The 72,089-nt window shown below is 33.2% G+C and overlaps 2 protein-coding genes and 1 non-coding gene across 39 annotated transcripts in view; 2 read left to right on the forward strand and 1 right to left on the reverse strand.

The window, feature by feature from the left end:
* Window positions 1-5,914: 5,914 nt before the first annotated feature.
* LOC105790588 (putative disease resistance protein At3g14460) lies at window positions 5,915-18,259 on the forward strand. Of its 37 annotated transcripts, none has more exons than XM_052635181.1 (14): window positions 5,915-9,190; window positions 9,610-10,809; window positions 10,922-10,985; window positions 11,857-11,896; window positions 12,068-12,159; window positions 12,503-12,606; window positions 12,778-12,869; window positions 13,794-13,885; window positions 14,271-14,374; window positions 14,546-14,641; window positions 15,301-15,392; window positions 16,056-16,146; window positions 16,461-16,529; window positions 16,661-17,171. In XM_052635181.1, the coding sequence occupies exons 1-3, from the start codon at window positions 6,202-6,204 to the stop codon at window positions 10,933-10,935; spliced, it is 4,203 nt and encodes a 1,400-aa protein (XP_052491141.1). In that variant the 5' UTR covers window positions 5,915-6,201; the 3' UTR covers window positions 10,936-10,985; window positions 11,857-11,896; window positions 12,068-12,159; window positions 12,503-12,606; window positions 12,778-12,869; window positions 13,794-13,885; window positions 14,271-14,374; window positions 14,546-14,641; window positions 15,301-15,392; window positions 16,056-16,146; window positions 16,461-16,529; window positions 16,661-17,171. The 37 variants fall into 37 exon arrangements, with proteins under 37 accessions (XP_052491141.1, XP_052491149.1, XP_052491140.1 ...); XM_052635175.1 differs by lacking the exon at window positions 11,857-11,896 and adding an exon at window positions 17,916-18,259 and having other exon boundaries at window positions 5,916-9,190; window positions 16,661-17,091; XM_052635179.1 differs by lacking the exon at window positions 11,857-11,896 and adding an exon at window positions 14,957-15,025 and having other exon boundaries at window positions 5,916-9,190.
* Window positions 18,260-18,494: 235 nt separating this feature from the next.
* Window positions 18,495-18,601, reverse strand: LOC128032207 (small nucleolar RNA R71). The gene has a single exon (XR_008188335.1). It is a non-coding gene; the product is annotated as a small nucleolar RNA R71 (small nucleolar RNA).
* Window positions 18,602-69,035: 50,434 nt separating this feature from the next.
* Window positions 69,036-72,089, forward strand: part of LOC105790592 (protein transport protein SEC31 homolog B) — an 8,848-nt gene continuing 5,794 nt past the window's right edge. The window contains exons 1-7 of the mRNA XM_012618286.2: window positions 69,036-69,733; window positions 70,786-70,840; window positions 70,982-71,104; window positions 71,401-71,497; window positions 71,583-71,619; window positions 71,732-71,837; window positions 71,919-71,976. Coding sequence (XP_012473740.1) covers window positions 69,417-69,733; window positions 70,786-70,840; window positions 70,982-71,104; window positions 71,401-71,497; window positions 71,583-71,619; window positions 71,732-71,837; window positions 71,919-71,976 — 793 coding nt within the window. The 5' untranslated portion in view covers window positions 69,036-69,416. The remainder of the gene's footprint in view (window positions 69,734-70,785; window positions 70,841-70,981; window positions 71,105-71,400; window positions 71,498-71,582; window positions 71,620-71,731; window positions 71,838-71,918; window positions 71,977-72,089) is intronic.

Below are 72,089 nucleotides of genomic sequence, written 5' to 3' on the forward strand. Positions count from 1 at the left end.
AAAAAGCCTAAAATTTTAATTAGTTCAATTTTACCTTTCGGTCTCTATTTTACCAAATTAGACAATTTAGTCCTAACCAAACTAACCTAGGACAACCAAACTGATGCCTAATAGGATCTCCTTTCGGTCTCACCTATCTATGTTTTCCCCTAGAGGAATCAATTCTAAGTTTTGACTTTTATTCAATTTAGTCTAATTTTTACAATTTAGTCATTGTATCAAAAACTAACTAAGCAGCATTTCCATCAACTAACTACTTTAGATTTAGCTTCTCAACATCATTTCCATACAAGCAACAACCCAACATGCATTCATAACATACATTAAAATAAGCACAAAAAGAGGGTTAAAGAAAGCTTAAAGTTTTCTTGAGAGTTTCTTGAAGAAGATGAAGGTGGCAACAATGATGGTGAAAAATAACACTAAAGTTCAGATTTTAATCTAAGAAAAGAAAATGGAGTTGATCTATATTAATGACTATGGATTAAACTAAAAATACAAAGAGAGTTGGAGTACCAAAATGCAAATAAACCAAGCTGTAGTAGAAACTAACTAACTAACATTAAAACCAGAAAAAGCTTGAAACTAAACCCTAGGAAAGGAAGAAGAAGCTAACTAAAAATACAAAAATATAAAAAGAAGTAAAGTTAACAGCTTATTTTTTTGTTCTCAGCCTAAAGTGGCTTTAAAACATGATTACAATCACAATTTTTGACAAGAATACCCTTAGATGTGTTTTGATTGGGTAATGTGTTGGGAAAAAGACTACCCTTGCAACTAATTTTTCCCCGTAGGAAGGGTAATGCGACACCTAGGATTCGGTGTCATGATACCCAAAATAGTGACAAATTTGGAGGTCTTGGTTTTGCGATACCCACTCATTGGTGTTGCGACATCACTGTAGTTGGCTTGAATTTTCTTCACTTCAACACCTTTAGGGGTATTGTGACCTTGGAGTCTTGGTGATAGGTATGGTGTCACGAAATTCATCCCTCTGTATCACGTCTCCCATGACAGTAAGCTTTCATGTTGATTTTTTTTTGAAGTTTTGCATCCTCAAGGTGATAGGTTTTGGTGTTGTGACTTTCATGGCATCAGTGTCACGACACCCACTCTGAATGATGTTTTCCTCGAGATTGGGTCATTATTGTCTCCCTACACGCACTTAATCATTTCGTTAGGTTACCCATGTAACAACCTAATTTTTAGTGGTGTCGAAAACAGTGGTTCGAGGCCACCAAATCCGACGAGTAAGCTTGTAAATTTTATTATTTAGTATTTACGAGTAAAATATGGTTTTAGAAAGATTTTTGAATAGGAAATTTATGTTTTATAATGATTTATTAGGTTAATTAGTTTTAGGAAATGATGTATCAAGACATCGTTTCTATAAACTGAGCCATAAATATTTTTATAAATATTTACAGAATGTCATTAAGGTAGTATTAAAGTCTCGTTAGAAAATTTTTAACGTTTTGATAGTTAATTAATTAAAAAGGACTAAACTGAAAAATAATATTGGAAATATATAGGGATTGAACCTTGGCCCTTTAGGGAGTTTACTAATCTCTCTACCACCTAGACTAAGGTTTCTTTCTTGATGATTCATTCCATCTAACCCCCTAAATTTTGGATGTTATAGGTCTCATGTGTCTATTTTGTCCTTCTAGTAGCTTGTTTTAGTTGAATAGGCCTCTTTCAGTAGGGCATCTCTTGGTTTATCAGGCTTTGCAGCCAGTATGTCCTCAATCAGGTTCTTTTCAGGCACTCTCTCTTCTTTTTCTATCGCTTTAGATGTAACTAGTGTTGGTTCTTATAGTGCTCCAACTGAGGTTCCAATGGTCAGCCCACATTTATTTCCTGGCTCTTCCAACACTTATCTAATGCAGACATGTTCCAAGAGTGGAATCTTCAAGCTTAAGATATTTTTAATTGAAGTTTGTGACTAAGAACCTCTGACAATTGAAGAGGCCTTCAGTTGTGTTGAAAGGACCAAGGCTACTCAACAAGATTTTGATGCCTTTATTGAGAACCATACATGAGATTTAATGCCTCTACCTATAAATGGGAAGGTTGTGGGGTGTAAATGGATTTTTAAGCTCAAAAGAAATGTTAATGGTTCCGTTGCTCGCTACAAGGGCAGATTAGTGGTAAAAGGATACCTACAAGAGGTTGGTATTGACTTCCAAAAGACCTTCAGTCTAGTGGTTAAGCAAAAAACAATCTAAGTGGTTGTAACTCTTGCTTTGACCTTTGGTTGGCAGTTAAGACAAGTTGATATCAAAATACTTTCTTAAATGGTGATCTCATAGAGGATATTTATATGCTTCAACCACTAGGGATTAAACAACACAAGGGAGACCAACAACTAGTATGCAAGTTGAAAAAGGCTTTGTATGGGCTCAAGCAACTCCCCGAGCCTGGTTCCAGAAGCTAAGAAAGTACTTGGTGGCTATAGGTTTTGTTTTGTCCAAATTAGATGCTTCTCTTTTTATCAAAGGATCATGAGATATGATACTTTATGTATTGGTCTATGTGGATGACATAATTGTCACTGGTAACAAGTAGACATGTGTAGATGCCTTTGTTCAGTCTTTGGATTCAAAGTGTTCTCTCAAAGACTTGGGGAAACTAAGTTATTTCTTAGGTATAAAGGTGACTTATACTCCTACAATACTATTTCTTAGTCAAAGGAAGTACATTTTGGATTTGTTGGGAATGAGTCACATGGATTAGTTTAAGGGAACTCCCACTTCTATGGTCACTTCATGCAATTTGTCTGCTCATGTAAGGAGTCCTATAAAAAATGAGTCAGAATACAAGAGTATAGTAGGGGCATCGCAGTACATAGTTATTACTAGGCTTGAGATTATTTTATCAATAAGGTGTGCCAATTTATGTACAAGCCTCTTGATCAACATTTTAAAGCAATAAAATGCATCTCTAGATATCTTCAGGCTACCTTGGACTATGGAATATCTTTCACAGGTGCATCTCATTTGTCTCTTATAAGTTACTCAGATGCTAATTGGGGAACTGATTTTGATGACAAGCGTTCTACTACTGGCTTCTGTATTTTCCTATGAGGCAATCTTGTTTCCAAATGCTCTAAAAAGCAACATGTGATTTATTGATCCACTACAGAGGCTAAGTATAGGAGTTTAGGTCATGCCACTATAGAAGTTATATGGCTAAAGTCCTTGTTGACTGAGTTGCAAGTTCAAGTTAGTGGTAAGGCTGTTGTATGGTGTGATAACTCAGCGAATCTAATTCTGCACTCAAAGTTCAAGCATGTAGAGCTTGACTTATTTTTTGTGCAAAAAAAGGTGACAGCAGGCACATTGCTTATTGGTCATGTTCCAACACAAGACCAAGTTGCAGATGTGCTCACCAAGCCTCTGTCTGTTGGTATGTTCACCAAATTTAGGACCAAGCTTGGAGTTATTAGCATACATGAGCAGTTGCAGACCAGAAGTTGATAGGAGAAACTAGTTGGGATTAAGGAATGAGCTTTGCTAAACTAATGTTAGTTGTGTTAGTTGTTAAGCAATTAGTTGTTAGGCTTGCTGCAGTTAGTTGTTAGTCATTATTTAAGTCTGATTAGTTAGTTAACAATTGTAACTAAGTCAATTTTCAGTTAATGGACGATTTGGAGTCGACAAGTTCAAATGTTAGGACTGAAATTTGAATTTACCATTAGCTAATCATGTATATATATCAAGACTCGATTTTAATGGATTATTAGTCTATTCAATAAAATAAATACACCATTTATTACTTTTTGTTTTTCATTTCCATTCTTTGTTGTTAGCTGATTTTAACATGCAGTAATAGCATATAAGTAGAGTTTATCACTTAACAAACTCTGACAAAAATAACATGCTAATTTATAATAAAAAAATGACATGCGAATTTTCTTTTAGTATTTTTTTTTATGGTTGGTTTTATAATTTTTAATTTCTATTGGAATAGAACTATTACTTTAGCGAAAGGAGATAGTGGTTAAAATTCAAGTTTCAAGAAAAGAATCATGTGCTTAGCCGCGTAGGTATTCCACTATTGCTTAGAAAGATGTGAATGAAAACTTTAGTTTGAGGGAATCTAAAAGAAAGATGAAATACTATGCTTGCCTTAATAGAGAAGCTTGGAATCAGTGCCATTCTGTTGTTTTTTCCTCTGCGAAAAGTTTGTTTAGGGTTCAACCTGACGTGGATTCAACCCAAATCTTGACGTAAATTAAACTTCTTCCCCACGTTTTTAGCCTAAATTATCATTATTGAAAAATACCAATAAAAAAGAATGATGGAAGGTTGAGTAAAGGGGCAATAAAGGATGATGGAAGGTGAAGCCGATCATGCTTGGAACTTGCGATTGAAGTTGAACCAAACCAAGATTATTCTGCATCCTTTACGCCATTACAACTTTACAACCTATGCGCCTTTATGATTATTAAGTACATTTTAATAACAACATTCAATAAAAATTTTAATATCACTCTCACAATATCTAATTTTATTGCAACAATAATTAGTCACATCGCTGCTGTTATTTTTAGTCTTACCGGTGAACATATTATTTTTATTTTGGTATTACTATGTACCATTTTAAATTTATTGATATATATATCTTAACTATATACACATAAATATATTTATATGAAAGTATAATATTTTAAATTTATTAATTAAATTAAATAACCTAATTATTTTTACATATAATTATGAAAAATAAAATTTATTTAAATATCAGACCGATACCGTACCGATAATACCAAAATGATTCAATGTTTAAATCATGACACCATTGAACTAACTCTCAACCATTTTTAGGTTATAGTCAATATGGAATGAATGAGTGGGAATTAGATTTAGTATACATCCTTGTGATCATGTAATCCACTTACTGAAAAGGAGACACCAACTTGTAAGGTACAATAATTTTGATCCATCCCTCTATATCTATATCTTTTCATATTATACTAGTTTCTAGATTACAATATAAATATATATAATTACTTTTATTATTTTAAATAATTAGTGTAAATTATTATTAATGGTGGTTAAAATATTTTAATAATAAAATAATTCAAATCATAAATAAAGTAATTGTGTAACATTAAAAAAAATCATGTTTGTATCATATTTTAAAAATCGATATTTTGAACTTCGTGTGTCGGCCTGATAGTTAGGGTTTTGCCCTATTCTTGTAATTCATCCAAAAAATCGATATTTTGTATACCCATACTTCCTACTCTTTTTTTTATAATGTCTATAAAACTAATATAAATAAATTAATATATAATTGTAACATTAATTAAGTGATAATTAATTTAAAATAACAAGTATAATTTAATATATACATGGATAAACTAATTAATTAGGAGATAATAGTTCTAACAATTACTCTTATAATGGAATTATTATTAATAAAATAAAGTATATATAATTGTCATTATTTTATATTTTACGTTAAAATTTGTTATGTTAAACAATGTGTAACTTATCTATTAGTTTTATATTCAATATTTATAATAGAAAATCATTAACAAATTAATTGTAATTATTTTTGTTAAAATTTATTATAAAAATAAAAGTGAAGCGGATATATCGATCAGTGTTATATATTCAATATCATTATAACTTTAATGATTACAATTATTTTTATTTTATATTAATATTTTATTTTAAAAATAGAATGCTACATCCATAATTAATTAAATTACTAAATTCAGAATTAAAATATTATAACATTAAAAACTTCAAATCATAACTAAAGTCTGAAGAAAAATAATAAAATTTAATTTTGTTATTTTTTGGTTACTAATGATTTATTTCACATTCCAATTTAAAAAATTATTTTAACCTTATTCATATCATTTCCTTCCGTTGGCATAATTTTGGAAACCACGATTAGATCTGTAAGCTATACGTCTTTGTAGAGCATCCAGAATATTTTAAAGTTTCTTATCTACATGATGGAGAATATATAAAAGAAAAAGAGTGTTTGTATAACTTTTTTATTATCGAATATTATCCCTAAATGTTATGGTGGTTGGTATGATAAGCTATGAAGCAAGGTATAGGTTGCCGGAGATAAAACGAAGGGGTCAATCAAAGGTAATGGTTTCCGTGCCAGGTCAAAAAAAGCTTCCTTCATTTTACCAGCTCCTACGCTTTTTTGTCTTCTTTTGTCTTGTCCTTGATGGAAGCTATTGCTTCCTCCTTGGTAGAGGCGGTCGTGTCTGGGATGTTTCGTTCCTTGTCGGACCACTTCTCCTCCACCCACTTCAACAAATTTGCTCGGAAGGAGAAGATTTTATCCGAGCTCAAGAAGTGGGAAATTTTGCTGCTCAAAATCAATGCTTGCCTGGAAGATGCTGAGGAAAAACAATCCAAAAGCTGCTCCGTCAAACTGTGGCTACGGGATCTAAGAGACATTGCTTATGCCGCCGAAGATATTATCGATGAGCTTGCCTATGAAGCTCGGCGCCGCCAAATGAAGGAAGACGCAGGTCCTTCTTCCTCCACCCACAAGATGATGAGGAAATATGTGTCAGCTTGCTGTGTAAATTTTAATCCTTCAACTCTTAAGTTCAGCACCAAAGTGGAGTCCAAAATAAAGAAGCTTACTGCTAGACTGGAAGCGGCCGTTGCCATAAAGAATGATTTGAGTTTAGAAGAGAACGATAGAGGAAGGCGTGAAAGAGTGACAGAGAGGCTGAGAACCAGTTCACTCGTTGAACCTCGTGTCTACGGCAGGGAAAAAGATAAAGAGGTCATTCTTGATATCCTGATGAATGATGCTGATGAGGGCTTTGGTGATATCGCTGTGGCTTGCATTTGGGGTATGCCAGGAGTGGGTAAAACCACACTGGCCCAGTTGGTGTACAATGATATCAAAGTTGAAAGCTCTTTCGATTTGAAAATCTGGGTTTGTGTCTCTGAGGAATTTGATGTTATTAGGCTGACGGCGATAATGCTTGAAGCTGTTACTTCGGCGAGTTGGAATTCAAAGGATCTAAACTTACTTCAAGTAAGCCTAAAGGAGAAGTTGTCTGGGAAGAAGTTTCTTCTTGTTTTAGACGATGTTTGGAATGAGAACTATGAACAATGGGAGGCCTTATGTAAGCCTTTTATTGCAGGGGCAGCGGGAAGCAAAATTCTTGTGACAACTCGAAATGTAGATACTGCGTCAATAATGGCTCCTTGTGGAACTTATCATCTAAGGGAACTCGCAGACAAAGATTGTCTCTCGTTGTTCACTAGGCATGCTCTTGGCGGTTCAGATTTTGACGGGCACCCAAACCTAAAAACCTTCGGTGAGGAAATAGTAAAGAAGTGCAGCGGCTTGCCATTGGCGGCTAAGACCCTGGGAGGACTCCTTCGTACTAAAAGGAACTCTGATGAGTGGGAAGACATAATGAATAGTAAGATTTGGCATTTGCCTGAAAAAGGAAACAGCATCCTTCCAGCTTTGCTATTGAGCTATCATCACCTTCCTTCCCATCTCAAGCGTTGTTTTTCTTATTGTGCCATATTTCCGAAGGATTATGAATTTGACAAGGAGGAGCTGATTCGTTTGTGGAAGGCAGAGGGTTTCTTGCACCACACCAAAAGGAAGAAGCAAATGGAAGACATAGGAATTGAATATTTTCGTGACTTATGGTCGAGATCTTTTTTCCAACAATCAACTATTAACAAAAACAGGTATGCGATGCATGACCTTATAAATGATCTAGCTCAATTTGTTTCCAAAGAAATATGCTTCTTCAACAATGGAGACAAATTAAACGATGGAGTTAAACTTGAGAGCTTTCGGCATTTTTCATTCCTTCGTCACCAGTATGATGTTTCGAAACGATTCGAAATGTTGTCTCAAATGACCAGTTTAAGAACATTGGTAGCATTACCAATTCATATGTTGCCCATGGCAGCAAGTTCCTTTTTAACCAATACTGTCTTACAACAGTTTGTACCAAAGTTAGGCTGCCTAAGAGTCTTGAGTCTCAATGGTTATTGCATTGATGAGCTACCGCATAGCATAGGTGATTTGATACACTTACGGTACTTGAATTTATCTCGAACCAGCATCAAATCATTGCCTGAATCCGTTGGATCTCTTTTCAACTTACAAACATTGATACTGCATGGGTGCAAGAACCTCACAAAGCTGCCTCGAGCTATTGAGAATCTGATCGATCTTTGTGTTCTTGATCTTACTGATACTGATAGTTTAAAAGAGATGCCGATGCAGATTGGTAACCTGAAAAATCTAAAGGTCTTGTCCAAATTCATCGTTCGAAGGGATAGCGGGTCTGGCATCAAAGAATTGAAGGGCTTGTTGCATTTGCGAAAGGAGATTTCCGTTATTGGACTGGAAAATGTGGTTGATACTGGAGAAGCTAGGGATTATGTTCTAAAGGATAAGAATAAGCTTGAGGGGTTGCATTTGCAATGGGGCCATGAATCCTTTGATCATCGAAATGGCGAAAATGGATTACCTGTTTTCAACATGCTACAACCTCATCAAGACATTAAAAGAGTTAGAGTTGCTTGCTATGGTGGCACAAAGTTTCCATCTTGGTTAGGTGGTTCCTCAATGGCTAATATTGCAGATATAAACCTCTCAAACTGTAGAAATGTCATGTCCCTTCCAGCACTTGGGAGACTACCCTCACTGAAGAAGCTGTCACTAACAGGCATGAATGGAGTCAAAAGATTGGATTTTGAGTTTTTTGGAGACAATTTACCTTCTTCAAAACCTTTCCCAGTTCTGGAAGTTCTACAGTTTCAAAATATGTTGAATTGGGAGTACTGGTGCTATCCTAATAACAGACCTGATGAAGAAGACAGAGAATTCCCTAATCTGCGTGAGCTTATGATTCATAATTGTCCAAAGTTGTATCAGAAACTACCCAGATACCTACCTTCTCTGGTGAAACTTAATATCAAAGGGTGCCCTAATATGGCTTATTCAGTTATGAGCCTCCCATCTCTTCTTGACCTAAGTATTGAAGATTGCAATAAGATGGTTCCAAGGAGCATGGTTGACCTTACTTCTCTAACTACACTGAGAATCAAGCGTGTGCCAGACCTTACATGTCTTCCCAATGTGTTTGAACAGTTTCCGGGGGCACTTAAGCATCTTAGCCTTTCCAACTGCATTGGATTGACAGCCTTATGGCAAAAAGGTGCTGAATTTAAAAATGTTGTTTCTATTGTGCATTTCAATTAGCTAGTTTATTATTTATGTTGAAAGTGCTTTTGAGCTTCAGATTGAAAATTGTTTTTAAAAGTATCCTCAACAAATTTTTTTGAAAATTTTGATGTTTACCATTGATGTCCATAAGTGTTTTTTAGGAAGATAAATCTATCTTTTATAGTTAATATAAATGAAGGGCAATTTTATGATTTGTCACCCAAATTGGCTTTTGAAGAGATATAATTTTTAGCTTTTTTTGGGTCACTTGAAAAGTTGGTTTGGTTTAAAAAATTACATGTTTACTAATGTTTGACTTAAAAAGTTGGTTTAGCTTGAGAAGCACTTTTGAAATTCAACGGTAAACAAATCCTTAATCTATGTTCCCATGTGTATCTTTCTCACTTGCAGGCAATGAACAAGAATTAGAGCCTAACGAGCTACATTGCCTTACGTCTCTCGAGCATTTGCGTATTGAATCATGCTCGGAACTTGTATCCTTTCCGGACATAGGTTTTTGTCCTAAACTTAAACGACTTCAACTCAGAGATTTTCCATGGCTTAAGAACCTTCCTTGTTGGATAATGAAGCAGGGTGAACTTACCGATTGCCTTATCGAAGATTTGGAAATAGAAGAATGTCCTTCTCTCACAAGCTTTCCAAGAGGGATATTACCTCCCACATTGAAAAGGTTAAAAATCCAAGATTGCATTTGCCTATGTTCTCTACCTGATGGACTGATGCAAGCTGATAACAGCAAAAATACATTTTGTCTAGAGAATTTGGAGATCATCAGTTGCCCTTCTCTTGTTCGTTTTCCACATGGTAGATTACCAACTAGCCTTAAAATGCTTAAGATTTGGGAATGCTTACAACTAGAGCCCCTTTCAGATAGGCTACTGCCCAATAATGCATCACTTGAATACATTGATATCTGGAACTGTCCAACTCTGATAAGCTTACCAGATTCTTTAAACAATCTTAAGTGTCTGATGGAGTTGATCATAGGCAATTGTCAATATCTGAAATACTTCCCAGAGATTGATTTGTCTCTCCCCAATTTGAAAACTTTGAATATCAGTAATTGTGCAAATCTCAAGTCTCTACCTCATCAGATATTAAATCTCACTTCTCTTCTGTATTTAACAATTTGTAATTGCCCATGTATTGTTTCTTTCCCTAAAGGGGGTTTGCCCCCTAATCTATTGTCACTTGAGATTTGGGATTGTGAACAACTCAAGGAACCAATATCAAATTGGAACTTACATACCTCAACCTCTCTTAAAGACTTGAGCATTGTTGGTGGACCAGATTTGGTTTCCATTCCAGATGAAAAGTGTTTGCTTCCCACAACTCTAGTTTCGATATATATCGCAAAACTCAATAATCTAGAATCCCTTTCCAAAGGGCTTCTAAACTTGCCATCGCTCGAAGAACTCGAAGTTGTCGATTGTCCTAAGCTTCGAAGCTTGCCAAGGGAAGGGTTGCCTACAACACTTGGAAGACTTCGTATCAGGAACTGCTCACTTCTAAAAGACCAATGCTCGAGAGAGAGAGGAGAATATTGGCCCTTAATAGCCTCCATTCCTTGCGTGGAGATACAATCTACAGGTTTTTAAATAGATTTCATATTTTTCTTTGGTAACATATACATATAATTGTCATGAATTGATTATAAGAAAATATTTTAAATATTGATGTACTTTCCCTATCTGATCTGTAGATGGAAGCGAATAAGAAACGTGTTACACCGAATATTATTTCAGTCACTAGTGCAGTCAGTTAAGGTAAGTGTATTCTTTTGGCGTTCCATTGGAAATTTTCATTCCAATTCAACTTACATAAATTGGCCTAAAAAGAATAGGAAGTAACTTAATAAATTATCTTTCCATTGGATTTTTTTTTTTTTTTGCATAGTCATATTTCAAATTCATAGTAATTAGACATTCACTTTTACATTTGGCGAAAAGGTTCATTTCATGCTCTTAAAAATCTGAAAATGGAAATTGTAAGGATTTATGCATCTTACATTGTCGAAAGCTAGAGGAAGTGACTGTCTTTGAAACTATTTCATGAATATTGTAGTAAATTTTACTCGTTGGGTATTATATAAATGTTGGCAAACTTTATGTTGCATGGATCTCTTGGTCACAAGCCTATCAAATACTCATGTAGTTAAGAAATAGAAATTTTTTTAGCTGAAGGCGTCTAAAATACTATTTCATGAAAATTACAATAAATTTTACTCATTAGGTAATAAATAAATGTTGGCAGACTTTATGTTGTATTTCTATGACATGTTTAATAGCATGTAATCCATTATCTATGAGACTAACTAATAGAAAATAAAGGTCGTACTTGTTTCTTGTGTTTCCAATACTCATCTATGTATGTATCCTTGAACTGAAACTGAAGCTTTAGGTGTTAGACAAATTTTACATGTGATCTTGGTTTATGTTGCATTTCTTATGTGATATTAGTATGTAATCTGTTGCCTACGACACTAACTAATGGAAATGAGAAATTGTACTTCCTATTTGTGTTTCAAATATGATATATGTATCCTTGAATTGGAATTGAAGCTTTAAATGTTAGACAAACATAATGTGCAAGAAGGATTAGAGCTCACAATTTATAAATTACTATGCATGTTTACAGGTTTGTGGGTTGTTCATTGAAGTTGTCAATTGTTATAAAAGTCAGTTTATTCTCAACTTCCACTAATAACATTTTATATTTAGATACATTTCTCATTTAATTAACTCATAACTACAAGTTAGGGAAATATGTCGATTAATTTTATGCAAAAATTGAAATTTTAACTTTCAATACGGTAGTGATCTCAAATTCTGCAATCCTTCATTGTCAGGAAAGATATGAATACAAAGGTTTTGGCAGCCAACAACTCCAATAGAACAAGATACACTTTTAAGTCTTCACTTCCTAGCAACGAATACTAAGGTATGCATACTAACACACGTTTTACTATATTAAAAAAATTATATGTATTTATAACAATCTCTTCAGTCCTTAGAATGTTAATATCAGTATATGAATATTTTCTTTATTTCCATACAAAACAATAACATTGTACACACAAATTTTGAGTCGAAAGTTCACTTGAAAGTTTAGAGCCAAATTTATTGCTAACTTTGAAAAGAAAGTTACAATCTCTACAAATTTCTTAAATACAAAAAATATATATCCTTAGATTCTTCTCTCCGATTTGACTTTTATCCAAGAGTCGTTTGACTTGATCTCATACGAGTGTGGAATGCTTCATGCTGACTTGCTTTTCAAATAGGTTTGAACCTCCTTTCTTCAGTTGAAACGGATCAAAAGGTGGCTTTTTTCAAAAACGACTTTTGGGTTCTTCTCCATAGCATGAAGTTGTCGATTGTTACAAAAGTTAGTTTATTCTCAATTCCATTAATAACATTTTTATTTTTAGATGCATTTCTCATTTAATTAGTTCATAACTACAAGTTAGTGAAAAATATCGATTAATTTTATGCAAAAATTGAAATTTAAACTTTCAATATGTTAGTGATCTCAAATTGTGCAATCCTTCATTGTCAGGCAAGATAAGAATACAAAGGTTTTGGCAGCCAACAACTCCAATAGAACAAGATACACTTTTAAGCCTTGACTTCCTAACAACAAATACCAAGGTATGCATACTAACACACGTTTTACTATATTAAAAAACATTATATGTATTTATAACAATCTCTTAGTCCTTAGAATGTTAATGTAAGTATATGAATATTTTTCTATTTCTATACAAAACAATTTCATTCAAGTTGACTTGAAAATGTTTATTAATAACATTGTACATACAAATTTTGAGTCGAAAGTTAACTTGAAAGTTTAGAGCCAAATTTACTAATAACTTTGAAAAGAAAGTTACAATCTCTGCAAATTTCTCAAATACAAAGAAAATATCATTTGATTCTTCTCTCCGATTTCACTTTTATCTAAGGGTTGTTTGACTTAATCTTAGACGAGTGTGGAGTGCTTCAAGTGTCATGTTGACTTGCTTTTGAAACAGGTTTGAACCTCCTATCTTCAGTTGAAACGGACCGAACTTGAAAATGTTTATTAATAACATTGTACATACAAATTTTGAGTCGAAAATTCACTTGAAAGTTTAGAGCCAAATTTACTGATAACTTTGAAAATAAAGTTACAATCTCTGCAAATTTCTTAAATACCAAGAAAAATATCATGTGATTCTCCTCTCCGATTTGACATTTATCTAAGGGTCGTTTGACTTAATCTCAGACGAGTGTAGAGTGCTTCAAGTGTCATGTTGACTTGCTTTTGAAATAGGTTTGAACCTCCTATCTTCAGTTGAAACGGACCGAAAGGCGGCTTTCTTCAGAAATGACTTTTGGGTTCTTCTCCATCGCAAGATTGTTGCAAAAATTAGTTTATTCTCAACTTCCATTAATAACATTTTTTTAGATGCATTTCTCATTTAATTAGTTCATAACAACAAGTTAGTGAAATATGTCAATTAATTTTATGCAAAAATTGAAATTTGAACTTTCAATACGTTAGTGACCTCAAATTCTACAATCCTTCATTGTCAGGAAATATAAGAATACAAAGGTTTTGGCAGCCAACAACTCCAATAGAACAAGATACTCTTTTAAGCCTTCACTTCCTAGCAACGAATACTAAGGTATGCATACTAACACACGTTTTACTATATTAAAAAAATTATATGTATTTATAGCAATCTCTTCAGTCCTTAGAATGTTAATATAAGTATATGAATATTTTCTTTGTTTCCATACAAAACAAATTCATTCAAGTTGACTTGAAAATGTTTACTAATAACATTGTACACACAAATTCTGAGTCGAAAGTTCACTTGAAAGTTTAGAGCCAAATTTATTGATAACTTTGAAAAGAAATTTACAATCTCTACAAATTTCTTAAATACAAAAAAAAAATATATCCTTAGATTCTTCTCTCCGATTTGACTTTTATTCAAGAGTCGTTTGACTTGATCTCATACAAGTGTGGAATGCTTCAACTGTCATGTTGACTTGCTTTTGAAACAGGTTTGAACCTCTTTTCTTCAGTTGAAACGGATCAAAAGGTGGCTTTTTTCAGAAATGACTCTTGGGTTCTTCTCCATAGCATGAAGTTGTCGATTGTTACAAAAGTTAGTTTATTCTCAACTTCCATTAATAACATTTTATATTTAGATGCATTTCTCATTTAATTAGTTCATAACTACAAGTTAGTGAAAAATATCGATTAATTTTATACAAAAGTTGAAATTTAAACTTTCAATACGTTAGGGATCTAAAATTGTGCAATCCTTCATTGACAGGCAGGCAATATAAGAATACGAAGGTTTTGGCAGCCAACAACTCCAATAGAACAAGATACACTTTTAAGCCTTGACTTCCTAACAACAAATAATAAGGTATGCATACTAACACACGTTTTATTATATTGAAAAAAAATTATATGCACTTATAACAATCTCTTCAGTCCTTAGAATGTTAATATAAGTATATGAATATTTTTTCTATTTCCATACAAAACAACTTCATTCAAGTTTACTTGAAAATGTTTATTATTAACATTGTACAAACAAATTTTGAGTCGAAAGTTCACTTGCAAATTTAGAACCAAATTTATTGACAACTTTGAAAAGAAAGTTACAATCTCTGTAAATTTCTTAAATACAAAGAAAAATACCCGTTGATTCTTCTCTTCAATTTGACTTTTATCCAAGGGTCGTTTGACTTGATCTTAGACGAGTGTGGAGTGCTTCAAGTGTCATGTTGGCTTGCTTTTGAAACAGGTTTGAACCTCCTGTCTTCAGTTGAAACGGATTGAAATGCGACTTTCTTTAGAAACGACTCTTGGGTTCTTCTCTATAGCATAAAGTTGTCGGTTGTTACAAGAATTAGTTTATTCTCAACTTCCATTAATAACATTTTTTATTTAGATGCATTTCGCATTTAATTAGTTTATAACTACAAATTAGTGAAAAATGCTGATTAATTTTATGCAAAAATTGAAATTTGAACTTTCAATACATTAGTGATCTCAAATTGTGCAATCCTTCATTGTCAGGCAAGATAAGAATACAGAGGTTTTGGCAGCCAACAACTCCAATAAAACAAAATACACTTTTAAGCCGTCACTTCCTAGCAACAAATACTAAGGTATGCATACTAACACACCTTTTACTATATTGAAAAAAAATTATATGTATTTATAACAATCTCTTCAGTCCTTAAAATGGTAATGTAAGTATATGAATATTTTTTCTATTTCCATACAAAACAACTTCATTCAAGTTGACTTGAAAATGTTTATTAATAACATTGTACACACAAATTTTGAGTTGAAAGTTCACTTGAAAGTTTAGAGCCAAATTTATTGATAACTTTGAAAAGAAAGTTACAATCTCTACAAATTTCTTAAATACAAAAAAATATATATATCCTTAGATTCTTCTCTCCGATTTGACTTTTATCCAAGAGTCGTTTGACTTGATCTCATACGAGTGTGGAATGCTTCAAGTGTCATGTTGATTTGTTTTTGAAACAAGTTTGAACCTCCTTTCTTCTGTTGAAATGGATCGAAAGGCGGCTTACTTTAGAAATGACTCTTGGTTTCTTCTCCATAACTTAAAGTTGTCGATTGTTACAAAAGTTAGTTTATTCTCAACTTCCATTAATAACATTTTATATTTAGGTGCATTTCTCATTTGATTAGTTCATAACTACAAGTTAGTGAAAATGGCGATTAATTTTATGCAAAAATTAAAATTTGAACTTTCAATACGTTAGTGGTCTTAAATTGTGCAATCTTTCATTTTCAAGGAAGATAAGAATACAAAGGTTTTGGCAGCCAACAACTCCAATAGAACAACATACACTTTTAAGCCTTAACTTCCTAGCAACAAATACTAAGGTATGCATACTAACACATGTTTTACTATATTGAAAAAAATTATATGTATTTATAACAGTCTCTTCAATCCTTAGAATGTTAATGTAAGTATATAAATATTTTCTCTATTTCCATACAGAACAACTTCATTTAGGTTGACTTGAAAATGTTTATTAATAAGATTGTACATACAAATTTTGAATCGAAAGTTCACTTGGAAGTTTAAAGCCAAATTTATTTATAACTTTGAAAAGAAAGTTACAATCTCTGCAAATTTATTAAATACAAAGAAAAATATCCTCTGATCCTTCTCTCCAATTTGACTTTTATCCAAGGGTTGTTTGACTTGATCTCAGACGAGTGTGGAGTGCTTCAAGTGTCATATTGACTTTCTTTTAAAACAGGTTTGAACCTCCTGATAAGCTATAAAAGTAATATATTTTAATCCCATTGTTAATGCATTTTTAGATTATTAATTATGAAAATTAGTGAATTTGATTCTCCTAATCCTTTAAATTCATGTTTCTATACTTAGGAGAGCTTTTGGAAGCGAAAGGAGCGAAAAATGAACCATAATCGTACAAAAAGAGTTGTTTCTAGGATCCACACGGCCTAGGCCTTTCCACACGGGCTGGACACATACCCATGTGCCAACCTGTGTCGGTTTCGCACCTTACTTCCCAAACACACAGAAAAACACAAATTTTAGACTTTTTGAGCATTCTAAAGCCTATAAATACCAATTAGAAGAAGAAATAAGGGGGCCATCAGAGAAGATCAAAGAAAACACTCGAAGAACACTAACGGAATCAACTCGGAAGTGGATCTCTATCAAGATCAAAGATCTCCGTTTAATTTCTTCTAAAGTTTTTATGAGTTTTTATGAGTTTTTTTTTGCTTCTTGTCATTTTTCTAACTTTGAGATGTTTCTATTTACGTTTATGAACTAATTCCCTAAATACTTAGGTAAGATGAAACCTATGATGAATCTTATTATTTGATTTCTGATTTACATGCTAAATACTTAATTCTTGTTCTCAATTAAATGTGTTAACTTCTTATTTTAATTTTTCTGGGATGTTAATTCATGTTTAATGTGTTGAATTCAGTAGAGCAAAAGTCTCTGTTTAAAAGTAGATCTAGCATAATTGAGTGGAGTTGTATGCAATCCTAGAAATAGGACAACATAAATCTACCGGATTAGAGTCAAATCTAATAGGGGAATTCATAGATCGAGTTAATGCGATAATAGGGGTTTTGATTAGAAAGATATTTCAATTAATCAACCTAAAGTTTGTTGTTCTTTCTTTCAAAAAAGATGTTAACATAGTTTAGGGATTTCTACGGATTAAGACACCAAGTGAATAAATCATTTAATTCAAATTCATAATAATAGGTGAAGTCTATGTGGATCCTTTCCTAGGTATTGTCTCTCTCATTGGTTAATATTTGATTATTTCCTTGATTTATTCTCTATTACGTTCTTAGTTAAATTAGTTTAGTAATTTTATATTAAAACACATGACTCCAATTTGTCGGCTAAATAATAAGATATTTGTGGATATGATATTTTTACTCACCGTAGCTATACTATTGTTCGATAAGTGTACTTGCCTTTGTCGTATTTATAGTTAGTTTAGTGACCATCAAGTTTTTAGCTCCGTTACCGGGGACTAAAATATTAGGAACACTTGATTTTTATTAATTTAGCCATTTTTATTTTATTTTTATATTTTATATTTTATTTTATTTTTTACATTCTATTTTTTTCTTTTGTTTTCTTCTGGCAGGTGCCTTTTGTTTATGACTAGAAGAAACCTGTCGGGGCCATTACTATTTGATAGTGAAATTGAAAGTACTGCTCGCAAAAACTGTAGAGAAGCAAGGCAGAATTGACAGAATATAGTACATAACAAGAGGACATTATTATTACTGAGGAGGTGGGTGATAACCAAGATATTCAGCTACCTCCTGCAGTTGTTGCAGATCTTGCTCATGTTCCTCGTACTATGTATGATTATGCCAAGCCCACTCTAACAGGGGCTGAATCGAGTATTGTGAGACCCACCATTGTTGTAAATAATTTTGAACTGAAGCTAAATACAATTAAAATGATACAACAATATGTTCAATTCGACGGTTTGCAAGACAAAGATTCAAATACTCATTTGGCCAATTTTCTGGAAATCTACGATACTTTCAAGATAAATAGTGCTACTGATGACGCCATTTATTTACAGTTATTCCCTTTCTCATTGAAGAACAAAGCTAAACAGTGGTTAAACTCTTTACTACGCTGTTCCATCATTACATAGGCTTAAATGACCGGGAAATTTCTTTTAAAGTACTTCCCACCGGCTAAGACAACCAAGTTGAGGAATGATATATTTTCCTTTGTTTAGATAGATTTAGAGACATTATATGATGCATGGGAGAGGTATAAGGACTTATTGAGATGGTGCCCTCACCATAGGTTACCATTATAGTTACAAGTTCAAACCTTCTACAATGGTTTGAACCCTTCAACGAGGCAGTTGATTGATGCAGCATTTGGTGTTACACTAAATAATAAAACACCTGAAGCAGCTTATGAGTTTATAGAAAAAATGACACTGAATAATTATTAGTGGCAAGTCATGAGGACAAAGCCAGTGAAGGCCATTGGTGTTTTTAACTTAGATGCAGTCACCATGTTATCGAATCAGGTAGAACTTTTAAATAAAAAAATTAATGGTTTATATATTTCTACGTAGGTACATCCAGTGATGCAATGCGATACAAATGGAGGAGAAAATGAATAATCCAGAATGTTTGCCCTTTGCTCCTAGCATAGAGAATGAACAAATCAATTATATGGGTAATAATTCTAGGCCTCAAAATAACCCTTATAGTAATAACTATAATGTAGGTTGGAGGAACCATCCCAATTTCTCTTGGGGTGGTCAAGGAAATCAAAGAGCACAACCCTTTCTAGGCTTCCAACAACAACCTTACCAGCAAGAGAAAAAGCCATACCTTGAGGAGATGTTAATGAAGTTTATCTCGATGTTAGAAATGAGTTTTCAAAACACTGAGGCAGCACTAAAAATCAGCAAGCATCGATTCAAGAGCTCAAGAACCAAATAGGTTAGCTTCCTGAGTTAATTCCAGAACGACCACAAAGTAGTTTGCCTAGCAGTACTGAAACTAACCTAAGGGAGCAACTTCATGCAATTACTGTTTGAGATGAAGAACCAAGGGAAGAAATTGTCGTAAATAGGTAAGCCAAAAAGACCGAAAGCCGATTGCCAAAGAATATAAACCTCGAGTTCCATATCCTAACGTGACAAAGAAAGACCACATGAACGAACAATTTGGTATATTTCTTAAACTCCTAAAAAAATTACATATTAACTTACCGTTTGTTAAAGATCTTTCGTAGATGCCCAATTATGTCAAAATTTTAAAGGAGCTTTTGGCAAACAAAAGGCAGTTAAACGATTCGTCGATTGTGAAGCTCAATGCAGTTTGTTGGGCCATCTTACAAAATAAACTACCCAACAAACTGAAAGATCCTGGGAGTTTTACTATTCCTTGTTTAATTGGTAGTTTAAATATTGATAATACCTTAGCTGATTTAGGGACTAGTATTAATCTCATGCCCTATAAAATGTTTAAATATTGATAATACCTTACCTGATTTAGGGACTAGTATTAATGTCAGGCCGTGTGTATAAATGAGCAATCGAGAGTGAGTTACACGGTTTGACAACATGGCCATGTGAACCATACGGCCTAGACACACAGGTGTGTCCTTGCCCATGTGAGTTCTAGAACTTAATTTTTCAAAAATTCAAAGGTTACATGACCTAAATAGTTCACACTGCCTGAAGAAATGGTCGTGTGGCACACACGGGCATGTCCTAGGCTGTGTGAACCCTTGAGCTAAGTTTTTCATTTTTAAATCAAGTAAGAGAGTTACATGGGTAAGAGACACGGCCTTGTGCGAGACACGGTCGGGCAACATTGGCATATGAGTGGCTGTGTGTGTAACGCCCTAAAATTTAGGCCTACAAGTATTGGGCCTTAAGTAAGGGAACGGTTTGGAAACTGTGTACAAAAGTATGTCTGCTTTAGTGGTTAAGGGCCCTGAGAGGAGTTAGAAAAGTTCTAGGTTCAAACCTGGGCTTTAGCAAAAATTTTAGTTTTAAGTGGATAAAACCCTGGATGCTTGGATGTAGGCCTTTTAAATTATTGTGTTAAAAAATGTCATAAGGAAGCATGTGGTCTAGTGGTTTTGGTGTCACTAAGGTTGCAAGGGAGCCTGGGTTCAAGTCTTGGCTCTTGTAATTTATTTTGGTTTTTGTTTTAAAGGAACCTAGACTTTGGTCTTTAGACCTTTTAGTTAATTGAAGACAAAATAGAAACAAAAGGGCTTGTGACAAGGAGGCAAGTGGCGTGTTTAGCTATTGAGGGGGGCTTGGGTTTGAATCCCATTGCAAGCAAAAAGGATATCTATTTTGCTAGCATGAGGCGGCAGGAGTTTGAGCTGGTTTCAAACTCTGTTGGGTGAGATTTTGAATAGGTCTTGGAGGATATCAATGAGAGGGATATTTGGAGAGATTTGAGGAGAGAATATTAGGATTTGGGGAGGTTGTTGTGGAGAGCTATAAATCACACACATCTCATTTGTTCATTATTTAGAAAGGTGGAGATCAGCGAGGCTTTCAAGGGTATCCGTCGCTTAGGGTGCGATGATCATTGATTTGTGAAATAAGAGTGTTCGGATCGAAGGGAATCTGCAAATCGCATCAGGTGTGTAAACTCCCTACTGTAACTGTAGAACGGCAAAAGCAAAAAAGCTGAAATACGGCGTTTGAGACCACACAAGCATGCGATCGCTCGTGTGGAAAGCCAAACCTATGAGTCATGGGCGATAAACTGTGGAGGCCTCCATGAGCATTTTCATGGGCTTAGGCCGTAATTGGCCACGTTGGGCCGTATAAGCTAAATGGGCTCATGGGCCCCACATGGATGAAAACCATGATTTGTGGCTAATACTGGACTAGGTTATGTAGATCCCATAACCGTGGTGAAATCTGGGCTAAACAGGCCACACGAGTGTGTGGACCCATTTGGGCCGAGTAATGGGCCTTGGGCCCATTTACACTGTTGTGACCAATTAGGTTACCTGAGTCACTCGAGGCGACTGCGGACCTTTTGAGAGGTCGATATCTGGACCGAAATACCCCTCAAGGGTAAAATAACTGAAATATCCTCGATGGGTAAAATGACCGAAATACCCTCGATGAGTAAAATGACTTAAATACCCCTCATAGGGTAAAATAACTAAAATGCCCCCGTAGGGTAGAATACCGAAATACCCCTGTGGGGTAAAATGATCGTAATGCCCCTGTAGGGTAAAATAACCATAATACCCCTATAGGATAAAATGACTGTAATGTCCCTGTAGGGTAAAATGACCGTAATGCCCCTGTAGGGTAAAATGACCATAATGCCCCTATAGGGTAAAATGATTGTAATGCCCCTATAGGGTAAAATGATCGTAATGCCCTTGTAGGTAGAGGTGTTCATGGTAGGTGGCTGACTGGCCCGACGACCCGCTAGAAATATGGGAGGGTTTGGGTAAAAATATAGGCCGAAATATGGGCTTGGGTAAAAAACGAGGCCCGATTAAAAAGCAGGCAGGCCTCTGCACCACTTTTTGGCCGGGCTTCGCCTACTTAGAATAATAAATATTTTTATTTTTATTTTTATTTTTAACTTTAAAATACTTTTAAAATACTTTTTTAATTTTTTAATTTTAAAATTTTTAAAATTTTTTAAAATACTTTTTTAATTTTTTAATTTTAAAATATTTTAAAATACTTTTTTAATTTTTATTTTAATTTTTAAAATAAATTTTGGTATTTATTTAAAAAGCAGTAGGTAGGTCTGCTTATGAATTTTTCAGTAGGGCACAGGCAAAATTCTAGGCCCATATTTCGAGCCGGGCCGGGCCCGGGCCGAATTTTTTTTCTGGGCCCGGCCAGGCCCATGAACACCTCTACTTGTAGGTAAAATGACCGTAATACCCTGATGGGTAAAATGATCATAATGCCCGCCTCTGTAGGGTAAAATGATCGTAATGCCTCTGTAGGGTAAATGACTATTTTTGCCTTTCAAGGTCAAATGATTGTTTTGTCTGTGGTTAAATGACTGATTTGTCTGTGTTTGGTATGACTGATTTGTTTGTGATTTGAATGATTGATTCTGAGCATGGCATTCTGCATACACGACATACTGCATGGGGTTGGGATACTGTTATAGAGGAAGTACTATACTGGTGGCTCTGCCACAATTACTGTTACTGGTGGCTTGGCCATATATACTATTGCTGGCAACTTTGCTGTGATACTGTTACTGGGAGCTTTGTTGCGATACTACTAATGGCTTTGTTCTGATCATAGTACTGTTACTGATGGCTTTGTGTCGATCACAGTACCGTTACTGAAGGTTTTGTGCCAATTATATTACCGTTACCGATGGTTGTGTGCCGATCATATCACTGTTACTGATGGCTGTGTGTCAATCATATCACTGCTGCTGATGGCTTTGTGCCGATCATGTTACTGTTACTGATGGCTGTGTGCCGATCATATCACTGCTACTGATGGCTTTGTGCCAATCACATTACTGTACTTATGACTTGTAGTTTTTCTGTTCAAGGCTTACTGCCTTTCTGGTTATGGCTTTTAGCCATTCTGTTAATTGGCAATTCTGCTGCAATATTGGTTAGTGCCGCAACCGGTGCTACTTAAGGAGTGTAGGGATAGATGGGTCGATTTAATCCCCACAGAAGTGTAGGGTTGGACAAGAGACGGAGTACAGGGTTGGTATGGGTATTTATGCATTGCATATACTGATTCTCATATTGAGATGGTCTTAGGACCAGATATATGTGATATGTGCCATTTGATATGGGCTCGGGTACAATCGAGGCTAATGGGGGCTAAGGCCTAATTGCCACCGTTACTGTGTTGGGCTATGGCCCACACACTGTACTGTTATTATTAAAGGGCTCTGGCCTAGACTGCTTCTGTTTCTGTATACTGATTATTTCTTTAATAGGGGGATTACACACTGATTTTTCGTAAACTCATCCACTCCTATTAAATGTGCACGTAATCCTCAGTCATAGTTGATTCGGTGCTACGAGGGACTCGAAGGTGGCCACACAACTGCATCAGCTTTTGTTTTTAGCTTTTGATTTATAAGTAACTGAATTTTGGTATTTTTATGTAAAAATGCATCTTTAAAGTTATAAACTTTAAATTGAGATTTTTATTTATTTAGTTTGATATAAAGTGATAGTCGTAGAATAAGACGGGTTTTCAAAAGGTAACCATTTTCAAAGACACCACGTTTTAACAATAAATGAGATTTTGGAAAATTTATAACGTTTTAAAAGTGATTAGTTTTTAATTATGCACACTTAGAAATGAACAACCCGTTTTGGAATCACCGTTTAATAACAAAATGATTAATTGATTTTAAAGATTTCAAAAACAACAAGTTTTATGCTAAACACCTTAATGTGACACCGCCAGATTCGACCATAACTCTCAAGCCGGGTTTAAGGTGTTACAGTGTGACCCAGACAGCCTCTAACATGAGCGTGCGAGAAGTGAAGGAAATCACTATTTTTAATCGCACACAGGCTGGGAAAGCCCACATGGGCGTGTGACATGGCCATGTGGCCCGACATTGGCCCTTACACGACCATGTCACCCATTTATTCCCTAGCCCCTTCTTTTCTTTTATCATTTTCCTCCTAATCTCTCCCACACAAACCCTAGTCGCTGTCGCCACCCCCTCTACCAGCCTGACCACCCCCGTCGATCGCACTATATCGCCATCGCAATCTCTCTTTCCCCTCTCCTCCATTCCCGAGTCATCACCCATCCTCACCAAACAAGCCACGCCACTAACCATGTCCCTTTTCATCCTACCTCCGACCCCTTTTGCCCTTCAATACACAAGCCCCCCTCTGATGCAACTCCCCTTTCTCACCTACCCTACAATCGTCCCCCTCACCCTTCGAGCCACACACGACCCTCCTTCCCTCTGTATTTTCCTCTTGTTGGAACCACTACGAGCCTTCTCTTTCCCCCTTACTGAACCACATATGAAACAGGCACCCTCCTCTGACCCTCTCTTCTTCTTTGTACCGCGCCCCTCTCCCTTACACCTCGACTACCGTGCGTCGCCCTCACTCTAGCCACCGCCTCGTCTCACCTTTGGTCCTCCGTTTGATTATGTTTTTTACTGCTCCCTTCGTTTTATTATTTGTAATATTATTACTCTTATCATTACTTTTATTTCTAATTTGGTATAGTCTGTTTAGGTTACTATTTATTATTATTTGTTACTACTATTATTCTGATTATTTCATTATTTGTCTTTTAGTTTCTCATTTAGTTTATTTTATTTATTATTTCTTCCTTATTATTTTTATTATTTCTAGTTTGATTCATAATAGCTTAAGTATATGGTTTTTGTATGATTAGGTATTCGTACATACTATTTTAGGAGTAGATTTCTATTTTGACTGCTTGGATTTTGATTTTTCGACCCTCGGTTTACGTATTTGATTATGCTTTATTTATTATTTTTCTAATATTGAATTATTTTATTTTCAGGCACACCATGACAAACACACGCAGTAAATCTAAGGTCGTCGTTCCTGCTTCGAAAATGCAAAAGACTCCGGGCACAACTTCCTCTTCAGGTGCTTCCGCCAATGCACACCATCCTTATCTCTGATTTCCACAAGGTCCCTAGGAAGACTTATATCAGCTTCTTCGACTAAGGCTACTCGGCTTAGGCAGATGTATTGATTGGGCCGCTTTTGAGTAGGTCTAGTTAGCTGATAGCATGCGCCATCATTACCACAGCCCTGTGGGACCGGTTCTTTTCCATCATCAAGCCCACATACTTGGAGCTGACTTTGGAGTTCTGTTCGACATTTCTCCTACAGTAGGTGATGACGACCCATAACGAATTGGACACCATAACTTTCAGACTCAATGGTACGGTACGACATATGAATGTCCCAAAGTTCAGAGCGGTATTGGGACTCTACACTATCGAGTTCATAAGTACCGAGAGTTTTTTCGATTATATTGGTACATCCACTACTAGCCATCTCTTTGCTAGGTAGACCTTATGGTGAGTACGACGTCTTATGATGCAAGTTACTCGAAAGCGACTTCTCTTCCACCGACCTTATTGTATAATCATGCCATCTTGGCTCACATATTGGCCGGTAAGAGAGAGAGCACCAGAGTCATCGGTACAACCGACACCTATTTTTTATGGAGTATAGCCACGGGGAATATTTTTTATTTAGCCTACTTCATCGCTCTCGTCTTTCACCATCAGATAAAGAGCAGTAGGAAGGGTCCTATCTATTTAGGCCCTTATGTGACTCAACTAGCACGTCACCTTGGTCTCCTCGACATACTGGAGCAGATCTTCTCACTTATACTAGTAGGCCAGATGTTTCCGCAGGGATTATCGAGAATTCACCTCATCATCCACCTTCGAGTCACCATCCTACTTCTTCTGTTGCTACCTTAAAGGACCTCTCTGAACGGTTCACTCGCTCTGAGCAACGCTATCTTCAAAGGTTCAACAGTATTGACACGACTTTGCAGTAGACCTGTCAACACCTTCATATATCCTCTTCAGCGCCGGTGACTCACGATACTGATGCCTCTAATGATGAGGATCATTGATTTTATTTTATTTTATTTTATTTTTATTTTTATTTTTACTTTTGTTTTTTGTTGTTTTATTTTTATTTTCTTAGACTTCTTTCATTTATTATCTTTTAAACTATGTTTTTATTTTTATGGTTGTTTCTAATTGAGTCGTACCCTGTTAATCTTCTTCACTATTTGTGTTTATTTTCTTATTATTTTGCTCGGGATCATGCACTACATTTAGATCTGTTTGTAATTCTGTTTTTCATCATTCTAGCGATTTCATCCAATATTTAGTGCAGTTTCAGTTTTCTCCCTCTCTTATGATATTCTGTTTATACTGTGATTATATATGTTTATATAGTGAGGATAATGTACATCTCAAGTGTGGGGTGGTTATTTATTTAATTACTAGAAAATCTACGAATTATGTCTTGTGTTTAAGTAATTTTCTCATACTTCCATTAGAATGAATTTTTATTGATTTGAGATTTTTATTGATGTCTTTTGGATTATTTTGTAGATATTTTTGCATTGGTTGATTTAAACTTTAAAACATGAGAGAATCAAGCATGATAAGTTTATTTTCGAATAAAAAATTTAGGTTGTTCCTTGAATTGAGGTATTATCTTAAAGTTTTAAATTTACAAGTTTGACATCAAAAACCATGATTTTTTTTAGATTTTGAGCCTTTAGAGCATACATTTTTATTTCTCATATTATTATTGGTTATGAGTATGTCAATTTTATTTTTTATTCTCGAACTTGCTTCGATTGTACATGTCGAGACCACACATTTGATTTGATTTACTGAGATAATAAAGGCACTTAGGATTTAACCCACTTATCTCATAAAAAGCTTACATTTTTAATTAACCCTTAGTGAACCCCGTTGAGCCTAACACACCATTTCTTGATTTACCCATTAATGTTAACCCATAACAATTTTTTTTCTTTGAAACTTTTTCCCGTTTTATTAACTCCCTTTTTGTCGAGATTTGATATGGTTAATTGCTTAACTACGCTCTTTGTTTGATTTACTGAATTATTTCTTTTTGTTTTAAAAAAAAAGAAAAAAAAGGGTCAAAAAATTGATTATTAATTAGTCTTGTTGGTTGAGCTTGAACAGTTAAATTCATATTTTGGAAGAAGCTCGTTTAATTATTCGTGAATAGTTCTTAGTTTGTGCACTTGTTTTTAATTAAGCATTTGTTTATTTTTCTAGTTTAGTAATTTATCAATGTGATCTTGATTATAACCAACTTTTCTGGTCTTTCCCCACACCCTTAACCTAAGCCCCATTACAACCTCTTAAAAGACCTTTTATTAGTGTGTCATATCATTTTATAGTGGTGGAGTTTGATTTTCAAGCAAGCTTATGGTAAGGACACTTCTTGTTTGACTTTTGAGTGCTTATTCTTGAACTTTAAACACTTTGAGTTATTTGAGTGAATCTCTAGTGAGGATGTCATTTCTTGTCGATTTTGAATTAAAGGTAATTACTTAGTTAAGGGGAAATACCTATGTTTTCATGCTTTAAAAATTTTCGACTTGGATTGTTTGGGTCTTTAGTGTTCTTTTAGTTGAATTGTTAATGTATGATTATTTGCAAATTATTTCGAAACATTATTGATGAGAATTATAAGTTAAGAAAGATTAATTTTAGTGTGAGTGGAGGATGTTGCTTGAGGACAAGCAAACACAAGTGTGGGGGTATCTGATAAGATATAAAAGTAACATATTTTAATCCTATTCTTAATGCAGTTTTAGATGATTAATTATGCAAATTAGTGAATTTGATGCTCCTAATCCTTTAAATTCATGTTTTTATACTTAGGAGAGCATTTGAAAGCGAGAGAAGTGAAAAACGAGCCAAAATCAAGCAAAAAGAGCTATTTCCAGGATCCACAGGCCTAGGCCTTTCCATACGGGCTGGACACACGCCCATGTCGATTTCACACATTGCTTCCCAAACACGTAGAAAAACACAATTTTTAGGATTTCTGAGCATTATAAAAACACAATTTTTAGAATAAGACATAAGGGGGTTATCAGAGAAGATAAAAAAAAACACTTGAAGAACACCAACAGAATCAACTTGGAAGTGGATCTCTATCAAGATCGAAGACCTTCTTTTAATTTCTTCTGAAGTTTTTATGAGTTTCTTTGTTTCTTGTGGTTTTTCTGACTTTGAGATGTTTCTATTTACAATTATGAACTAATTCCCTAGATGCCTAGGAAGATGAAACCTATGATGAATCTTATTATTTGATTTCTGATTTACATGACAAATACTTGAATCTTGTTCCTAATTATGGTTGCTAATTTCTTGTTTTAATATTTATAGGTTATTAATTCATGTTTAATGTGTTTAATTTAGTGGAGCAAAAGTCCCTGTTTAAGAGTAGATCTAGCATAATTGAGTGGAGTTACAAGCAATCCTAGAAATAGGATGACATAAATCTGCCGGATGAGATTCAAATCTAATAGGGGAATCCATAGATCGAGTTAATGCAACAATAGGGGTTTTAATTAGAAAGATATTTAAATTAATCAACCTAGAGTTAGTTGTTCTTACCCTCGAAAGAGATATTTACATAATTTAGGGATTTCTATGGATCAAGACAACAAGTGAATAAATCGTTTAATTTAGATTTATAATAATAGGTGAAGTCTAGGTGGATTCTTTCCTGGGTATTATCTCTCTATCGGTTAATATTTGATTATTTTCTTGATTTATTCTCTATTGCATTCTTAGTTAAATTAGTTTAATAATTTTAGATTAAAACACATGACTCCAATTTGTCGACTAAATAATAAGAAAACAACAATTACTAATACTTTTAATCCTCGCGGATGCGATATCTTTACTCACCATAGTTATACTATTGTTTGATAGTTGCGCTTGCCTTTGTCGTATTTATAGTTAGTTTAGTGACCATCACCTCCTTTCTTCAGTTGAAACGGATCAAAAGGTAGCTTTCTTCATAAATGACTTTTGGGTTCTTCTCCATTGTTGAATTGGATCGAAAGGCGACTTTTCTTCAAAATTGATTCGACATTCTTCAGAATTTCTTCAAGTTCTTAGGCTTTTTAGAGAATTTTGCAAAGATTTTTTGGGGATTCTTGAACTTACCCATTTGTAGAATTTCCTTGAATAAAATAGACTTCTTGTAGAATTTAACTACTCTACTTGATTATTCTACAATAATTTAAATTTTTTTATTTATTATTTATCTCTTATTAATTTAATTAATTAGTTATAAGATAACCATCGATATTAAACTTAATTATTCTATTTTTTAATTAGTGATAATATAAATTTTAAATATTTATCTCTTAATTAATTTAAATTAATTAGAGAAAAATAATTACAACACATATATGATATCATCATTTTCACCATTGTAATTTTCCCTTTGAACCACAATAATTTTGGTTTGATATGTGCCACTTTATAATTGGTCCAAAAATTTTGTCATCTAAAAATGCATAGTAATAAAATCATTCGTGTTGGTTAAATGACCTGTGACCATATATTTTTTTCCGTCAACTATGCAATGTTAATAAGAGAATATGAAAGGAGGAAAAATGGTAGCGCATACTGACTGCATAAAGGAATGATTGATTGTGTACCCATAGAACGATAGATTCCAACTGCAATCTCACTATGCTACACAATCCCTCTGACAACTATTATCTACGAGCAGTTGTGACTCCATAGTTAAACGAATGTTTGATGTGTACTCACAGTCTCAATAGATTCCAACTACGATAGTCCTACTATGTACCCACAGTTATAGCAGATCCTAGCTGTAACACTTTTGTATTGTGCTCTCACGATCCTTCCAACAACTTTCTACTGGGAGCGACTGTGTTTTCGTAGTACCGACAGCTTGACTACGACTTAGTGCCTTGACCATATATGTCTAATCTCATAGTTTTACTGCAATATGATAAGCCATCATTGTCGAGCAATCTGAGGTGGCGGGTCATTGTTGCCGGACAACCCAGGATGACTTAATTGGTGTGTTTGGAGGAGGGGTTCTGGGGAACTCCCAATTTTGTGTGCTAGCGGTCAAGGGTAAGATTATCGATTGTTAAACAAATTGCTAAACGATCACTTCATAACATATTGAGCATACTCATGAAAAACACGTATTGAAATGTTTGAACTATTCCATGTGCATATGGTTTTGGTGAATGATATAATGATTTGATAATTGAATTCGTCCGATTGATTATGATTGAAAGTTGATGTTCGCTTGCTTAAGTAGCAAACCTAATTTACCGTATTGAATTGATTGATATGTAACATTGTTTGTTATTTGTAATGTTTGTAATCAAATATTGAATTGGTTTATTGTAAAAGAACTCACGCTGAACTTCCATGGCTCATTCCCCCTTACTTTCCATCTTTTCAGATAACCCATCGAACTCAACATGCGAAGGGTCTCGGCTTGTTCTCGCCAATGAATTATTATTTATCGTTTTATATTATTAAAAACTCGTGGTAAGGAACAGTTACTTTTAATCACATTAATTAGGACACATGTTATTTATAGGTATTTATATAGACGGAATGGACCATACTTAATATTACCTATTGGTAATTATTTTAGGATATTGTTAATGTCTTAAGAGTTTTACACAGGTTAGACTATTATACAAAGATTGTTGATTTATTTTTCCGCTGCTAAGTTAATGTTAGCGTTTAATTTATTAAAATGAGATATTCACTGTTATAGAAGAAGTTGGGAATTGAGAATAGATTTGAAAAAGACAGGATCACTTCGGTGAGTAATTTGACCTTTTCGGCTCAGGTCTATTATCTAGGTCGAGTTGGGTGGTTACAAGTTTTTTTTCTTGCATCATAATCTGACCATATGATGCAACTTGATATCAGTTAAACGTTAAGTAATCAATAAGTCGGTATTTACTTATACATTTTGTTTTTCATGCAAAAACCATTAACGACAGGATTAAAAAATATAATAATTTGAAAATGTAATTTTATTGCCAATCTATTAAAAAATTACAAATAATAATGACAAAACAACTGCATTGAAAACACTAGATTCCAATAAGTACATGTAAAGTGATATTCATTCCTTACGACTTGTGGCAGGTATTGTTGATCGGCTTTATAAGGTTCAGCATAACAAATTTATGAATAAAATTTTAATTTCATCAAATATTTATAACGAATAATAATATTTTACCGCATGCATTAATAATAAATTATCCTTTATTTTAAAAAGTACAATTAAGAAGTGATTTTAACTATTTTTAAAAACTAATGTAAACTACACTTGTAGTTACTCATTTATTGGTAAGTTTCTTTTTTGGTCATTCAACTATGAGAGGTCGCAAAATAATTATCTAACTATTCAATTTTTCTTTTTTTGGTCATCAACTATTAAATGACTGATGGAAAGATGATGTGACAACTTTTAAAATTGGTAGAGTAGTAACTTTAACCCTCAACACTTTATACATTGCATCAATTTATGTTTGATTTTTAAAAGATAACCCTCAATGTTTACACATTATGTAATTTGGTCTTTTTTCTTTTTCAATCTGCTTTTCTTTATGACCCTTTCACCAAAAAAGCTCAAAAAACAAATTATCAACTAAATTTGATCGAAATATACCAAAATGAGAACACGAAAATTCAAGATAATAACTTTTAAATTTTCTCATTCTTTTAAAATTAACCTCAATTTCATAAATAAAAGTAAAACTACAACAAAATACCAAATTCCACAATATGTAAATGTTAAGGGTTATTTTTTTGGAATCAAAACTAAATTGACACAATGTATAAATGTTGAGGGTTAAAGTTGTTATTCGCCAATTTAAAAGGCTACATAGTTATCTTTCCGTTAGTAATTTAAGCGCAAGTGACAAAAGTAAAAATTTGAATAGTTGTGTGACCATTTTATAATTTTTCATAATTAAGTAACCAAAAAGAAATTTACTAATAATTGCGTGGTCACCGATGTAATTTAACCAAAAATAATATATTTTATCATTTTTGTAATTATCTTCTTCTTTTTTTTTTATAAATAAGATAAGGCATCATATTGCCTTATATTAGTTTGTTCTTACATATGGAACACCAAATTTATCTTCTAAAAGTAATTTCCAAACATAAAATGTAGAAACATCAAGAATACGTAAATTAACACCAATAGATGGACATGTTCTGGCTAGCCAATTAGCAACCATGTTTCCTTCTCTTTTCACAAACTAGAATTTAACTGATTCAAATTGTCGAGATACTTCTTTTACTCTCTTGATAAGAGTCATCGATGGCTTACTTCCCAAGAATTCATTAATCATTTCCACTGCCAACATACAATCAATTTCAAAAATCACTTTATTGTGTCCTCTAATCTGAGTTATTTCTAGTCCATGCAGAATCACCTACAACTCTAAATTCATTCCCGAGCCTTTACCAACAAACCTTTAATTCCAGAAGAATCACGAAATGCACCTCCAGCCATCGGCCAATCTCCAAGCCTATTAGTTGCTCCATCCAAATTAACTTTAATCCATTCGGGATTAGGTGGGTGCCATTTAATCATCTCAATACTGGCTTTTCTAGTTTTTTTTTTACAGTTTTCCTCGCAAACATTTGCAACGGAGCACTCCGCAACTCTGATCGTATCTTCCACTCTTTTAATCTCTTACTAGAAAACATAATTATTCCTATTCTTCCATAACATCTGACACAAAACCGTAAACATAACTTGATCCTCAACTCCAACAATCCCCATTTGAAATTCTCCTTTTAGATTGGCACTCACCCAATCATCTAGATCCACTTCAAAAAATTCTGGGAACACAATCTAATAAAATTATCTTCTTCCAAGCTTCAGTTGCAAATCGACAGTCATGTAAAACATGTAAAACAATCTCTTGGACCTCCTCACATATTAAACATCATGCTTCATCAGTCATCTTTCTCCTAACCCATTCACAATTCGTAAGGATTCATCTGTGCCTCACCAGCCAAAGAAAGTGTTTAATTCTAGGAGGTAATGGATTTTCCCAAATCTTTTTCCATTCATTGTCATCCTGTAAATAATCAGATTGGACAATACTATTATTCGACTTCTATAGGTATATGTCATCACCAAGTGCACCATTAGGGGGTGACAAGCAACAATAAAATCCAAAGTTACCCTGCTGAAATAATTATACAATTCTGACCACTTCCAATACCCATTAGTATCCACAAAATTAGCCACTTTAAGTTGCGTCAAGAAATTAGTATTGGGAAGCAAGTGTTCGTGTAGTGGCCTCAATTTTGGAATCCAAACATCTTGTATAAAACTAACCAATCTGACATTCCCTAAACTCCAAAACAATCTCTCTCAAAATTAAGCCCAAACTTTCGATAAAGAACGCCATACACATGAGCAACTAGTTTTTTCGATCATACAAGATCTTTATTTTCTCTCATTTTCTCTTTTTCTTGGCCGAACCTCACCATTGATGATCTAGGAAGCTTTTTCATCTTTTTTTCCTTGCATGGTAAGGAAATTGAACCGTTTTCTTGTAATTTTTATGTTTTTGATATCGTTGCAACTAGGTCCAGCTAGCCCGTACCTTCATTTTTTATTCTGTTAAAATTTTGGAAGTTTCCATTTATTAATATTGAATTTTTTTTATGAATACCATGTATTTGGAGCTTTCATTATGTTATTTGATGAATTTGTAAAGTGGTTTTTGTTACATTTTGATTTTAGGACTAAATTGTGAAAAGGTTAAAATTTTAGGGTTTAATAGCAAATTTAATGTTTATTAGGGCCTGTTTAAAGGCCTAGTATATTTGGATATAATATTTACTTGAGAAAATTGGTTAATTTTATAAATTTCGGTTTAAAAGACTAAATTGTAAAAATTTAAAGGTTGGGATAATTATGAAAATTAAAAAATAAAAGGGTATTAATTGTAAAATAGATTGGAATGTGAAATGTAAGCTAATAATTGAGGAATTCTATATTTTAGATCAAGATCATGTAGATACTCGTGGAAAAGGAAAAATATCGAAATAGTCCTTGAACTTTTGCAACTATTACAATTCAGTCTATGTAAGTTAATACGATTTAGAATTTAAAATCAATATGAATTTTTGAATAGATTAACACGATACAACTTATATATTTTTTTTAATTGTTGTTAATGAATGGTAATTTGAGATATAATATTGAATTTGATGATCGGTTTGGATTGAACGCGGGATAGAGTACAATCGTGATTTGGTGTGTTACAGGGGTTTGGAATGGAGATGGTATTGGAGGGAGATATTTACATATTACCCGAGTAAATTGAGGTTCATCATATGTTGCGAACTCTCGTGTTATACTCTTTGTCTGGTGTGTTTCGGTTGGACTAGCTCTTATGAGCATCTGGTGTGTTTTGGTTGATCTAACGATGTACTCTTATCCGTAAGTTATTCTTCGAATGGAAATTATCGGTAAGGTAATCTATTTAATGAATTTGAAAGATTTTTTATTTATTGAATATTGATATGAACATAAATGAATTCATCAGTTGAAATTGATGATAGGGAATTCTCATGATTGATTATTATTGTTTGAACTATTGTATTTACTTTGGTAAGATGTATTGTTTAATCTGTCAAACTTACTAATATTTATTGAGCTTACTTGTGTTGTTTAATGTCATTGTAGATACTCGGAAGGTTGGACGATCGGACCGGCACTCAAGTCACACTATCCAACTCAATTCGGTAGTTTTTGGAATATTTAATTCAAATTATATGGCATGTATAGGCTTGTGTGTGGTATCGTTAATGTTTTGGTTTAAATAAATATTATGGATGATCTTTTTTGTAAATGGCCAACTTATATATTACATGAGAATGAGGTATAGTTTTTTGCTAGTATGAATGGTATCATGTGTTAAGGAATTGTTGTGATTGAGGTATCTTTGATAGGTATATTGGCTAGGTATTAGCTTGAATAGATTGATGAGTTCAATTGATGTTTATTTTGATGTGTAGTTATATATACTTGTGGTGCCAATGAGGGTGCATTGGTTAGGTACTTAATAGGTTGATTTTGGTGTGTTTTTGGCTTGATTAATGTAACGCCCCCTACCCGTATTCATCGTCGGAATAGGGTACGAGGCATTACCGAAGTTTACCAAATTACTTTTCCGTTATTACGAGTTAATTACTATTCATTTACCTAAACATATCGTGACATCCTTTAGAGGGGTCTGCAAAGCCCAAAACATACTTTGGGACCAAACCGGGATTAAATCGAAACCATAAGGGATTTTTCGCAAAATCCCAAAAAAACTTTTATAAACTCAATATAATCCGTTTATAGATATCCAACCTTTGTAACACCCCTTACCCGTATCCATCGCCGGAATAGGATACGAGGTATTACCAGATTTTACTGATTTTTTAAAAAAAAAACTCAATATAACCCCTTTATAAATATCTAATCCTCCCTGAAAATTTTAAACCGAGACCAAGCCAACACAACCAATCCATTTCAACATATTTTCAAGATAGATTTATTGTATTCATAAGATAATCTCATCACATGCCAAAACCAAAATTTGTTAGCCATACCAATGGCTAACCATACATTCATTCCACATTAACATCTACTTTACTAGCTTATACATGCCATTGATTTCCAAAATAAGTTTCTTTATGTACCGAGATCTTGACGTTGATAGTGTGATACTTCTCCGACCAAATCCGACCTCCGAGCTCTTAACACTACAAAATAGGGGGAAAAGAAACAGGATAAGCACTTTGTGCTTAGTAAGCTCATGTAACAAGAATTATACTTACCTAATATTTTCCATACAATGTAATAAACATTCATACACCCATTCCATACATTATTCCCCTATCATGCACAAACTCAACATTCAAATTAGTCCAATAATTTCCACGTATCAATAATTTATACCATGATTGATGAGCTCATCAATTCCATGATTTCCATTTCCTTATTATTTTTCCATATTTATCCCGTTGAACTACTTGGAATTTCGATGGATTTTCAGGGGTACACCTAAGTGTACAAAATTCGGGTCCGTCAATTCATATTCATGTGCGCACATTTCCATTTCGAGAGCACACTCCCGAACCTCATCCTTACGGTGGGATTACGGTCAAGGCTAAATCACAGCGACAATTACTCTAATGAGCTTGGATCTGAATTACCAATCCAAAGCTAAATTCAGACCCTAATTCGGATTACCGTCCGGCTAAATCCATTTTCCACATATTCTTCGAGAGGGCTATATCAGAATAGGATCACCCGTCCGGGCTAGATCCTTTTTACCGTCAATTCCTTTTCAGAGATCCATCGAATTTTCCTTTCATTCAACCGAGATTTATTTCCTTTTTTTTTTCATCAAGAATATCAATACTTCATCAATTATCATACAATAAACATCCAGATCTTATTCATATCAATAACAAACATTTCAAGCATTTAGGAATATAATTCAAGTTACACGAACTTACCTCGACACTTGCTCGTAACCAAAAATCTACTAATCCCGAAATTTTTCTTTTCCTCGATCTTGCTTCGTGTTTGAATTTTCCGGATCTAAATAAATAAATTTAATCATTAATCTAATACTTTTCATGTTCATATGTGACATTCTCTATAATTCCATTATTATTTATAGTGCATTCAAAGTTGTCTCACTGCGTCACAGTAACTAAATTATTTATATCTTGAGCTACGGAACTCCAAATTAAGATTCGCTAATTTTCCCTGAAACTAGACTCACGTATCTTCTTATCATAAAATTTTCAGAATTTTTGGTTTAGTCAATAAGTACAGTTTATTCTTTAAATTTTCCCCTGTTTCACTATTTAACAGTTCCGACCTCTCTTCACTAAAAATTAATTATCTCATAGTACAGAATTCAGATGATGTTTCCATTTGTTTATTCTGAAAATAGACTCATTAAGGATTCTAAGCATATAAATTATAACTTATAATCATTTTTTACAATTTTAATGATTTTCCAAAGTCAGAATAGGGAACCTGAATTCATTCTGACCTTGTATCACAAAATCTATTATATCTCATGATTTAAAATCCCATTGCTTACACCATTTCTTTTATAAGAAACTAGACTCAATAATCTTTAATTTCATATTTTATTAATCCTCTAATTCAATTTCTACAATTTTTGGTGATTTTTCAAAGTTAACCTACTGCTGCTGTCCAAACTGTTTTAGTGCATGAGGTTAATTACCATTTTTCCCTAAACTTTCAATAAATGATAATTTCATCCCTGCTCAATTAACCTCTCAATTGAGCTGATTTTTCTCAATTAACACTATATTTCATCACTGTAAAGTACTTTATAACCTTTGGAAATCAAAATTTTAGCACTAGACTTTAATTCCAAACTTTTTCACAATTAGGTCCTACAAATCAATTTCTATTGAAATCACCTAATAAAAACATCTCATAAACAAATTAAAGCTTCACTTTCATCCTATTTCACCATAAAATTCCAGCACATATTCATAGAAACTTTCCATTTCATTCATAAAATCAAAAGCTAATGAATTTAGTAATAGGACCTAGTTGTAAAAGTCTTAGAAACACAAAAATTACAAGAAAAAGGCAAGAATTAACTCACTTGGGGCAAAACTTATGAAAAACCAGCTTGAATAAACCCTAGAGAAGTTTTTTGCTGATGAGAATGCAGAAAATATGAAGAGAATTCTAGATATTCCACTTTAGTCCTAACTTTTAAAGCAATTTTTGCAATATTCTAATTTTACCCTTAATTCTTCAATTCCCCTGATTTTTCTCAGCGCCCAAAATATCTCTTTTTGGGGTTATTTTCAATTTATGTCCCTCTTCATTTAACAATTGAGCTATTTAATCCTTCTAGTAACTTTTACACCTTTTTCAATTTAGTCCTTTTCACTTAATTGACTACCCAAACATTAAAATTTTCTAACGAAATTTTAATACCATATTTCTAACACTTCATAAATATTTATAAAAATATTTTTGACTCGGTTTTACGAGATCAAAGTCTCGATACCTTATTTTTACCCAATTTCTTTAATAATTTCTTTTTCTAATTAACCACTAAATCGGTAAAATTTTTCTATCGATATTTTCATACGATTTTTCTATCATATCAATATTCATGCAAAAATATTAAAATAAATTTATCTTTAAATCGGATTTGTGGTTACGAAACCACTATTCCGATAACTTTGAATCTGGGCCATTACAACTCTCCCCCCTTTAAGGATTTTCGTCCTCGAAAATCTTACCAGTAAAGAGGTTCGGGTATTGTTTCCTCATTGCCTCCTCCGATTCCCATGTCGCTTCCTCTATCCCGTGCTTTTGCCATAATACTTTCATCAAATTTATTTTTTTATTTCTAAGCTCATTTGTTTCCCGTGCCAATATCTTGGTGGTTCTTCATTGTAAGTCATATCCTTTGAATCTCCACTTACATCGGAGAAATAACATGTGAAGGATCGATCGATCATTGTCGTAGCATAGACACATGAAAAACATTATGAATTCTATCAAGTTCCAGTGGTAACGCCAATCGATAAGCGACCGGTCCAATTCTTTCTATGATTTCATATGGCCCGATAAATCTTGGACTCAATTTACCCTTTCGACCGAATCGGAGAACTTTCTTCCAAGGAGACACTTTTAAGAATACCTTATCACCCACTTGAAATTCAATCTCTTTTCGTTTAAGATCAGCATATGACTTCTAACGATCGGAAGCTGCTTTTAGACTATCTCGAATCACCTTGACTTTTTCTTCTGTTTCCCGAATCAAATCAACCCCATGTATCTGCTTTTCACTGAGCTCTGTCCAATATAATGGTGTTCTACATTTTCTACCATACAAAGCTTCATACGGAGCCATTTTAATACTGGACTGATAACTGTTATTGTAAGCAAATTCAATCAAAGGTAGATACCTCTCCCAATTACCTTCAAACTCTAATATACAACATCGGAGCATATCTTCCAATACGAATTACACTCAGATTGACCATCATCGAGGATGAAATGCAGTGTTGAAATACAACTGAGTACCCAAGGTTTCTTGCAATTTGTCCCAGAAACGAGATGTAAATCGGGGATCTCTATCTGACATAATAGAGATTGGCACTCCATGTAGCCTGACAATCTCAGATATATCTGATTCGACCAATTTATCTAGAGAATAATCCATACGTACCGGGATAAAATGTGCTGATTTTGTTAATCGATCAACGATCACCCAAATGGCATCTTTCTTTTTCGGAGACAATGGTAATCCGGACACAAAATCCATAGTAATTCTTTCCCACTTCCATTCCGGTATAGTGATTGGCTGAAGTAACCCCGAAGGTACCTGATGTTCAGCTTTGACCTCCCGGATGTACGGACATAATATCACTGTGTGCCTCATGTAAAATCTTCTGTACAAGTTCTGAATTTTTCGGTACACATACTCTGCCTCTGAATAACAAACAACCATCAGTCCCAATCTGAAATTTTGAATCATTACCTGACTCATATTGTACCCGTTTAGCCTATAGCTTCTCATCATTTTTCTGAGCTTCATATATTTGTTGTAGAAATGTCGGTTTAACTCTCAACTCAGCTACGACTGAACCATCATCAACCAAAGACAATTGGGCATTCATAGCTCGCAAAGCAAAAAGAGATTTTCGGCTCAGAGCATCAGCTACAACATTAGCCTTACCCGGATGGTAATCAATAACCAAATCATAGTCTTTTATCAATTCAAGCCACCGACGCTGTCTCAAATTCAAATCTTTCTGTGTCATCAGATATTTCAAACTTTTATGATCAGTATAAATATGACATTTCTCACCATACAAGTAATGTCGCCATATTTTTAATGCAAATACAATAGCAGCTAATTCAAGATCATGCACTGGGTAATTTCTTTCATGTGGCTTAAGTTGTCTCGAAGCATAGGCTATAACTTTACCTTATTGCATCAAAACACAACCTAAACCATTTAATGATCATCACTATAGATAATAAATTCTTTACCTGGTTCAGGTTGTACCAACACTGGTGCTTTCGTCAACAAATCTTTCAATCGGTCGAAACTCTGCTGGCATTCATCGGTCCACTCGAATTTAACATATTTTTGTAATAAATGGGTCATCGGAGAAGCTATCATAGAAAACCCCTGTACAAATCTTCGATAATAACCAGCTAAACCCAAGAAACTTCTAACTTCAGATACATTTTTCGGTGGACTCCAATTAATAATAGCTGAGATTTTACTGGATCTACCCTGATGCCTTCTGCAGATACAATATGTCCGAGAAAACCCACTTTTCGAAGCCAAAATTCACATTTACTAAATTTAGCATATAGCTGCTTCTCTCGCAAAATTTGCAACACAATTCTCAAATGTTCTGCATGTTCATTTTCATCTCGGGAATACACCAAGATATCATCAATAAAAACTACCATGAACCTGTCTAAGTACGGTCTAAATATCCGATTCATCAAGTCCATAAATACTGCAGGTGCATTAGTCAGCCCAAACGGCATAACAAGAAACTCATAATGCCCATACCTGGTTCTGAAAGCTGTTTTTGGTACATCTGACTCCTTTACCCGTAACTGATAGTAGCCCGATCGGAGATCAATCTTTGAAAATACAGTGGCACCCTTCAACTGGTCAAACAGGTCATCAATCCGAGGCAATGGGTACTTATTCTTTATAGTGACTTTGTTAAGCTGTCGGTAGTCGATACACAATCTCAATGACCCATCCTTCTTTTTCACAAATAGAACCGGAGCACCCCAAGGTGAATGACTCGGTCGAACAAAACCCATGTCAACAAGTTCTTGCAACTGTGTCTTTAACTCTTTTAATTCTACAGGAGCCATACGATACGGAGCTATGGAGATCGGAGTAGTTCCCGGAATCAGATCTATAGAAAATTCCACTTCTCTTTCTGGTGGCAACCACGGTAATTCTTCTGGAAACACATCAGAAAATTCACATACAACTGGCACTGCCTGTATCTTTGACTCAGATACCTTAGTGTCTAACACATATGCCAAATAAGCATCATACCCTTTTCTGACACACCTCTGAGCTGTCATCACTGAAATCACATTAGATAATTCCTCTGTCCCATATTTTCTAATTTTATCAACCGGAGCTTTCCTTTTTCTGATAGATTCGGCACCTGTACCCTGCAGAATCTCGGGAACCGATAGAGGAGGAGGAGGAGCTTGAGCTTGAGCTTGTTGAACTACAGGGTTAGTTCTTATATACTGAGCAAACCATTCATTCATCATTTGATAGAAGGCCATTTCAGCCTCTTCACCTTGGTCCCTTGTCTCGGACTTTCTACTACTAGTAGCTTCAACTTCTCTATGTTCTGAAGCTGAAGCATGACTTCCGGCTTCCTTGGGTTGAGCTCGGTCGGCAGACTTTTACTATAAGAAAATCACATTTCAAATGGTCAGTAGATATCACACTATCAATGATAATTTAAATGGCATGTATAGCTAATCTCATATTTGCTACGTCGGTCCGAGAACCGGCTAAACCGTAGCTCTGATACCAACAAATGTAACACCCCTTACCCGTATCCGTCGCCGAAATAGGATACGAGGTATTACCAGATTTTACTATTTTTTTTTAAAAAAAACTCAATATAACCCCTTTATAAATATCTAATCCTCCCTGAAAATTTTAAACCGAGACCAAGCCAACACAACCAATCCATTTCAACATATTTTCAAGATAGATTTATTGTATTCAGAAGATAATCTCATCACATGCCAAAACCAAAATTTGTTAGCCATACCAATGGCTAACCATACATTCATTCCACATTAACATCTACTTTACTAGCTTATACATGCCATTGATTTCCAAAATAAGTTTCTTTATGTAGCAAGATCTTGACGTTGATAGTGTGATACTTCTCCGACCAAATCCGACCTCCGAGCTCTTAACACTACAAAACAGGGGGAAAAGAAACAGGATAATCACTTTGTGCTTAGTAAGCTCATGTAACAAGAATTATACTTACCTAATATTTTCCATACAATGTAATAAATATGCATACACCCATTCCATACATTATTCCCCTATCACGCACAAACTCAACATTCAAATTAGTCCAATAATTTCCACGTATCAATAATTTATACCATGATTGATGAGCTTATCAATTCCATGATTTTCATTTCCTTGTTATTTTTCCATATTTATCCCGTTGAACTACTTGGAATTTCGATGGATTTTCAGGGGTACACCTAAGTGTACAAAATCCGGGTCCATCAAGTCATATTCATGTGCACATTTCCATTTCGAGAGAGCACACTCCTTGAACCTCATCCTTACAGTAGGATTACGGTCGAGCTAAATCCTATAATATAAACTCATAGAGTATTGTCGGGATTACCGGTCGAGCTAAATCACGCAACGACAATTACTCTAATGAGCTTGGATTTGAATTACAGTCAAAGCTAAATTGAGACCCTAATTGGATTACCGTCCGGATAAATCCATTTTCCACATATTCTTCGGGAGGGCTATATCAGAATAGGATCACCCGTCCGGGCTAGATCCTTTTTACCGTCAATTCCTTTTCAGAGATCCATCGAATTTTCTTTTCATTCAACCGATATTTATTTCCTTTTTTTTCATCAAGAATATCAATACTTCATCAATTATCATACAATAAACATCCAAATCTTATTCATATCAATAACAAACATTTCAAGCATTTAGGAATATAATTCAAGTTACACGAACTTACCTCGACACTTGTTCGTAACCAAAAATCTACTAATCCCGAACCTTTTCTTTTCCTCGATCTTGCTTCGTATTTGAATTTTCTGGATCTAAACAAATATATTTAATCATTAATCTAATACTTTTCATGTTCATATGTGACATTCTCTATAATTCCATTATTATTTATAGTGCATTCAAAGTTGTCTCACTGAGTCACAGTAACTAAATTATTTATATCTTGAGCTACGGAACTCCAAATTAAGATCCGCTAATTTTCCCTGAAACTAGACTCACATATCTTCTTAGAATAAAATTTTCAGAATTTTTCGTATAGCCAATAAGTACAGTTTATTCTTGAAATTTTCCCCTGTTTCACTATTTGACAGTTCCGACCTCTCTTCACTAAAAATTAATTATATCATAGTACAGAGTTGAGATGATGTTTCCATTTGTTTATTCTGAAAATAGGCTCATTAAGGATTCTAAGCATATAAATTATAACTCATATTCATTTTTTTACAATTTTAATGATTTTCCAAAGTCAGAACAGGGGAACCCGAATTCATTCTGACCTTGTATCACAAAATCTATTATATCTCATGATTTAAAATTCCATTGCTTACACAATTTCTTTTATAAGAAACTAGACTCAATAAGATTTAATTTCATATTTTATTCATCCTCTAATTCAATTTATACAATTTTTGGTGATTTTTCAAAGTTAACCTACTACTGTTGTCCAAACTGTTTTAGTGCATGAGGTTAATTACCATTTTTCCATAAACTTTCAATAAATGATAATTTCATCCCTGCTCAATTAACCTCTCAATTGAGCTGATTTTTCTCAATTAACACTATATTTCATCACTGTAAAGTACTTTATAACCTTTGGAAATCAGAATTTTAGCACTAGACTTTAATTTCAAACTTTTTCACAATTAGGTCCTACAAATCAATTTCTATTGAAATCACCTAATAAAAACATCTCATAAACAAATTAAAGCTTCACTTTCATTCTATTTCATCATAAAATTCCAGCACATATTCATAGAAACTTTCCATTTCATTCATAAAATCAAAAGCTAATGAATTTAGTAATAGGGCCTAGTTGTAAAAGTCTTAGAAACACAAAAATTACAAGAAAAAGGAAAGAATTAACTCACTTGGGGCAAAACTTATGAAAAACCAGCTTGAATAAACCCTAGAGACGTTTTTTTCTGATGAGAATGCAGAAAATATGAAGAGAATTCTAGATATTCCACTTTAGTCCTAACTTTTAAAGCAATTTTTGCAATATTCTAATTTTACCCTTAATTCTTCAATTCCCCTGATTTTTCTCAGCGCCCAAAATATCTCCTTTTGGGGTTATTTTCAATTTATGTCCCTCTTCATTTAACAATTGAGCTATTTAATCCTTCTAGTAACTTTTACACCTTTTTCAATTTAGTCCTTTTCACTTAATTGACTACCCAAACATTAAAATTTTCTAACGAAATTTTAATACCATATTTCTGACACTTCATAAATATTTATAAAAATATTTTTGACTCGGTTTTACGAGATCGAAGTCTCGATACCTTATTTTTACCCAATTTCTTCAATAATTTCTTTTTCTAACTAACCACTAAATCAGTAAAATTTTTCTATCGATATTTTCATACGATTTTCCTATCATATCAATATTCATGCAAAAATATTAAAATAAATTTATCTTTAAATCAGATTTGTGGTTACGAAACCACTATTCCGATATCTTTGAATCTGGGCCATTACAACATTTCCTGCAATTTTTAGACCGAGACCACTCCAAACCAACCAATCCAATTCAATCAATTTGATACCAAATCATACTTCTATTATAATTATATCATTTAGCATTTTCATCACTCTTTACTTTAATACATATTCCTTAAACAAGTTTTGGCATTTATATAATCATCAAACCATAGACATGCCATATAAATCAAAAAGGAAATTTACAAAACCTACCAGAGATAATCTGGATAGTGTGATCCTCAGTGTTGATCCGATCCTCCGTATATTTTCACGTCAATCTACAAGAGACATTGAATACACTCAAGTAAGCTTATTAAAACTTAGTAAGTTCATAGGAATAAAACATAAATCTTACCAAACATTCATACACTTATACATTATACACCATTACTAAGTTTACCTGTCAACCACAATCATTGGTGAGTCCTCTAGTATAAACTCACTACCAATTATCCATTTACTATAATTCTTTTGGGCCCATTTGTCACTTACCATCCTTAATCCAATTAGGAACGGTTACGGAAAATTGAATACTTCACTTCCACTTTGTCATAGTATAACTATGGTCTTGCGTATGATCACTTATCACTTTCCGAAGCCATAGCTCTGCCACGGTCTTACATGGATCACATTTATCATTTGTCACTTGTCACTAATCAGATAAGTGTAGCTAAAGCTACCACTTATCACTTGTCACTAATCAGAAGTACTCAAATCCAATGTTCTGCTCAATTTGATCATTTATTTGGTTTTCGCATTGTTATTTTATTCTCAATTCATCAGCAAATATATCTCGTCATACATTATATAATTTATGAAATTAACATTTAATCATTAAATTTTAACCATATGAACTTACCTGGTTCGATTTACAGAATTTGTGAAAGTTTAGGGACTAATCAACTACTTTTTCTTTTCTTCGACTAGCTTCGGCTTCTCGATATATCATTGTAAAATCATTCACTTATCAGTATTGACTTCACCTTCACTCTATTTCACATCCTTAATGTTTATAACCCGCTTATAAGTAACATTATCTATAATTTCACCATTTACTTATGTATATTTAATGTTGTCCATCCATGTCATAGTCACTAAATTATTTTTATCTTGAGCTTCAAAACTCCAAATTAGGATCCAATAATTTTCCCTAAAACTAGACTCACATATCTTTTTACCATAAAATTTTCAGAATTTTTGGTTTAGCCAATAACTACAGTTTATTCTTTAAAGTCACCTTTGTTCTGCTGTTTGACAGTTCCGACCCTTCTTAACTAAAAATTAATTATCTCCTCGTACGAGTTTGGATGATGTTACTGTTTGTTTCTCTTGAAAATTGTTTCTCTTGAAAATAGACTCATTCAGGATTTTAGATATATAAATTTAAGCCCCTAATTATTTTTCTTCAATTTTTTATGATTTTCCAAAGTTAGAATAGGTGAACCCGAAATCATTCAGACCTTATCTAACAAAATTTATTATATCTCATGATTTACAATTTCATTGCTTACAACGTTTCTTCTATGAAAAACTAGACTCAATAAGATTTAATTTCATATTTTATTCATCCTCTAATTCAATTCCTACAATTGTTGGTGATTTTTCAAATTTAGACTACTACTGCTGTCCAAAACTGTTTTAGTGCAAAATGTTGATTTCCATTTTCCCCCAAATTTCGTAGTTCATACAATTCAGTCCTTACTCAATTAACCCCTCAATGAAGCTAATTTTTCTCAATTAGTACTTTACTTAGACATTATAAGTTATTTCACAACTATTGAAATTCAGGATTTCCACATAAAATCCTAACTTCAAACTCTTTTACTATTAGGTCTCAAACATTCACTTTCTATTCAATTCTTTCAATAAAATCGGCATATAAACAATTTAAAGCTCTAATTACATGCTAAATCATCATATACTTCTAGTACATATTATAGAAACTTTCAATTTCTTTCATAGAATAAAAAACTACTGAATTCAACAAGTGGACCTAGTTGTAAAATTATGAAAAAGCATGAAAAAGACAAAAATTTCAAGAAATAATCAAGAATTGAACTTACTCGCAGTAAAAATATGAAAAAATAGCTTAAGGAAACCCTACTATGGTGTTTTTTCTGATGAGAATGCAGAAAAATAAAGAGAAGTCTAGATAATTCCACTTTAATCCTAGCTTTATTAAGTAAATTTTGCAACATTCCAATTTTACCCTTAATTCTCCCTATTTTCTTGCTGATTTCATGCTTTTTCTGTCCATCCCATATAGACCTTGGGTCTATTTCCTTTTAAGCCCTGTTTCTTTTATCATTTAAGCTATTTAATCATTTTCGATAATTTTGTATTTGTTACAATTTAGTCATTTTTGTTCAATTAACTATCGGAACTTTAAAATTTCTTGACGAAACTTTAATACTAACTTTTTAACACTCCATAAATATTTATAAAAATATTTATGGCTTGGTTTAAAATCTCCAAGGTCTCGATACCTCGTTTTCGATTCTAATTATTTTAATTTTTATTTCTAAACACTATTCACTAGTTCAAAAATTTTCCTAACTTCACATTTAACTTATACTCACTAAATTAATAATATTTTCTACTCACTTGTCGGATTTAGTGATCTCGAATCACCGTTCCGACACCACTGAAAATTTAGGCTATTACAATTAATGTCATTTTGAATAGGTATTTTGGTTGGTTTTTAAGTTTCTTAAGGTCCAAGCAAACTTGAAGTGGTAAACTTATGTATTAAGGTTCATTTTGGGTCCACACGACCTGAGACACGGGCGTGTGTCTCAACCGTGTGTGACACACGACCGTGTGTCCCCTGTAGGTTAAAGGCATGCAAGTTAGGAGTTACATGGCCTGGCACACGGGCATGTGGCTTGGCCGTGTCACCTAAGTCAAGGAGTTACACGGGCACAGACACAGGCTGAGATACGGCTGTGTATCCCTATTTCAATTGTTACACGGCCTAAGCCATGGATGTGTGTTTCAGCCGTGTGACCCCTGTAGTCCAAATTTTTCAACCTTTTCTTAAACTTTCCAAATGTTTCTGATTTAGTCTCAGATTGATTCTATTATATTCTTAGGGCCTCGAGGGCTCGATTAAGGGACGTTATGAATGTATTTGAATGCAATTAGAATATGTATTACATTGATGTATGAATTGAATTGTTTACTGTTCTATTTGTTCGGTAATGCTTCGTAACCCTATTCTGGCGATGGATAAGGGTTAGGGGTGTTACATTTAATGGTATTAGAGCTACAATTTATTCGATTCTCGTGCTGAATGTAACGTGTGAAATGTCTAGAATTACATGCCATATAAATCTGTGATAGTATGACGTGTTTGATCCGATCTAACCTTTTTTTTCTTATAGATTGTAAGATGTCAGACGGATCTGATCATGCTGACAATGATGAGGTTAACAGTAATGTACAGACCTCTAATCATGCAATGAGTAGTAGTGTTCCGATTCATCCTGCTTAGGAACATGAACTTAAAAATATGTTCTTTGGGTTTATGAACCAGTGGTTCAACGAGTTTATGCAAATGAATAACCTGGCTCAACGACCTCCACCCCCTGTTATACCTCTTGTTATACCTTCGGTTGTACCTCCACCTCCTCTTGTGATTGAGCCTAGTCGACGTATTCTGATTAAGAAACTTAGAAAGTGTGGTGTCAAAAAATTTCGAGGTAGATCAGAGGATGATTCGGTTAAAGCTGAGTATTGGCTTCAGAATATCTTGCGAGTTTTTGAAGAAATTGCTTGCTCTCCTAATGATTTTCTTAGATGTGCCATTTCATTATTAAAAGTGAAAGCGTACAATTGGTAGTCTACGATAGTAGCTATGGTACAGAAGGAGAAAATTTCCTGGGATTTTTTTCGGACTAAGTTTAAAAAGAAATATGTCGAGAAAGGGTGTTTGGACAAAAAAGAGAGAGAGAATATCTTGAGTTATGTCAGGGAAATAGATCAATAGCTGAGTACAAGAAAAAAATTGTGTATCTTAGTAAATATGCTTGAGAAATTGTGCCTACTTAAGAAGAGATGTGTATCCGATTTGAAGCTAGCCTGAATGATGAAATCTGAATGATGATCGAAAGTAATGAAATTCAAGAATTTGTTGTCTTATCTGATCGTGCACAGAAAATGGAAGAAGTATACAACTGTAAGATAAAGCGGGATAGACGGATTCGATAATTTCACAAGAGAGGTTCTTCCAAGTCATTTTCTACATCACCGGCAAAGAAGACTAAAGAAAATTTTTGCCAAGCTACCTCAGTGTCTGAGCATCCGAATAAAAACAAATCGATTCAGCATGATTTTAGGGTACCTACAAAACCAATTGATAGTGTGGAAAGTGTACAAAATGCTCCGAAGCCCAATTGTAGATGTTGTGGGAAATATCATACTAGCGAGTGTAGAACTAAGTCGATAGCCTATTTTAGATGTGGGTTGACTAATCATTTTCCTTGAAATTGTCTTAAACCGCCAAAAAAAGATGAAGATAAAAAAGAAAAGCAAATGTCTACATCTCAGAAAGGTAGATGTCTGAGGTTAGAATAGTGCTATTGGGACTACTCGTATCGGGGTAGAAGACGCTGTTGTTCGATCAGAGGCTAGAACACCTACTTGTACTTATGCTAATCAAGCTAGAGAGGAAGCTGCTGCTTCAGATGTGATTGCTGGTATATTCTATCTCTTTGATGTTACTGTGTATGCTTTGATTGACCCTGGGTCAACTCATTTTTATATTTGCACTGCATTAGTAACGGAAAAGAAATTACATGTTGAATCTACTGATTATGATATTCAAGTTACTAATCCACTAGGTAAGAGTGTGAGTTAACTTAGTTTGTCGTAATTTTCCATTGAAAGTTAGAGGCTGTAAATTCTCTGTTGATTTGATATCGTTACCCTTTTGAGAATTTGATGTTATTTTGGGTATAGATTGGCTATCGTTACATGATGCTATGGTAAACTGTAGACAGAAATGGATTGATTTGAAATGTCAAGCAGGAGAGATGATTTCAGTTGAGTTTGAGAGTCCGAAAGATATTATTAGAATTATTTCAGCTTTTTCTGCTTAGAGATTGATACGAAAAGGTAGTGAAGAATTTCTAGCATAGATTCTCGATACCAAAGATTCAAAATCGAAGCTAGATCAATTATCAGTTATTAATGAGTTCACTGATGTATTCCCTGAAGAGTTGCCAGGATTGCCTCTTGATCGTGAAATTGAGTTTGTGCTTGATTTAGTTTCTAGAACTGTATCGATATCAATATCACTGTACCGTATGGCACCAACTGGATTAAAATAATTAAAAGCACAATTGCAAAAGTTATTAGACCGATGGTTTATTCGACCGAGCGTATCTCCCTGGGGTGCACCTATGTTGTTTGTGAAAAAGAAATATGGCTCTTTAAGATTGTGTATAGATTATAGGCAGTTGAACAAAGTCACGATAAAAAATAAGTACACATTGCCACGCATCAACGATTTGTTTGATTAATTGAAATGTGTCATAGTGTTCTCGAATATAGATCTCAGATCTAGGTATTATCAACTGAAGGTTAAAGACTGTGATGTGTCAAAGACTACTTTTAGAACTCGTTACGGCCATTATGAGTTTCTGGTGATGCCATTTAGTTTGACTAATGCTCCTGCTACTTTTATGGATCCAATGAATCAGGTTTTCCAACTTTATTCGGATAGATTTGTTGTTGTGTTTATTAACGATATATTAATATATTCCAAGACAGAATCCGAGATGTTCAACATCTGAGAATCGTATTACAGGCTTTGAGAGAAAAATAATTGTACGCAAATTTTAGTAAGTGTGAAGTCTGGCTTCGCGAGGTTGGATTTTTGGGTCACATAGTATCATCAGATGGGATTCACGTTGATCAAAGTAAAGTTTCGGCTGTGATGAATTGGAAAAATCTGAAGAATATTTTAGAAGTGCGAAGTTTTCTAGGTTTAGCAGGTTACTATCGACGTTTTGTTAAAAACTATTCGATTATTGCTTCATTAATGACCATATTGTTACAGAAAAATATTGAGTTTGTTTGGTCTAATAAGTGCCAACAAAGTTTTGATCAGCTGAAGAACATGTTGACGGAAGCTTTAATATTGACTTAGCCTAAATCTAAAGTAGCGTATATTGTTTATAGTGATGCGTCTCTCAATAGTTTGGGTTGTGTACTTATGCAGGTAGGGAAAGTAGTAGCTTATGATTCTCGTCAGTTAAATTCGTATGAAAAGAATTATCCTACTCATGATCTCGAGCTGGTCGCAATTGTATTCACTTTGAATATTTGGAGACACTAAAAATGTAACGTGTTTACATATCACAAAAGTTTAAAGTATTTAATGACTAAAAAATAATTGAATTTGAGAAAGAGACAATGGTTAGAACTACTAAAAGATTACGATATGGTTATTGATTATCATCCGGGAAAGGCTACTGCAGTTGTGGATGCACTCAGTTGAAATTCGTCATTGTTTGCGCTTCAAGCATTAAACGTTCATTAAGTTTTGAATGAAGATGGTTCTGTATTAGCAAAGTTGAGAACAAAACCCCTGTTTCTACAATAAATTCGAGAATTGCAAGATGAAGATTTGAAGTTTACGTTGAAACGATAGATGGTTCAAAATAATTTGAGTTTAGAGTACAGTGTTGATGATAATGGTACTTTGCGTTATCGCGATAGAATTTGTGTTTCGAATAATCTAGATTTAAAACATGATCTTCTTTATGAAGCTCACAGCAGTACGTACTCTATTCATCCGGGTAGCACGAAGATGTATTGTGACTTGAAATAAATGTACTAGTGGCCGGGTATGAAACTGGAAATTTGTGAATTTGTAGCTAAATGTTTGATTTATCAGCATGTAAAAGTAGAATATCAAGTACCGTCGGGTTTACTACAACCTGTTATGATCCCTGAGTGGAAGTGGGAACGAGTCACGATGAATTTTGTACCTGGTTTACCTACAACTCCGAGAAAGAAAGATTTGATCTAGGTGATTATTGACAGATTGACTAAATCGACACATTTTATTTCAGTCAAAATAGACTTCTCACTTGAGAGATTAGCAAAACTATATCTATCTGAGATTGTGAGATTACACGGAGTTCCAACATCTATTATTTCAGATCGAGATCTGACATTTACATCGAGATTTTGGAGCAAACTTTGCGAGGCTCTAGGCATTAAGCTTAATTTCAGCACAGTGTTTCATCCTCAGATAGACAGGCAATCAAAACGAGTGATTCAGATTCTGGAAGATATGCTGAGATGTTGTATACTCGAATTTGAACGTAACTGGGAAAAGTACCTACTGTTAGTTGAATTCGCTTATAATAACAATTATCAATCCAGTATAAAAATGGCACCATTTGAAGCTCTTTATGTGAGAAAGTGTAAAACACTGTTGTATTGTTCTGAGTTGAGTAAATCCAAAATGGTAGGAGTTGATTTGATACGAGAAACTGAATACAAAGTTCGAGTTATTCAAGATAGTTTGAAAGCTGAGTCTGATCATTAGAAATCATATGCGGATCTAAGAAGAAAAGATATAGAATTTGCTATTGGCAATTGGGTATTCCTAAAAGTTTCTCTGTGGAAGAAAGTGTTGTGTTTTGGTAAGAAAGGAAAGTTGATTCTGAGATTTATAGGACTATGAGATTGTTGAAAGAATCGACCCTATAGCTTATAGATTAGCTTTGCCCTCTGAACTCGAGAAAATCCATAATGTGTTCCAAGTTTCGATGTTGAGACGATACAGATCTGATCCTTCGAATGTGATTCCTCATAGTGAAATTGAGTTACAATTGGACTTGACAGATTCGGAAGAACCAGTGAGAATTTTAGCTCGGGAAGTCAAAGAACTGTGGAACAAACAAGTCCTATTAGTAAAAGTCTTGTGGCATCATCATGGTTCAAAAAAAGCTACCTATAAAATCGAGGAATCAATGAAACTACAATATCTGAATCTATTCTCAAGTAACAATTTCGAGGACGAAATTTCCTAAAAGAAAGAGTTGTAACAGCCCGATTTTCAATGGCGACGAAACAGTGGTTTTGGGACCAGAAATTTCTATCGTATTGACTCGTAAATATTATTTTTAGAAAATTTATGGAGTCACTGAAGTCGTATTAAAATTTGTTTCGGAAATATTAACGTTTAGATAGTTAATTAAAGAAAAAAAAGACTAATTTGTAAAAGGTGCAAAACTTAGTATTTATTGTATTTTGGTGATTTAATAGCTTAATTATTGAAAATGGAACGACCAATAAGGAATTAGACCACATTAGTAATAGTGGACGATAATGGGATTAATAATTAAAGAAAAATTTAAAGAAAATAGGTTTAATGGTAATTTTGTAAATTATACAAAATTAATGAAATAAGTTAAAACAAAAGCTTTATTTTTTATCATTTTCTCTTTCTCTTGGCCAAACCCCACCATTGATGACCTAGGAAGCTTTTTCATCTTTTTTCCTTTCATGGTAAGGAGATTGAACTGTTTTCTTATAATTTTTATGGTTTTGATATCGTTACAACTAGGTCCAACTAGCCCGTACTTTCGTTTTTTATTCTGTTAAAAATTTTGGAAGTTTCCACTGATTAATGTTGAATTTTTTTTATGAATAAAATGTATTTGGAGCTTTTATTATGTTATTTGATGAATTTGTAAAGTGATTTTTGTTAGATTTTGATTTTAGGATTAAATTATGAAAATGTCAAAATTTTAGGGTTTAATAGTAAATTTAATGTTTATTAGGGATTTTAAAAGGCCTATTATATTTGGATAAGATATTGACTTGAGAAAATGGTTAATTTAATGAATTTGGGTTAGCGACTAAATTGAAAAAATTATAAAAGTTTAGGGTAATTGCATAAATTTAAAAAATAAAAGGGTATTAATCATAAAATGGATTGGAATGTGAAACATAAGCTGATAATTGAGGAATTCTGTATTTTAGATCAAGATCCTGTAGATATTCGTGGAAAAGGAAAAGTAGCGGAATAATCTCTAAACTTCTACAACTACTACAATTCAGCCTATGTAAGTTCGTAAGGTTTAGAATTTGACATCAATATGAATTGTTGAGTAGATTAACATGGTAAAACTTACATATTTATTTTTAATTGTTGATAATGAATGGTAATTTGAGATATAATATTGAATTTGATGCTCGATTTGGATTGAACGCGGGAGAGAGTACAATCGTGATTTGGTGTGTTACAGGGGTTTGGAGTGGAAATGGTATTGGAGGGAGATATTTTCATATTACCCAAGTAAATTGAGGTTCAGCATATGTTGCGAACTCTCGTGTTATACTCTCTGTCTAGTGTGTTTCGGTTGGACTAGCTCTTATAAGCTTCTGTCTAGTGTATTTCGGTTGGATTAGCTCTTATGAGCATCTATCTGGTGTGTTTCGGTTGAACTAGCTCTTATGAGCATCTGGTGTGTTTTAGTTGATCTAATGATGTACTCTTATCCATAAGTCATTCTTCGAATCGAAAATCTCAATAAGATAATCTGTTTAATGAATTTGAAAGATTTGTTATTTATTGAATATTGATCTGAACATAGATGAATTCATCGGTTGAAATTGTGGATGACAAGGAATTCTCATGGTTGATTATTATTGTTTGAACTTTGTATTTACTTCGGTAAGATTTATCGTTTAATGCGTTAAACTTAGTAAGCTTCATTAAGCTTACTTGTGTTGTTTAATGTCATTGTAGATACTCGGAAGGTTGGACGATCAAATCGGCACTCAAGTCACACTATCCAGCTCAATTCAGTAGTTTTTGGAATATTTAATATAGATTATATGGCATGTATAGGCTCTTGTGTGGCTATCATTAATGTTTTGGTTTATGTATATATTATGGATGACCTTTTGTGTAAATGGCCAACTTATTTATTACATGAGAATGAGGTATAGTTTTTTATGCTAGTATGAATGATATGTGTTAAGGAATTGTTTTGATTGAGGTATCTTTGACAGGTATATTGGCTAGGTATTAGCTTGAATGGATTGATGAGTTGAATTGATGTTTATTTTGATATATAATTACATATACTTGTGGTATCAATGAGAGTACATTGGTTCAGTGCTTAATAGGTTGATTTTGGTGCGTTTTTGGCTTGATTAATGTCATTTTGAATAGGTATTTTGGTAGGTATTTGAGTTTCTTAAGATCCAAGCAAACTTGAAATGGTAAACTTATGTTTTAAGGTTCATTTAGGGTCCACACAGCCTGAGACACGGGGTGTCTCAACCGTGTGTCCCTTGTAGGTTAAAGGCATGCAAGTTAGGAGTTACATGGCCTGGCACATGGACGTGTGGCTTGGCCGTGTGACCCAAGTCATAGAGTTACATGGGTACAGACACAGGCTGGTACACGGCCGTGTGTCCCTATTTCAATTGTTACACGGCTTGAGACACGGGCGTGTGTCTCAACTGTGTGAGTCACACGGCTTGGCCAGACGACTGTATGACCCTTGTAGTCCAAAATTTTCAAACTTTTTTGTAAACTTTCCAAATGTTTTCGATTTAGTCCCCGATTGATTTTATTATTTTCTTAGGGCCTCGATAGCTCAATTAAAGGATGTTATGAATGTATTTGAATAAAATTAGAATATGTATTGCATTGATGTATGAATTGAATGGTTTACTGTTCCGTTTGTTCGGTAATGCTCCGTAACCTTGTTTCAATAACAAATACGGGTTAGGGGTGTTACATAACGAGTCCAACTTTGTCACTAGTTTATATGCTAGCTTCATTAGGAAGGAGATATTATGAGGTACCAGCCTCTGCAAACTGAGGCCCTTGTCATCGTAGGTTGACAACAAGTATCCCACTTAACCAAGGTTCTCTTGTTCCCACTACTTGTTGAACCCCAAACAAATTGTTTTACAATCTGTTCAATTTTCTCACAAGTGCTTATAGGAATCATTGCAAACTGCATGAAGTATCTGGGTATAGCTAACAACACCGACTTCGCCAACATTGTTCTACTAGCCATCGATAACAACTTGGCATCAAAACCATTCAGTTTCCTCTGTACTTTGTCAATAACAAATTGGAACATGCTCTTTGTGATTCTTCTATGAAATAGAAGAACACCTAAGTAATTGCCCAAATCCTCTGTCTGTTGAAAGCCTAAGACAGTCCCACTCATTCTTCTAACTACTATATTCGTGTTAGCCCAAAAACACACTTTAGATTTACTAGAATTAACTTTGTGGCTAGAGTATAAACAGAATTGATCTAGAATTGACTGTATAGATTCGACATTCTCTAAATTCGCTTCCTCAAATAATACCAAGCCGTCAGCAAAAAATAGATGGGATAGAGGCGATCCTCATCTTTCCAAAGTTATAGGCTTCCATTTTCCATTTGAAACCGCCAAATTTATTGCTTGACCAAGTTTCTCCATTGCCAGGACAAAAAGATATGGCGAGATGGGATCTCCTTGCCTTATACCTCTCGTTAGTTTAAACTCACCCGTGAACCTTTCGTTCCATAAAATTTGCATTGTTGGTGTCGAGACGAACTGCATTATAATGTGAACAATATTATTATGTATCTTCGCATCTTCAAAAGTATATTTAATAAACTCTAACCTTAAACAATTATATGCTTTCTCTAAATCTATTTTAATCTCCATCCAACCTTTCTTCCCTTTTCGAACTCTCATCGAATGGATAACCTTTTGTGCAATAACAACATTGCCCATAATGTGTCGCCCTCCCACAAAACAAGTTTGGTTATTTGTAACTAGTATTGGCATAACAAGTTTGAGACAATTCACAGTAACCCTAGAGAGTATTTTGTACGGAACGATACAGAGACTTATAGGCCTAAATTGCATAATTAACTCAGGGGCAGCAACCTTCGATATAAGCACGAATAAAGTTTGATTGAAGAAATCCTCCAAATTATCATTCTCAAATGCTCTCCTGACCATTGACAACAGTGACTCACACTAACCATGTTCCACTGTGATTGATAAAATTAGGCATACAGTCCGTCAATCCTCAGGGCCTTAAGTGGTGCCATATCAAACAAAGCATTATGAACTTCATGGGTTGTTAATCTTCGATCAAGTGCTTTAAATAGCTTGGGTTCAACAATAGGGAACACATTCCTAACAGGAAAGAGACCTACATTAGTTGCATCATTAGTATACAATCTCCAATAGAAGGAAACAACTTCATATTTTAATCTATCTTCTTCATAACACCATAACCTATCATCTAACTTCAGGGATTTAATCTGATTAATCATTTTCTTTCTATTAGCTTGACAATGAAAATACTTTGTATTTCGATCTCCGAGTAATAGCCAATCACTACGAGATTTCTGTTTCCAAAAAAGTTCCTCGTTGTCTATGACACCTTCAAGTTCAGCCTACAGGTCTTTCTCTAGCTCAATAAGCTTTCTTGATCGATATCTCTCAAGGCACCGTTGAATACCACCAATCCATAACAGTAAAATTTTTTTTCTCTTAAAAATGTTACCGAAGACCTCCAAATTCCATTTTTTAACAGCTTCAACAAAACCCCAAACTATTAGCTTGACAATGAAAATACTTTGTATTTCGATCTCCGAGTAATAGCCAATCACTAAAAGATTTCTGTTTCCAAAAAAGTTCCTCGTTGTCTAGGACACCTTCAAGTTCAGTTTGCAGGTCTTTCTCTAGCTCAATAAGCTTTCTTGATCGATAACTCTCAAGGCACCATTGAATACCACCAATCCATAACAGTAAAATCTGTTTTCTCTTAAAAATGTTACCGAAAACCTCCAAATTCCATTTCTTAACAGCTTCAACAAAAATCCAAACTGGCCCCTCCGACTTATCGTCATTTCCCCAATTCTCATTAACTAAATGACCAAAGTCACTGTGAGAAAGCCAACCACTCAAGAAGCGAAATAGGCGAGGGGCTTTGTAGAGTTCTTCTGACCAAAACAAATAGCTAAAGGATGACGATCAGATTTAATCCTATAAAGATGATGAACCATCGTGTTTGGAACTAAGTTATCTCATTAGTAATTACACGGTGCATGGTCGAGACGTCCGAACACTGGACCTTTGTTCCAAGTAAACTTTGGACCTTGAAAACCAATATCCTTCAGACTATGGCCATATCAAAGTTGTTGGAATAAAGGACAGTTACATCTATTTTCCTCGATCTACCTTGTTTTCCTCTTTATAAAGCATTGCATTGAAGCCACCTGCTAGCATCCATGGAAGCCTTACATTTTGAGAAATATTACCAAGCTCCACCCGTAACTCTTTCCTTAAAACCCACAAAGGACTCTCATAAATCCCAATGAACAAAAACCAATCATTTAACTCTGAAAACTTCACTTTCAAATGCACGAATTGGAACTGGTTAACTTCTACAATTAGATTCACAATATCTTTCCAAAAAATCCAAATTCCCCTCCAAAAACCATTAGCGACTTTATGAGAATTCGACAAACCAATATTCTTAACAACACATTCTGCCTTAATACCACTAGCTCTAGTTTCAATTAAAACAACCACATCGAGATCAAAATCACGCAAATATTCCTTTAAAAATCTGTGAAAATTTAGATGTCCCGTACCATGGCAGTTTTACACAATAATATAAGCTTACATAAATATCATAAATTCAACCAAACCTATACCAAGATAATCATTCCGACAAGTCGTCAATCCCTATTGTACCTACCTCTTCGACCTGAACAGCCTTACCATGAAACCCCGAGGTTTGTTTTAACTTTAAATGGCCTGAATTGGCTGGCAAACAACTTCTCATCCGACTCCCCTAATATGTTCGCCAGTTTCTAGACTTTTAACTAACCCATTGACTGTTTGTTCTAAAGGAATCGATGAGTCCATGTCAAAATGGCATGATTCTTTACCATTGTCCATGATCTTCAGCATGTCTTTTATGATTTTTTTTTCTTCAATAACGCTGGAAATGAATTTGGGGAAATCAAATTGGTAAATCCCAAGTTTTCACTTAGATTAGCAACCCTAGCAGTTCCCATGTTTGGGCTTCCGTTTTCTTTCAAATTCACCATTATGTGGTGTTTGTACTCAAGTAAAACATGTCCATTTAATCTCCCCAATTCTCTTTCCTGGCCCAATTTTTGACCCAACATCTCTACTTCTCGAACCAGATCCAGACCTATCCTTTCGGATACCCAACTTCACACCCATTGGCCCATTTATTAACTGTTTTTGTTTCTTGGATTTATTGGATACTTTTATCCCTTTTTCTTTTAAATTTTTATTGCTAGTTATCTCAATCCATGAATTGTCACTTGATTTTGCCTTATCTTTGCTATTTCTATCGCCATTATTATTCTCCAAAAAATCAGCCTCTGTTGCACATTCATTATTCTACTTCCCAAATTGAAAATATCCCAAAAATGGTGCCTGAAATCTGTCTTTCACCTCTCCAATTTTGGAAAGCACATTGAATCTAGATCTAGCCCGATTATTTCCCTAAAAAACTCACGATCCCATTGTTTCCTGTCGTTGTCGACGATCAACCACCATCCACTCTTCAAACTCTTCTTTTTCCACCCTTTCCTAAACACCCAAGCTGTCACCTTGCTGGTTTGATGAATTATTTCCCTATTGATTATCACCATGACCTTTCATTTCCTTCTCCAAAGAAACATGGGGGCACCCTTCCCTCAAATGTCCAAACCTCCCATGTTGGAAACAAATTGATGGAAGAGATTCATACTCTATCCTATGAATTCTACTAGTGATCCATATTTTTGATATCAGAGGTTTTGACAGATTCACTTGCACCGGAAACCATGCAAATTGTCCCCGCAACCCTTTATCCGTTTGAAGATCAATCTTTACTACCTTTCCAATCAAACTTTCATTCTCTTGAACTATACTCCTTTTGTATAAAGATCCAGAGAACCCTAGAATATGGACCTAAGATACGACGCATTGTGGAAAAGCCTCAAGGGTCGAAAATTGAGTCGACCAAGGTTGGACGATCAAATAGTGTCTGAAGATCACCCAAGGACCCTTTGATAGAACGTTATTATAGTCCACAACAGATTAATTATCTTATTTTTAAAAATATCTAACTTTTACAAATCATAAATCAATACATCAATAAATAAAATTAAAATGCAAATTAATTTTGTTTTTGTTTATAATTAGTTTTGCATTAATTGAAATTTAATGTAACTTATAAGTGAATTAAACTTTACATATTAATTAGTACGATTTTTGACCCATTTTTTCATTAAGTTAATTAGTTTGGACTAAATAGTTAAAATTTAAAAGTTACAATATGTACTAAGTTTTTTGTACAATCTGTATATTAATTCTTAATTTTTATTTTTAAGAATTTAGTCACTCTATTTTTCAATTTAAAATTTAAGTTCAATTGTTAACACCATTAAAATTCTTACGTTAAATTTCTTGTTGTGACATTCTAATTTTTTTAAAAGTACTCACTCAATAATCATGTCACAAAAATAGCATTATAGTGGACTTGAATTTAACAAAAATTTAACGATGTTAACGATTCTTTAAATTACGTCAACATTTTAATTAGAATAAAATATTTAGATTAATTAATGATATTATAAGCGTTGAAGTACCAAATTATATAAAAATATCAAGTATAGAGATCAAATCTCAAATTTCAACATAGTAAAAAGACCACAATTGAAATTTAACTATTTTTATATAATTAAAAGGTAGAGAAACTAAAATTCACGACATAAATAAATTCATTTCAACGAGAGTATATACATTGTGAAGCTTACTAGAGACTTAGGGACATGCCCCTAAAATGGTAAAATTTAAATTTAGATTTTTTATTATTTATAAAATTTTAAATTAATAATATTAAAATTACACTTTTACTTCTTAAAAATAATAAAAATTTGATAAAACTCTTTAAAAATTATAAAAATATATTAAACTAATTAAATTATATTTTTATTATCGTTAAAATATAAAATTTAATTTCCATCTTTAACAAAATTTCCTCCCACTAACAGTATAAGCATACCCTTCCTCCCCTCCCCCGCTTGGTATCAGAGGTGCCGGTGTAACGAGTTTCTGGAGAAATAATATCGTAATATTCATTGTAAGTTTTTATCTTTGATTTGCATTTCAGTTTGTTTCACAGTTGTTTGTTTCAAAACCTATATCTGTTTATCTGTCTTCTTGTTGCCGTTGAGTCCAGGGAGGACGTTAGGCGTTGTGTGAAGACGTTAGGATAACAGGCCGGTCTTAGGTACCCGAGACAAACATTATGGAGCAAATTGAGTGTCAGTTTAAAGATAAAACTTGTGATCATATTACGCATATAGACTCTAGAAATGAAAACAACATTTCATCTCTGAGTAAGGGTATTAATAGTCTTGTTGATATAACTTCTTTTTATTTTGGTAGGTTATTTAGCAAAGTAAATTCTGATGAAGAAAAAATAAATAACTTAGGTAATATAAAGATTTAGACTTAAACCATGAGTCTAAAGAAATATTAACTAGTGTTAATAATAAATTAGATCAAGTTTTTAATAATAGTAATATTGAGTCGATGTAAATTTAGGTCCTTTATATTACGGTAATGGTCAAGATCATATTTTTGTTTTATCGATGAAGAAAACACTTCATCGATGAGTCGTCATCTATGTTAAAAATTATAAAAACATAAAAAGCGTAAAAAGATGAAAAACAAAAGAATATGATTTCCAATCCTATAAAACACTTATAGAACATTGGAAAGAAAAATTTACAACTAGTAATGATCAACTTGAAAGAGTTGAATATTTAAAATTAATAGAAGAACTTTATGAAAAAATAAAGATCTTTTAGTATGTTTAATTATCATTATGTGTTAAAATATGATGATAGTAGTAGTTCAAGTAATTTTGAAAAATAGAATTATACAAGAAACAATCTGATGAAGAAAAAACTTCAACAGATCAGGATGAAGATATAAAAGTCTCAACTTATAATTCTGATGAAGAAACCACTTCATCTGAGGAAGTCGACGATGATATAGATATCCCAGACCTTATGGATACTGAACCACCAAATCCATATAAAAAAAGAAAAATAGAGTCAGATAGTCAAACAGATGATTATCTTAGACATTTACATTTAAATAAAGATGTTGAAATTAGTGATAAAATTAGAATTTTTTATAATAAAATCGAAAATATAGCTACTAATGATGTAAAACCTGAATACCCAGGTGAAACATCAAATCAACCTGTTCAACCAAGAATAGATGATTTAAATAAAAGAAATGTTGCTCAAGGAGGAATATATTTAGATTTAACTAATACTCCTATATCGACTATGAAAAGTTATAGATGAACATCAAATCAACTGTTCAACCAAGAATAGATGATTTAAATAAAAGAAATGTTGCTCAAGGAGGAATATATTTAGATTTAACTAATACTCCTATATCAGACTATGAAAAAGTTATAGATGATTGGGTACAGTCAATCATCACTAATTTCTAATTTTATTATCAAAAATTCTAATTTTATCACTAATTTCAACATCTTTATTTAAATGTCTAAGATAATCATCTGTTTGACTATCTGACTCTATTTTTCTTTTTCTATATGGATCTGGTGGTTCAGTATCCATAGGGTCTGGGATATCTATATCATCGTCTACTTCCTCAGATGAAGTGGTTTCTTCATCAGAATTATAAGTTGAGACTTTTATATCTTCATCCTGATCTGTTGAAGTTTTTTCTTCATCAGATTGTTTCTTGTATAATTTCTTTTTTCGTAATTACTTGAACTACTACTATCATCATATTTTAACATATAATGATAATTAAACACACTAAAAAGATCTTTATGTTTTCATAAAGTTCTTCTATTAATTTTAAATATTCAACTCTTTCAAGTTGATCATTACTAGTTGTAAATTTTTCTTTCCAATGTTCTATAAGTGTTTTCTGAGATTGGGAATCATATTCTTTTGTTTTTCATATTTTTACGCTTTTTATGTTTTTATAATTTTTAACATAGATGACGACTCATCGATGAAGTGTTTTCTTCATCACATAAAACAAAATATGATCTTGACCATTACCGTAATATAAAGGACCTAAATTTACATCGGACTCAATATTACTATTATTAAAAACTTGATCTAATTTATTATTAACACTAGTTAATATTTCTTTAGACTCATGGTTTAAGTCTAAATCTTTTATATTACCTAAGTTATTTATTTTTTCTTCTGTAATTTACTTTACTAAATAACCTACCAAAATAAAAAAAGTCCTCCCTGGACTCAACGACAATAAGAAGTCAGATAAACAGATATAGGTTTTGAAACAAACAACTGTGAAACAAACAGAAATGCAAATCAAAGATAAAAACTTACAATGAATATTACGATATTATTTCTCCAGAAACTCGTTACACCGGCACCTCTGATACCAAGCGGGGGAGGGGAGGAAGGGTAGTAGAGTATGAGCAGAAGGGAATATAGACTCTTTGATTACAAGTGGAAAGTTTACAAAAGAGAAAACTAAAAAGTAAAGTAGTTGGTAATTTACAAGATGCTATACAATTGAGCTTTCCTCCCTATTTATAGAGGACTTCTAAAAATTCTATACAATTGTATTTTGAATCCCGAGCAGTGTTTCTGATAAGGACTCGGCTTTCTTGTGGATATGGTTGCTTCCATGTGTCATGTTTTGCATTTATGGCCGCTGTTGTCATTGCTTATGTCACAGCTGCTTTTGTAACCTCTTACATCATCATTGTTTTAATGATGATTAAGACTCGATTAAGACTTTTTGTCTTCATCTGTATGTCTTCATCAAGCATTAATGGTTGCTTCCATCTTGCTTGCATCATCAATCCATTTTGATGTGATCTATTATTAATGGTTGCTATCGTTGTTGACATCAACCTTCTTGCATATTATTGAGATTCATTTCTTCAATTTCATCTAAATGTAAAGAATCTGATGAGAGTCTTGGTGGTGAGTTCCACATCTCCCATGTATATTTGACTTTTTCTATGATGTGAGATGGAAATTCTTCTATCTCCATTTCAGCAATCTTTTTTAACAGCTTCACAGATTCTTCGTTTCTTTCCTCCTGGATGTTTCCATTTGGAAATGCCAATATTCTTCTGCCATCCGTCCATAGTTTGTAGACTTCATCATGGAGAAGATAATAGGCTTGTGATAATAAATCTAATCCTGTTTGGACTTGATAGTCTTCAAATTTAGTATAACATTTATCAATTGTTTTTGACAAATGTTCTTTATCTTCATTTACAGCAGATAATTGGGGTGTTCCAATCATCTTTTTAATTATCCAAATTTGATACGGCTGATAAAATTTTTCTTGTTCAGCTATACCAATTAGACTACTAATTTTAATATGAAAATAGTAATAAAAATCATCATTGTTTATGATGTTTTGTAAGACAGACTTTACAATGGTGGAAAATCTTTTAAAAGATGAAAGAGAGATTTTGCACAACTATTTCTTTAGTAAAACCCCATTCAATATTAGTTATATCAAATGGTTCATGATCAAGTCGTATTTTAAAGTAGGAAATTCATTATCTAAATAATCAAGAAAACATATGCTTGTAGAAAATATTCGAAAAACTTTTTGAAATTGAATTTCTTTGTCGCAAATTTCTTTATTTATTTTGTGAATATTTCTCTGGTAATAATTTCTAGCTTTATTATAGATACATATTCTAAATAATTTATTCATAATAGAATTGTTTTTCCTTTATGAATAAAATATTGAATAATATCAAGAAGATTGTTTATCTCCTTTATATCCATGAATTCTAACCGAATTCATCCCATTCTCTATATAAAATAGATTTTAATAATAAATCCTCAGCTTCATTTTCTTTAGATGTTTTTTCAACTAAAAATAATGAAAATCTGGTAAGAGCTCTTCGGAAATTAGCTCTTTGATTTGAAATATGGGTTTTCCATATTTTGTTTATAAAATCATAAAATTCTGGTGATAAACCAGGGTTATAAAAATCTTTAATTTTTGAAAGATCTTTTAATTCTTGAATTTGTTGTTGATTTAACAAATTTTCAGCTCCCTTAATGACTTCAGCATAACTTGTTTGTGATATTGAATTCGGATTTTGGGACCATTGTAATTGACTCACCGTGTTTGGGGTCAATGAAAAAGTATTTCCCATTGGTTGATTTACCATAGGGTAATTTAAAATATTTGTTCCAAGTGGTTGGTTTACTATTGGATAAGACACATAATATCCTTGGTTAGGATAAAATGGTTTTTGTGCAGGTACAAATCCTTTTTTGGAGTTTGATTCTGCTTTCCCTTTGTTGGGCTTTTTATGAACGGTTGTCCATTCACCAACTATTAGAGGTTGTTTACCTCTATCTATAAGGACTGCTCAAAAAATCAGCAAGTAGATTTTCATCACTTTTAATATAAAAAACTTCAAAATTAAAAGTACATAAATCATTATACCACCTAATTCTTCTAGGAACAGTTTCTAAACTATTGTTAGTTAAAAACTGTTTGACTGCCTGATTATCAGTTCTTATAATGAACTTTTCAGGTGCTAAATAAATAAGGAAAGTTTTTATTCCTTTTTTAATTGCTAATAATTCTTTTTCATAAATAATATAATTGAGCTCATTAGGCTTAAATTTTCCTGAACTATATCCACATATTAGTTCTCCATTATTATTAGTTGTTTTAGCTTTTAGAATACATCCCCAATAATATTGTGATGCATCAAGATATCTAAAATTAGTTTATCACCTTTTTAGGTAAATAAACTTTTGGATTATAAGTTATTTCGCTTTTATATTTTTATAACTTCTTCATCTTGTTTAGTCCAACAAAACAAATATTCTTTTTAGTTTATCGTATAATGAACCTATTTTTTCAGCTAATTTTGAAAAAAGGTTCTTCCATAATTGACTATTCCTAAAAATTGTGAAAGATGTTTTTATCTTCTATTTTTCGGAAATTCTTTTATTTTACAATAATATGATCTTGAAGTTGAAGACCATGTCTGATAATTTTAGTCCTAAAAATTCAATTTATGTTTTCTCAAGCTCTATCTTTTAGGGCTTAAATTTATTCCATGTTTTAGGAATTCTTGAGAAATAATATTTAGATGTTTTCTATGCTCTTCAAGTGTTTTTGAAAAGACTAAGATATCATCTATATATACCACATAAATTTTTTTTATATTTATTAAAAATGGAATCCATCCATCTTTGAAAAACTTGTGGGGAATTACATAAACCAAATGGCATTACCTTCCATTGATAATGACCATTAGGGACACTAAAGGCTGTCAGAGGTTTTGATCCATCGGTTAGCATGATTTGCCAAAATCCCGATTTACAATCAAATTTGCTAAAGTATTTAGCATGTTTAGCCTGATTAATTAATACTTCTTTTCGTGGAATAAAATATCCATCAAAAATAGTATTCTGATTTAATCTCTTATAATTAGTGACCATCCTAGCTTTTCCTCTTTTAATTTCAGCATGGTTTCTTACCATAAAAGTTAATTTGGAATGAGGACTATTAGTTTTTCTATTAATCCTTTTCTAGAAGTTCATTTATTTGAACATCAAATTCATCTATATCTTGTTTAGTATAGATTATAGGTTTAACCCTAATGATTTTATTAGGATTAATTAATTTTATTTCACAAGTATCTTGGATTGTTTTTCCATAATTTTAATGGTTCTTCACTAAAATTATTTTCAAGAATTTTAAACAACCAATGATTTGTTTCTAGTTGTTTAATTTGTTCCTTTTAGTTGGTGTAAAGTTTTCATCACACACAAACTTATGGTTTTCAATAAGTGGTATTTCCATCGAGAAATTTTCTACGGACAAAATAACAAAATTTTATCAATAGAAAAGGTAAATGTTGGTATATAAAATTATTACCAAGTAATATGTCTCTATGCATTTCGGAAAACACAAAATCTTAGGTATTACAAATCTAACATTCTTTATGTAGATTGGTATATTTTGTAGCTTTATATTGGATTATGGTTTCGTTACCATCTATTCCAATTGCCCTTATAGGATTATTCATAGGTTCCCATTTTTCTATAGGGATTGCATTTTTTCTGCAACTACTGGTTGTAGCTCCAGTATCTAATAAAGCATGTAGAGAATATTTTTTATAATCTCTAAATTGAAAGTTAATTTCAATATAAGTATAATATTTTTTTGGTTGAAAATTTGAAAGAGTGATAATATCATTTTTCCCAATTTTCATTTGTTGAATAATAGTTTTTACTTTTTGAATTTTAGTATTTTCTAATAAAATATATTTTCGTAATTATTAGGATTTGTTTCCTTTTATAACTTATCTGTAAATCTTGTTTTTCAATACTTTTAATTCTTTTTCTAACTTCTTTTCTTTTGTTAGAAAATTTTTGGCTATATAATCTATTTTATTAACTAAAATATATTTTTTCTTTTTATGCCTATGATGAGTATTTGGTTTTACACCCAAACAATCAAGTGAAGTTTTATTAATACATTCTCTATTTTAGGATTTTCTCATTAATAGTTAAATTTTTTATATTACTGATCAACATACTGGTTGTATATTGAACTTTTCTTAAATCTTTAATCAAATAATTATCTGTTTGACTATCTGACTCTATTTTTCTTTTTCTATATGGATCTGGTGGTTCAGTATCCATAGGGTCTGGGATATCTATATCTTCGTCTACTTCCTCAAATGAAGTGGTTTCTTCATCAGAATTATAAGTTGAGACTTTTATATCTTCATCCTGATCTGTTGAAGTTTTTTCTTCATCAGATTGTTTCTTGTATAATTTTGTTTTTTCAGAATTACTTGAACTACTACTATCATCATATTTTAACATATAATGATAATTAAACATACTAAAAAGATCTTTATGTTTTTCATAAAGTTCTTCTATTAATTTTAAATATTCAACTCTTTCAAGTTGATCATTACTAGTTGTAAGTTTTTCTTTCCAATGTTCTATAAGTGTTTTATAGGATTGGAAATCATATTCTTTTTGTTTTTCAACTTTTTTACGTTTTTTATGTTTTTTTATAATTTTTTAACATAGATAACGACTCATCAGATGAAGTGTTTTCTTCATCAGATAAAACAAAAATATGATCTTGACCATTACCGTAATATAAAGGACCTAAATTTACATCTCTACGAAAACCAGACAGAACCCTTTCTTTTCGGATTTCATTTCACTAAACCTAGGGTCTTTTTAGTCTTTTGCATTGATAAAGTCAAAGGTAAAGATTGTAGATTCACTTGCCGTGTTCTGATTTGATTTGCTGGAAAACCAATGTCTTTCTTCACTGCAGGTATCACTCGTGTTATCCTTAATAATTAGTCTTAACTGCTTCATACATCTCTGAGTCATACTCAAAATTTAAATTTAATCTCTAAATTTTGAAACTTTCTAATCAAATCCTTAAAATATCAATATAATTAGTTTTAGCATTAAGGATGCGTTTGGTTCGCCGAATGTAACATGATATCCTATAATTTTACATTTTAAAATAAGATTATATTATTTCAATTTTCAACATTTCGATCATCTAGTAATATAGAGTGTAATATTAATACCACTCATTCCTTAAGTTATATTAGATTATAGGTGTTATTTTTTAATTTGGATCAATTTATCATTTATCATTTAGTTTTATCATTTTAATCAATTTCATCTTTTAAAAAAATTTAAATCCAATTAAAACAAGGATATTTGTTTTCTCAATAGCAAAACAATAGATGTCATACTTAAAAGTTATAATTATTATATTCACTCTAAATTTTTTAGTATATTAACTATGATTTATAAAATTATTTCAACATCATATATTTACTTATTAATATATAAATTATAATAAAAATCAAATTTTATCATAGTTTTATGAAAGTCGAGGCTAAAAACATTAAAAGAATTAAACTTGCTAAAATAAATAAATTTTATAACAAGAATAATTTAGTAAAACATGTTTCTACATAATCTTATATTTTAACCAAATGAATTAAATAGGGCAATGTAAGTAACATACCCGACATTCATCTTACATCCCTTGAACCAAATATCATTGTCAGCTCAAATTTGACAAGGAGAATATTTAAAACATGTGGATCATATTATATATACATATTCATCTTAGTTTGATTGTCATCGACATTGTTCTCAATGTAGGAGGACGTAAGTTCAAGTGCGTTGAAGCGTATTATCTTCTTATTTATGTATTTTAAATATGTTTAATGTTACATCCAAATTGATGTTTAACATTTAAATTGATGGATAGAATTGGAAAACAAGTTGATGGATACAATTTTGATATTTTGAAATTTCAATTTGAATGAAATTCAGGACTATTTTAAAATGTGGAAGAAAGTTTATAGGCGTTTGGTGGAATTAATCCTATAATCATCTGCACTCTCACAATTCCATCCTTTGTCCGAGTTATAGACATTCGTTACTCGAACAGAACATAAAAGAACGACCACAGCAGCGGCAGCACAAAACCAAAATAAAAAGAGACCATTCATAAAATTACCACTTTACCACTCTCCTCCAGCAATCAGTCAAAAGAGAAAACAAAATTCAGAAAATCGCCCCCCCTCAAAAAAAAAAAAAAAAAAAGGAAACCTCACTACATAGTGTTTTTTTCCCTATTTCTGAATTCCCGAAATTAGATCAAAACCCTAATCCTTCAAATTCTTACCATATTAATCCAAATCATATCTCTCTTTGAACTTCTTCCGTATCAATTCACATATGTGCCGATAATTGCTATCGGTCTTTGTTTATTTCTCGCGGCATCGATATATAATTTGATAGGTATTTTGGGAGGATAACGTACCGTAAAATTTGCTTGTAATCTAATGGCGTGTATAAAAGGGGTGAACAGATCGGCGCAAGTGGCAATGGCGCCGGACGCTCCCTACATGGCAGCGGGGACAATGGCTGGGGCGGTGGATATGTCCTTTAGCTCATCCGCGAATCTCGAGATATTCAAGTTTGATTTCCAGAGTGGTGATCGCGAGCTTCCTTTGGTAGGCGAGTGCCCCAGCTCTGAGCGATTTAACCGCCTCGCTTGGGGCAAGAACGGATCTGGTTCCGATGAATTTTCACTCGGGCTCATTGCTGGTGGCCTCGTTGATGGCAATATCGATCTTTGGAACCCCTCAAACCTGATACGGTACTTTTTTTTTTATTATCTTTCTATAAAATGTACATATCGGTTGATTTAATCTAGTTTACTTTAAATTTCGGTTAATTAGACATGTAGTGAAAGAATTGGGCACTAGAATAAGTCAATTGGCTATATTGCAGGTTTTAAGTGTATGATGTTTGTTTGGATGGGAAAATTTTGACTGCTTTCCATCTACTTGGGATTGTACTGAGCTCTTATCAAATTTATATTCACGCGTTTATTTATATGGATTTCCAATAATTGTTTTTGTCTTGTGTTAATTTGGTATTTTTTATTATTTACAGCTAGTGGTTATTCAAGTTTTTGGGCTTGTTTACTTCGAGGCTAGCTTTTTCATGATTTGATATTGTAATAATGTGCTCATGATTTGCGAGTTCTAGATTACTTCTTATAACTGGATTTGATGAATGGTTGGTTGAAAGTGAATTCTGACTGATGTACTTTCGAAACTTAATTCCCTCATGAACTGTTAATGGCTTGCTTTATTGTGCCATGTGGAATAAGTTGGATAAAATGTCTGGTAATTTGTTGTGCCTGATCTTGGCATTGTCTTTAGTAGGCTACATCCAAGTTTTGCTTTACTTTTCATGAGCACTGAATGTTCTGTGTTGGTTTGACTGGATCATTTATAAAAGAATTTGGTTATTGAGCAGAAACTCTTCTTCTTGTTGGCATTGGGTTGCTGGTTAATCTGGATCTAGTTGTATTTTATTAGAGACTAAGAACTAGAAGGAAAAGAATATCATCTTTTTTGGAGAAAATTTATGATTAAAATGATTCTTATCTGAGACCCTGTGTTATAGAATATTTAATTCTTTTATCTATTCATTTATGATCTTTGTTTTTCTAGGTGATTGGAATTGATTACTTTTGCATTTTCCTATGTTTTTTTTTTTTTTGCCAATTATTAGTATTTATTGATCTGTATTTCCTTTAGCAATCTCATTTTGTTTTGGGATTTTTATTTTGACATTAGCACTGTCTTATTTGGTTTGAAACAACATGATAATTTGGTTTAAACATAACAATTTCCGCAGCTCTATGTCAAGTGAACAAGCTATTGTTGGACGTCTTTCTAGACACAAAGGACCTGTGAGTTTCCTTATTCCTTTTTTTTTGTGTGTGTCTATTTGTGTAATAAAACCTCTAGCTTTTTGACATATATGATATTTGTCATCTAGCATTTGAAGATGTCATGGTATATTTCTTCTTTTCTTTTCCTCATACTTTTAGGTTCGTGGTCTCGAGTTCAATGCCATTGCTCCAAACTTACTAGCATCTGGGGCTGAGGACGGTGAAATCTGCATCTGGGATTTGTCAGCACCTGCACAACCGTCTCATTTTCCGCCTCTTAAGGTCTGTGGCAATCATTAGTAACTTGTTGAATTGTAAACCTCCTTCATCTATCTGCTCACTGTGGCAAAGTATTGCATGGCCATTGTCTTTTGATTCTGAGCCATGTATAGAATCAGGATTAACACATTTCACACCCTTGTTGTTCCACTAATTGCCATATCTTCCACTGCAGCAAACATTGCTTGTTTCTTTTCACGTTTCAAATCCCCCGTTTTTCAAATTAAAAAAAAAAAAAAAACTGACAACCTGTGGACTATAGAGGCATCTGACATAGTTTTTTTGTGGCCTTCATGCAGGGTAGTGGTTCTGCTGCTCAAGGTGAAATCTCATATCTGTCCTGGAATAGTAAGGTCCAACATATACTAGCCTCAACTTCTCATAATGGGACAACTGGTGAGGAAATTAATGGATTCTGGACTTAGTGTCTTGTCATTTAAGTTTAGCAGGGTAGCTAATGTGTATGTTTATAATTTTCCAGTTGTTTGGGACTTGAAGAAGCAAAAGCCAGTGATAAGGTAAAATTCATCTTTTCTATCAATTGAAAAACTTCTGGTTGTTTCCACATGTTATTTCCATCATGACCCTGCACATCGTTTGACCTAATCTTTTTTGGTTTTCTAATGGCAGTTTTGCAGATTCAGTTAGAAGGCGGTGTTCTGTTTTGCAGTGGCATCCTGATGTTGCCACCCAACTTGTTGTTGCCTCAGATGAAGATGGTTCACCCATATTAAGGGTAATAATCCTGTTCATGTTGCTTAAAATGTGGATTACCATTTGTTTGGAAATTGTTAATTTCTGGTATTTTTGCAAGCAGCTTTGGGATATGCGGAACATAATGTCACCGGTGAAGGAGTTTGTAGGGCACACAAAAGGTAATAATGCTTGAGAAGTTGATGCAACTCGGGGTTTTTTTTTTTTTTTTAACTTGCTGATATTTTACCTTTACTTTGGGGGTGTTTGTTTCTGTACTTAATAAGAGAATTAT

Source organism: Gossypium raimondii, chromosome 8, assembly GCF_025698545.1.
Source record: "Gossypium raimondii isolate GPD5lz chromosome 8, ASM2569854v1, whole genome shotgun sequence".
In the NCBI taxonomy this organism is placed as follows: Eukaryota; Viridiplantae; Streptophyta; class Magnoliopsida; order Malvales; family Malvaceae; genus Gossypium; species Gossypium raimondii.

Coding starts and splice junctions, on each gene's coding strand:
- LOC105790588 (XM_052635181.1), top strand. CDS start 6,202: ATGGAAGCTATTGCTTCCTCCTTGGTAGAGGCGGTCGTGTCTGGGATG. Junction 9,191..9,609: donor GACAGCCTTATGGCAAAAAG/GTGCTGAATTTA, acceptor TCTCACTTGCAG/GCAATGAACAAGAATTAGAG.